Source organism: Schistocerca cancellata, chromosome 2 (assembly GCF_023864275.1).
Source record: "Schistocerca cancellata isolate TAMUIC-IGC-003103 chromosome 2, iqSchCanc2.1, whole genome shotgun sequence".
Lineage (NCBI taxonomy): Eukaryota > Metazoa > Arthropoda > Insecta > Orthoptera > Acrididae > Schistocerca > Schistocerca cancellata.
In genome coordinates, this window is record NC_064627.1 from 632,069,771 (window position 1) to 632,136,512 (window position 66,742).

At 42.6% G+C, this 66,742-nt stretch overlaps 1 protein-coding gene across 1 annotated transcript; it reads left to right on the plus strand.

The window, feature by feature from the left end:
- Window positions 1–14,533: 14,533 nt before the first annotated feature.
- LOC126162295 (alpha-amylase 2-like) lies at window positions 14,534–59,909 on the plus strand. The gene is made up of 11 exons (XM_049918714.1): window positions 14,534–14,747; window positions 23,315–23,466; window positions 28,733–28,898; window positions 36,170–36,285; window positions 42,983–43,110; window positions 43,190–43,312; window positions 43,575–43,696; window positions 48,630–48,846; window positions 53,335–53,453; window positions 53,534–53,689; window positions 59,812–59,909. Exons 1-11 carry the CDS (start codon window positions 14,577–14,579, stop codon window positions 59,824–59,826), a joined length of 1,485 nt encoding a protein of 494 aa, XP_049774671.1. The 5' UTR covers window positions 14,534–14,576; the 3' UTR covers window positions 59,827–59,909.
- The last annotated feature ends 6,833 nt before the right edge of the window (window positions 59,910–66,742 follow it).

The window sequence follows — 66,742 nt, forward strand, 5'->3', positions numbered from 1 at the left end:
GTTGTTATCAACGGAGAGACGTCTACAGACATTAAAGTAACCTCTGGCGTGCCACAGGGGAGTGTTATGGGACCATTGCTTTTCACAATATATATAAATGACCTAGTAGATAGTGTCGGAAGTTCCATGTGGCTTTTCGCGGATGATGCTGTAGTATACAGAGAAGTTGCAGCATTAGAAAATTGTAGCGAAATGCAGGAAGATCTGCAGCGGATAGGCACTTGGTGCAGGGAGTGGCAACTGACCCTTAACATAGACAAATGTAATGTATTGCGAATACATAGAAAGAAGGATCCTTTATTGTATGATTATATGATAGCGGAACAAACACTGGTAGCAGTTACTTCTGTAAAATATCTGGGAGTATGCGTGCGGAACGATTTGAGGTGGAATGATCATATAAAATTAATTGTTCGTAAGGCGGGTACCAGGTTGAGGTTCATTGGGAGAGTCCTTAGAAAATGAAGTCCATCAACAAAGGAGGTGGCTTACAAAACACTCGTTCGACCTATACTTGAGTATTGCTCATCAGTGTGGGATCCGTACCAGATCGGGTTGACGGAGGAGATAGAGAAGATCCAAAGAAGAGCGGCGCGTTTCGTGACAGGGTTATTTGGTAACCGTGATAGCGTTACGGAGATGTTTAACAAACTCAAGTGGCAGACTCTGCAAGAGAGGCGCTCTGCATCGCGGTGTAGCTTGCTCGCCAGGTTTCGAGAGTGTGCGTTTCTGGATGAGGTATCGAATATATTGCTTCCCCCTACTTATATCTCCCGAGGAGATCACGAATGTAAAATTAGAGAGATTAGAGCGCGCACAGAGGCTTTCAGACAGTCGTTCTTCCCGCGAACCATACGCGACTGGAACAGGAAAGGGAGATAATGACAGTGGCACGTAAAGTGCCCTCCGCCACACACCGTTGGGTGGCTTGCGGAGTATACATGTAGATGTAGATGTAGATGTACCTTGCTGGAGGTTGTATCATTGCAGCAAGAAATGCAGATGGGGTCCGTGCATGATGGCGAACCAGCACACTTTCACCACAATGTACGAGAAAACCTGACGCAGATATTTCAGGAACGATGGACATTACAACCGACGATGTGAGGACACTACAGGGTCACCTTTTTAATGCATGCCAGCAGGTACAACGTCAACCTGGTAAACTTCAAAGAGTGCGTCATTTTTTACTTCGTAGGGCAGAGGGGAGCACTGTCATGAATGGACACCACGTTGAGCACCTCCTGGAAACATGTGTTTATCGCAGACCACATGCATTTCCGGCCCCATGTTTATTAGACTTATTTTTCTTGTTTCGATAAGTACTACCACCTCTCAAAGTATTCGTCGCTGTCTTTTTGAACACTGTGTAGTCACTTGCTCTTCTTTTCTTGATTAAGAGATCAGGCTGTGCAGCATATTCTTCCTGAATACTTTTCCTGTGGCTAACCTAATGCAGTATCACATTAAGTCAGTAGAAGAGGCGATTACAACAAGCAGAGTGTGACAATGGGTGAAATAGAAAGAGGCAAAATAATACAGCTACAAAATATTGAGAGAGTTTGTGTGAAGAGAAGGTTCACAGGAAGCTTAACGGGGGTAGATTCCTTAGTAATTATATAAGTAGGGGGAAGAACATTCATGGCTAAACAAACCGCAAAAGTAAAGAAAGAAGAATTGCAAAGGAACTTCAAGAGCGAAACTGTATTGTTAGGGATCTACGGAATATTACGAAATAATCTTACTGCACATCATTGGGGACAAGTTACGTGAACTGTTTGAAAAAAAGTAAAAGGAAAGACACCCTCTTTTCTCGAACTGTGTACACCAGAACAGCGACGGTCACTAATACGATTTTTCATATCTCAAGATATAATATCACCGTTATACTCAATAACGTTTAGAAGGTATGTGCAAAATCTTGTACCTGTGGAAACTTCTGCATGTGGTTTGAAAATTTTAGCTCAGACACAGAAATTTCCACTGATATTCATTGTTACAAACGACTGGCTGTAGTCGCAACCGACTTCCTAAAACTGATTGTTGATGGGTTCCAAAACATGTGATCAGATCTCTTTTGTCAAATAATAATGTTTTTCTACGGAAAATAATAGCCTCATAACACTGCGATGAACAGCGGCCTCACCATTGTGAGCCTGTATGCAGCTTTCAAACGATTAAGTAATATTAAAGGTGCCGGGGGAAACTCAAACCTCAGTTCTTTGTGACTTTTTAAGACGACAACATGGAGTGAAACTTAAATACTACTTTAACAACAAGCTTCCACATACTTTGAAATTTACGGGAAGATGTAAATCCGTGGGTGGTTTCTAAAAACGAGTAATATAGGTGCCAAATTACAGCCATATTCACACGCTCTGAAAGCAACAGAGACGATCGAAAAATTTTGTTTGGAGCTTTTATGACACCTGCCTTACTTTCACTGTCTCGCAGTGTCTGTTCTTACCCCTACTGACTTTACAGAGAGTTATTATGAGGCACCAAGTTTGACGACAACAACATAGACAAGTTGTTCATAAGCAATAGAAATCAAGGTGAAGAGTTCATCAAGATTAAAATTGGATTCGTTATAGATATACGGCATAAATGTTTTTGACTGTCGTTGAGACTATACCGAAAAATCTTACTCTCACGAATAACGTTTCATGCAACAAAAAACGGGTATGATGTCCCAAATATGTTAAATGCCGGCGGGACAAGCTCCTATAGCACAAAAAATGCAAATATATTCCTGTTTATTTAAAAGATCCTAACTGTTTCCCCATTCTCATCACCTTCAGAAATTTTTTGCCAAACGTTTTGGATTGCGAACATATTAGTGCCTTTTTTAACATGCAACTCATTTCAAGCTCCCCCAGGCTCCCTTAACTGAACTCACTTATTCCCTCTATTCTATCGCTGCAAGTCACTCATACCCACCCACTCCAAGTGCTCCTTCCCACTCACTCATTCAATCCGACTCATTCTCATTATCTCTCTGCGTCTCTCTCTCTTTGTCTCCTTTGTCACAACCACAATCCGTTCCGTCTCAGTGACACTGTCTCTTTCTTGTTCTGTATTACCGCTTATATAACATTCCTTCCTTATTAATGTTGCTGTCTCAACTCACTATCTCTCACTTCCTCGTTGTCATTGTTTTTGTATTCCAAGTTCCAAAGAAGTATATTAGACTCGTAGAAGTGAGTTTGAAAAACACAAAAGGTAGAGTGCGCGTGTGGAAATTGGAGCCAGAAGAATTTGTAATGAAGAACGGACTTAAGCAGGGAGATCCCCTGTCTCTGCTACTTTTTAATGATGTCTCAATCATTGGGGAAAAGTACTTAGCAACACTGGAGAAACTGCGGCTTGCAATTAACGCTAAAAGTCAGGGAAAACTGCGGTAAGAATTGCAACTGCTTCATGATAGCACACGTCCCCCTATCGCGAATGTCGTAACGCAGAAGGTACGCCAACTCTTGTAGGTGACGCTCTAGCACCCGCCCTACAGTTGAGATCTGATCCCATGCCATTATAACCTATCCAGTCCTTTAAAAAATCGCCTGAAGGGTCGAGCTTCCTGTCTGACGAGGATTGCAGCAGGCGATTACGCATCTCTCCTTTCAGCAAGACACGGTGTTCTACGAAACGAGTATCTTAAAACTGGTGGGTAGGTGGGATGATTGCCTCAATGCTTATGGCGATTTCACGTAATTGGCAAATGAATTTTGGACTGCACTGCCTTCGAAGAGAAAATTTGTATTCCCCCCTGATATTCCTTCTCTTGCTTAAGGTGTCTTTGCATTTACTTCCTTCTTCCTTTCTTTGTTTGCCGATGCTCAGTGATTACTCTTCTTAGAGATGTCCACTTCTCTTCAACTAAATTGCTACTGTGGTATTCCCTTTCGCAGTAACCATATCTTTAGCGAACTTCAAACGTGTTTCATCATTTCACAGTACTTAAGTATCCCACTTTCTTCCACACTGGTTCTTCTAAACTTCACTCTATTCTTCAACAGCACCAAATTGTGATCTGAGTCTGTATCTACTTTTGGAGTCTTTGTCTGACCATGATGTAATCCAACTGAAATTCTCTCGCATCTCTAGGCTCTTTCCAAGAATATCTTCTCCTCTTTTGATTATTGCACAGTGTAAAAATGGCTCTGAGCACTATGGGACTTAACTTCTGAGGTCAGCAGTCCCCTAGAACTTAGAACTACTTAAGGCTAACTAACCTAAGGACATCACACACATCCATACCCGAGGCAGGATTCGAACCTGCGACCGTAGCTGTCGCGCGGTTCCAGACTGTAGCTACTAGAACCGCTCGGCTACTACGGCCGGCTATTGCACACTGTACTTCCTATTAGTAACTGAAATCTATAGCAGAACTGAATAAGTATTTATCGTCTGTCACTCCTACTACAAAGCCCATATTCTCACGAAAATCTTTCTTCTGTTCTTCCCCTATAACCTCATTCCTAACGTCCATTATTAACAGCTGTTCTTCGCCCTATACATACTAAATTACCTGTTTAATATCCTCTTACACTTTATCACATCTTCTTCTTGAGAACTTGTCATGTACCGGGTGATCAAAAACTCAGTAAAATTTGAAAACTGAATAAAGCACAGAATAATGTAGATAAAGAGGTACAAATTGACACACATGCTTGGAATGACATGGGGTTTGATTAGAACAAAAAAATTACAAAAGTTCAAAAAATGTCCGACAGATGGCGCTTCATCTGATCAGAATAGCAATAATTAGCATAACAAAGTAAGACAAAGCAAAGATGATGTTCTTTACAGGAAATGCTCAATATGTCCGCCATAATTCCTCAACAATAGCTGTAGTCGAGGAATAATGTTGTGAACAGAACTGTAAAGCATGTCCGGAGTTATGGTGAGGCATTGGCGTCTGAAGTTGACTTTAAGCATCCCTAGAGATATCGGTCGATCACGATACACTTACGACTTCAGGTAACACAGAAGCCAATTACCGCACGGACTGAGGTCTGGGGACCTGGGAGGCCAAGCATGACGAAAGTGGCCGCTGAGCACACGATCATCATCAAACGACGCGCGCAAGAGATCTTTCACGCGTCTAGCAATATGGGTTGGTTCTAATAAAACCCCATGTCATTCCAAGCATGTGTGTCAATTTTTACCTCTCTATCTACATTATTCCGTGGTTGGTTAAGTTTTCAAATTTATATTAAATTTTTGATCACTCGGTATATCATAACTGTTAACCGAACAGTTCGCAGTGACTCACCCTCTGCCCTAACTTCCCATTCATAACGAGTCCTACTCCTTTGATACCATTTTCTGCCGCTGTTGGTACGATCCTACATTCATCTAACCAGAAATGGTTACCTTCTTACCATTCACTTCACTGACCACCGCTATATCTAGCTTACCTATACCTTTCAATCTTCTGAAGTTAGCCAATAAAATAGGCAGAATTTTTGTGCACAGATTAAGATCTCGTGCGCACACTCCAGCCGCCGCATGAATGGTCACAAGATATTATCTTGAGGAGACAGAAAAAAACTTGGTAAACATGTTTAGATAACGGTTGCTTCTGAGCAAATCCGTGGGAACAGGCTTACATGGTCATGAAGAAACTAAATCTGATAGCGCATTTTCGCGAAAACAAGTTACGTAATACTTTATACATTGTCAAATGAGTTTCACCTGAAAAAAATACTTAATAGAAGGAAATTTAACATTTTAATTACACAATTTGTGGTCTTTTTTAAAATAATGTATTCATTGATCGCAAAATCTGTTTGAGGTATGTAAATTTGTAACTGAAACGAAAAGGTCTCAAAGATTAGAAGAAAAGCAGCTAATACTAAAAACTGAAGATATCATTGAAGATAAAACTTCCACCAGCCATACATTTTGATGCGTGGTTTCTTTTCGCCGTAAGCAGTTTCGGGTGTGAGCTCGTTGACAGACGGCAGCGAATATTCCTTCTTCTAATTTCACATTATGTTGATCCTATAAATATAAGAAAATATTAATGAATTTCTTGTTAAAAAAGCTTTTACGTTATATACAAGGGCTTTACAATTTTACTGACTTTAGAAAATGTTTTCTTCTATGCATTACAGCATAGGGTTATCTTTGCATGAGCAAAACTGCGCTCTCTGTCGTCAGTACACGCTTAGGGGGCGTTGCCTACACAAAGTCGCTACGACTCTTGTAGTTTCTTCACCAGTAATATGCATGATTAATAAAGATGTTTCCTGATTACGACAACGCATCAAGTCAATTCGATTCTACCACTCTAAAGACCATCTACGCTGGGCGTCGACAGTACAATATGGTAGGCTGGGGTGTAAGAGGGTAGGGAATCCTAGTCTTCAGTGGCCATAGCCCTCAGTATACATTCAGGGAACAGTACACAGAGCATGCAGCTATTTCTTGAAAGTGAGGGGCTGTATTCCCTGCAGCAGGACAATTCCCATACTTTACTTCTCGCGCAACTAGCCGAACTGTTCCTTGAGTGTTTCAGTGTTTCGCGATGATTCCATCGGATACTGTTGTGAAACCTGCACAATATTTCAGTGAGACAGCTGCTCGTCGTCTTCAGGTGCTTTCTGTGGTGTAGCAGCAGTGGCTCGCCAATATACGCACTGGCTCGCTATAATAGCGCAGTCACTAAGATCTGGGGCTACAGCGTTACCGTAAACGAACAGGAGAGGACATCGACGTCCAATGCCCCCTACCGGAGAAACTGGAAACAATCTTCGAATACGCGACGCGGGAAAGCGCGGCGGCAAATCACGGCCAGGCGCTTGCGCGGATTGTTTGCTGGCGCCTAGTTTAAAAGTCCTGACTTCGATTCCCTGTCTGTATTGTCTCGCTGGAATCGTACGTGTGCGGCCAACGATGCCTAAGTACCACTAATACTGCTTCCCATGCCGTCGTCGGGCGGGATTATCCGAGCGGTCTGGGGCGCTGCAGTCAAGGACTGTGCGGCTGATCCCGGCGGAGGTTCGAGTGCTCCCTCGGGCATAGGTGTGTGTGTTTGTCCTTAGGATAATTTAGGTTAAGTAGTGTGTGAGCTTAGGGACTGATGACCTTAGCAGCTAAGTCCCATAAGATTTCACACACAGTTGATCAGTCCCATGGTTCAAATGGCTCTGAGCACTAGGCGACTTAACTTCTGAGGTCATCAGTCGTCTAGAACTTAGAACTAATTAAACCTAACTAACCTAATGACATCACACATTAATGCCCGAAGCAGGATTCGAACCTGCGACCGTTGCAGTCGCTCGGTTCCAGATTGTAGCGCCTAGAACCGCACGGCTACTCCGGCCAGCACAGTCCCATGTCGTCCTAAGTTGATATACCGACACACTATTAATCAGAACGTTACTTACAAGTATTTCGACTGCTTCTTTAATGAAGGGATCTCTGTACGCGGAGGCGGACGAAACGATCTTTGCCTCTCAGTAGTTCATTATATGTTCCATGTCGAGAAAGTGTTCAGGAACGTCAGACTATTATGGCTGACCTCACCTGGTGTGACGTCTATGTTCAGCGGATTTATCAGAGCGACACGTCTGGCCATTGTATGATTACCGACACTGGCTCGGGGTTTTATATGTACTTGGTCTCCACAATTCTGTGTTGTTTTCAAGCATCGTTTGCCTTCGCGCAGTTGGGCACGTGACACATTTTATTTTATATTTCTTTCGCTGTCTACCTATCGTAAAGGACACGCCACCAACGTAGGTTACAAAAAACCATCATCCTGAAGTTGTCCGTTGCTTGTGACTGTTCTTCAGTTTTAGGGCGAGAAGGTCGAAATGCATTTCGAAGCTGCTTATCAGAGTACCCGTTTTGTACAAACACAAAGTGAAAATTGTTAAGATCTGCTGATAATCTTCCTGTATGTAAAACTAGATGTACGAGCGACAGTCTGTAGTTCACGACTGCCATGAGATTGGCGATGGCAGTTCATAGCCCGTAGATATAGGTTGGAAGCAAATAAGGTTGCTGCCCTATGTGGCCATACTACAAAGGTGTCGTCCACATACCTCCAGAGTCATTAGGTTTAAAAATCGCCGACTGAATTGCTTAATTGCTTTGGACTGAATTGTCGGATTCAAAATATGTAAGAAGCCGCTAAAGTCTCTACATTGGACCCAAAACTGTAAGAGATGTACTTTAGTATATTATTAATTCTTATTGCCATTTTCACGGGTCTGCACCGGATAGGCTTGTTACTGTGGATTTGACTACGTTAGCGGTAGAGGATGCCCGCATGCTGTTCGTGCCTTCCCATCTACGACGGAGTTTGTGCCGCTCTTTTGCGTGTAGTGTTTTCCCATGTTTAAGCGTGAGGACGTTTTCGAAATGTTTGACAATCGTATATCTGCGTTGTGTTGTGAGAATTAGCCCGGTATTCCTGTAGTTAGATGTCAGAGTACACATGAAGAATCGCATCCACTGTGGCCGGCACATCGGCCCTTGTCGTTGGTCTGCCGGGCGGTTTCGGTCCCGAACCGGCTCACGTCCCCAAAACCCTGAAGTGGTGTGCTAGCACTCGAAGCTACCGGAGTGGGTGTGTGGTGTGTGAAGGAAATCTAAAGATTCGTTATTTAGTGCACTAAAGTGAGTACTCACTGATATTTAAGAGTACAAAAGTTTCAGCAAGTTTTTGGATGGTTCCAGAAAAACGTGTGTGACCCCATGGATTCTCTTTCCTGTCACCAATTACTAGAATAACTTTATGTCTCCACGGATGAAACACATTCGAATATTATCTTTATTTACAGGAGAAAACTATTTACGTTCCATAGCTTTGATGTATCCATAGCTTTGGCGATGTCTTCATGAAGTCTGGAAGAATGATTACAGCACACAAGCCCCCAAAGCATATGACAAAACATTGGCTTGAGAATGTAGCAAAATCACTAGTGTGTTCACTTTTGGCTTCATACATGGCAAACATAAACAAGTCGTTTCGCATGGCGTTATATATCGGACTGAGAGAATAGACCGTGGTCGTAAGTTATTAGTCTCGTATTAGGGGAAGTTGGGTTAGTACCACTGTCTGACCCTCAGCAAGGCGCTATTTTGATGCAGGAGAAGGCGGTGATCCTTTTTTTAATTAGTTTATGAACAAAATATAGTTGATGGCGTTTTTTGTAACTGTCATGACAGGTTTCAGGCAAATTAGGCCTACCTCAGATATAACACTTGAATCAAGAGAAACAAAATCTATGCTTATTCCGATTTTTCTAATATACACTCCTGGAAATGGAAAAAAGAACACATTGACACCGGTGTGTCAGACCCACCATACTTGCTCCGGACACTGCGAGAGGGCTGTACAAGCAATGATCACACGCACGGCACAGCGGACACACCAGGAACCGCGGTGTTGGCCGTCGAATGGCGCTAGCTGCGCAGCATTTGTGCACCGCCGCCGTCAGTGTCAGCCAGTTTGCCGTGGCATACGGATCTCCATCGCAGTCTTTAACACTGGTAGCATGCCGCGACAGCGTGGACGTGAACCGTATGTGCAGTTGACGGACTTTGAGCGAGGGCGTATAGTGGGCATGCGGGAGGCCGGCTGGACGTACCGCCGAATTGCTCAACACGTGGGGCGTGAGGTCTCCACAGTGCATCGATGTTGTCGCCAGTGGTCGGCGGAAGGTGCACGTGCCCGTCGACCTGGGACCGGACCGCAGCGACGCACGGATGCACGCCAAGACCGTAGGATCCTACGCAGTGCCGTAGGGGACCACACCGCCACTTCCCAGCAAATTAGGGACACTGTTGCTCCTGGGGTATCGGCGAGGACCATTCGCAACCGTCTCCATCAAGCTGGGCTACGGTCCCGCACACCGTTAGGCCGTCTTCCGCTCACGCCCCAACATCGTGCAGCCCGCCTCCAGTGGTGTCGCGACAGGCGTGAATGGAGGGACGAATGGAGACGTGTCGTCTTCAGCGATGAGAGTCGCTTCTGCCTTGGTGCCAATGATGGTCGTATGCGTGTTTGGCGCCGTGCAGGTGAGCGCCACAATCAGGACTGCATACGACTGAGGCACACAGGGCCAACACCCGGCATCATGGTGTGGGGAGCGATCTCCTACACTGGCCGTACACCACTCGTGATCGTCGAGGGGACACTGAATAGTGCACGGTACATCCAAACCGTCATCGAACCCATCGTTCTACCATTCCTAGACCGGCAAGGGAACTTGCTGTTCCAACAGGACAATGCACGTCCGCATGTATCCCGTGCCACCCAACGTGCTCTAGAAGGTGTAAGTCAACTACCCTGGCCAGCAAGATCTCCGGATCTGTCCCCCATTGAGCATGTTTGGGACTGGATGAAGCGTCGTCTCACGCGGTCTGCACGTCCAGCACGAACGCTGGTCCAACTGAGGCGCCAGGTGGAAATGGCATGGTAAGCCTTTACACAGGACTACATCCAGCATCTCTACGATCGTCTCCATGGGAGAATAGCAGGCTGCATTGCTGCGAAAGGTGGATATACACTGTACTAGTGCCGACATTGTGCATGCTCTGTTGCCTGTGTCCATGTGCCTGTGGTTCTGTCAGTGTGATCATGTGATGTATCTGACCCCAGGAATGTGTCAATAAATTTTCCCCTTCCTGGGACAATGAATTCACGGTGTTCTTATTTCAATTTCCAGGAGTGTATTTATGAAAATACACTGGTGTGCGAAACTTAAGGAAGATAGTAAATTTCACATGATGTGTCACTGCGAAGTAACATAGTTCGAAGAAACTATTACCAGACTTAGAAAGAACTGTTACAGTACAGTATGGTACAGTGTACCATACTCGTTAAATGGAACAGAAATGACACTTTTGTTCAGACTGTAATTACAGTGAAGTTACCACGATTAATGATGATACCTTGGACGTTAAAAAAGGCGGTACATGTTTCCTAATAGAGTGTGTGTGTACCAAGGTAGGCAATGCATTTCCTGCAACGTTCATCCAGTCCAGCCACAACGTAGGTAACGGGTTCTTGTGATAGGGCGTTCCATTCCTCTACCAGCGCGAATGGCAACAGCTGGATGGTCGTTGGTGCATTTGTACGTGCTGCAGTGTCCCCCTAAGCATCCCATATGTGCTCGACTGGATTTAAGTCGGGAGGACGGGCCGATCAGCCCATTCGCCGAACTTTTTGTGTGTCCATCCTTCTGACTGGAGGTCTTAGGGACCGTGGTCGTTCACTACACCCGTCCTTCTTGTTCATTTTGTGGCTACCAGTTTCAAAGATTCAGTGCGACATCTACAGGCCACAGTTGACGCTGGTTTGCGCAGACCGTATGTAACTCAAATGATCAACTGCCGGTTGCAGATAGTTCGCGTAAACAAGTTATGTCGGCCACTGATGCAGCGTATATGTAGCTCATGATAACCCCTTCAGCATCAACTGCAACCTGAACATGGCGCACTCAAGCTCTGAAACTGCAGCTACACAATAAATAAGATCATAAGGACGGCTGTGGTCGTTTCATTTTCTTACATTCGCCGAATATCCTCTCTTCAAATACCTCCTCGACCTGCACAGTTCGATGCCGTTGCGCATTGAAGTCCGAGCCATACGCTCCAATGGAAATACGCACACAGGGAAGGAGCACAGAGTCATAATAACGACCGTTGGGTGTGCTGTGTTTCACAATATGGAGATCAGTACGCCTGTGCAACATTATACCTTCACATACCATAACATCTTGACCGTGAACATGATCACGTTCCATAATACTGGATAACTTTATTTATTTATTTATTTTTGCGCGACCGCATGGACGAGCGCAGGTGAAGCAGCTCTTGGAACGAGAGGATATTGGTCGAACGGACCACAATAACTCCTTAACTTCTTCGTGGCCAACATCGGAGCACGTTAGAGGCCACGCACTGCCGTCCGTTGCGACCACACCTCCTATTAAGAATCATGTTCCGCCTTTTGTAATATCCCAAAGGCCTTCATAAATAGCGGCAACTTCACTGTAGTAATTGTCCGTCAATAAAAGTCTCATTTCTCTTCATCTCATTACGTATTTCTTTCAGTTACCTTCTTTACTATATTGTAGTAGTTTTGTCTATGTATGGTCCAAGATACTTAGAGCTATGTTACTCGACAGTGACACGTCATACCAAAGTTACTTTCGACCTTAAGTTTTGCGTGCCAATGTATATGAAAAAGACAAAAATATAAATGTGCAAGGTTACCTATAAACAGGACAAGGTCAGAAAACTCAAAAAGCTACGAGCTTATATATACGAGTGTATAACACACTTGGTGTTATTATTACGTTAGAATAGTAGCACAAAATCATATGTACTGACCTGTGATATTGTCTTACAAGTACATTTATTACAAAGGCTAAAACACGAATAAAATGTTGTGAAGTACAGTCTTTCTTAAACTGATACTACTGTTTCATAGCATGGGAATTTGATTATCAAGAGAGTCTAAAATGTTAAAGGAGTTGCTTCGTTAGGTTATGATAAAGTGATTCTAACTTCATGCAATGAAAGGCAAATCGTTAAGCTACGTAAAATGTAAGTGCTTGTGTCATAGTTGTCACTATAACGTGTGTATAAATGTAGGCTGATGTCTTAATAAGTGTCTCGTTTCTAGTGTACCAGTTGTATTCTCCCGAAGGGGCTAGCTTGCGGCTGACTCTGGCTGCGATGTAGCGCAGAGTCGCCTCCATGGGACCCCTGTGTTCCACGTGCTTCCCCCCGCCGCAGACAGAACGACCCTCAAATTAGTGTGCTGCAGATGAAGTATAAGTCTCGCTGATTTAGCAGCGCCTTCATCGATTGATCTGATGTGGGATTCCTTGGTTTCCCTACAAATCATTCAGGAGAACATCAACATCTTTTTAGAGAAAACGACGCGTCCAATTACATGGCCCGTCGTCCCCCACTCCAAACCTTAAGTCGGGAAAAAATCTTGAAAATTTCTTTTAACTTTGGGGTTTACTCTTTTTCGAAAAGAGTAGCAAGAATTTTCTTTTGGAAAGCACTTCATCATATTCTAAACTAAAAACCGAGGTGTGTAAGACAGGTTGTTTCACATTGTTTGGACGATTTCCAATTTGAATAACACACAAATTAATCGTGAAACGAGATTGAACATTTTAGACAGGATACATCATTTATTCAGATTTACGTATTACACTGAATTAATGATGACCATTTGAGGCTACACAACACTCGAGCCGTTTCACCCAGTTATTGAACACATCTTTCGAAACTACTCGTGTAATTCTGGCTATTTAACCGTGAATTTGATCTTTTAACTGTTTCAAGCTTCTCGGTCTGGTCGTTTTGGCACATTTTCGTAAGGAACGACGAGAGTTTGCGTGTAAACTGCTAAGCACACGCCAGCCACGGTGGCCTAGCGGTTCTAGGTGCTTCAGTCCGGAACCGCGCGACTGCTACGGTCGCAGGTTCAAATCCTGCCTCGGGCATGGATGTGTGTGAGTCCTTAGGTTAGTAGGGTTTAAGTAGTTCTAAGTTCTAGGGGACTGATGACCTCAGAAGTTAAGTCCCATAGTGCTCAGAGCCATTTGAACCATTTTTTTGCTAAGCACACGTTCGATATTCACGGTTTTCCGAGGGCCGGTTGACTTTCGATTCGATGCACTGGCAGTTTCACGGAAGTTTCTTACCAATTTCAATGTTGTTTCACTAGCAGGAACTGGATAAAGCGGCTACGTCTTGGAATTCTTACGAAAGGCACGCTGAACGCGCACGACAGATTCGCCGTAGTGAAAATAGCACTCGACTGCGAACGTGCAATGTTGCTTCGACCAGTACGAGGTGATTACTGACTGTATTTGGGGTGAAACTTGATTCTCTGCACTAGTAATAGACGGTGCCACCGTCGTTCTATCGTGTTTGTAGCTTGTGTTTCTCAAATTTTAAATCATCAAAACATTCTGAAATACCCTGTATTTTTTCGGACGTTTCAACATTTGAAATTATCACTAACTGGCAATGCATTAAGTAGTACAGTGACCACTCTCGTGTCGAGCGTCTCCAGCGACTTAGACGTCGACGGAACGTTAAATCCTGAACTTCCTTCCTTGCTTCTGGTATCGAGACATGTTATTTCCTTAGACACTCTGACACAAGTAATTAACTGAAAAATTTGTTCCTTTGTTCGTGATGTCTCGGTGCTCTATACACATTAGGATTTCAGGTATTAAAAATCTACATTGCTTAAGAAATTTCTAATCATCGCTAAAATCTTGCATAATTACCTTTCGATTGATTTACTGTAAACAGAATATCACGAAACCACACTAATCTGTTCTCTGACCTTAAATATTAGCTCATATCTCAAAGAATTCGCAGTTATCAATGGGCAGTGATGTTGCAACACTAAAATTGACATTTTGTAACCACACTGATCTGTACTCTGACCTTATATAACAGATCATATCTCAATTCGCAGTTATCAATGGGAAGTGATGTTGCAACACTAAAATTGACTTTTTGTATAAATAGAGACCAAGGGAGTCCCCAAGTTACTCTGGCCGGCAAAGAAAGCGACGATGCGGGCCTTGTGGACCTTCCTGGCAATCTTGGGTGCGGCCAGTGCGCAATGGGACCCCAACGTGGCGAACGGCCGCAGTGCCATGGTCCACCTGTTCGAGTGGAAGTGGAATGACATCGCCGCCGAGTGCGAGCGCTTCCTCGCTCCCAAAGGCTACGCCGGTGTGCAGGTAACGAAAACCTTACTTTTCATTATGAAGACTACATAATTAATTACACTCCACACCTCCTCCTGAAATGGAATAACCAGGGCCAGATGTTCTAACAACTCCAGCTACTATTTCTTTCACCCTCCTCTTCCTTTGCTTTCGGTCTGACGTTTGCAACTGCCAGTATTATAGCTACTGCCGTATCATAAAAAAAAATTTATAGCATTTTAAGCTAAGCCGGCATCTGTATCGCAGTCTTCATAAAAATCCATTCCAAGGTCAGTATATTATTCTTCGCAAGTTCAAATATGGTTCAAATGGCTCTGAGTACTATGGGACTTAACATCTGAGGTCATCAGTCCCCTAGAAGTTAGAACTACTTAAAACTAACTAACCCAAGGACATCACACACATCCATGCCCGAGGGAGGATTCGAACCTGCGACCGTAGCAGTCGCACGGTTCCAGACTGAAGCGCCTAGAACCGCTTCTTCACAAGTGCTGGTGCCACTGTTACTGCCTGCTGGTTTGGCATCGCGACCATTTCTACGTATCTTTGAAAATAATCTATGGTTGAGAGTACATATTTATCCTTTGCTGGTGTTTTATTGGATGGACCTATAATATCAGTACCCAGAAATTCGAATGGTGCTAATGCTTTAGGTAATCTCTGCAGTGATACTCTAGTTCGACACAAATTCGCTCTCTGTGCGCACTGTAAGAAATTCCGCACACAAAAGTTTACGTCCATCTGTTTATTCCTCCACAAATATCTGCCTGCTACTCTTCTGTTGGTAGATCTGCAACCTCCATGGCTCGCTAATATGAGCTTTTTGTAACAGTCTTCCTTAGCATCTCTGGTAACACTAATGACAGTCGCAACCTGTCTTCTCTGCACAGTATCCCAATCTGGTTAAAACAGTTCTTACATTCGTCATCCGCTGTCAGTGCAATCTGCCATTTTTTGCACTCATTGCCCCCAATATGTAATACTGCTAGTTTTCTACTTAAGCATCCGCATTTTCTTGCCTCTTCCCAGCTTTACGTGTCACTTCGAAATCAAACTCACTTAGTCTTAATGCACATTGCGTCTACCTATCAGAAAGATCTTTTAACCCCATCAACCATTTTAATGCCCCATAATCTGTTGTTACTCTAAACTTTTTGCTTTACATAAAACTTTTGAAATATGTTTTTCCATAAAAAAGGCTTAAAATCTCTTTCTCAATTGTGAAATAATTTCTTTCTGCAGAGGTTAGTTCTCTCGATGTGTAAGCTAACGCATGTTCTACTCCTTCTACCTCTTATGACAACATAAAGCGAAGTGCACGATTTGATGCATGACACGATAAAACAAATTCTCTATTAAAATCCGGAAATACCAATATCATACTGTACGTTAAATCTTTTGTAGCTCTTCAAAAGCATGCTGGCACTCTTCTGACCACATGAATTTAGTACCCTCCTTTAACAACCGTGTCAATCGTCTGACAATATCCGCAAATACTTTTAGGAACCGGCGGAAATAGATCGCGGCGCCTATGAGCAATTGCAACTCCTTTACAGATTCTGGTACAGAAGATTCACGTACAGCTCTAATTAATCTTTGGTTTGTCTTTACCCCTTCTTTACTTATGACCTACGTATGCTACGTCTTGCGTCACAAAATTTCACTTTTCTGTACTCAATGTTAACTTCGCTGCTTTTATCCATAGGAGTACCCTTAATCGCTGCAGATACTGTTCCATGTCACTCCCGCAGACGACTATGTCATTGAGAGGCACTAAGCATTGCCGTGGTTTTAAACCTCTGCTTAATCCACGCAACAATCTCTGAAAAGTTGCAGAGCTTTTCGTAATCCAAATGGCGTTCTTCTGAATTGTTAATGTCCTCTAGGTGCCAAAAACATTGTTTTGTATCGATCACGCAGTGCAGCCTCTATCTCACGATAACCGTTCAAGTCCATTGTTGAAAAATATTTGCATTGCCCTAAATGGTCCAAGGTTTCTGTGATCTTTGGAAAAGGGTAGGCGTTTCTGTATTTAGATATATGTAATTACGAGGGCAGTTCAATAAGTAATGCAACACATTTTTTTTTCTGAAACAGGGGTTGTTTTATTCAGCATTGAAATACACCAGGTTATTCCCCAATCTTTTAGCTACACAACACTATTTTTCAACGTAATCTCCATTCAATGCTACGGCCTTACGCCACCTTGAAATGAGGGCCTGTATACCTGCACGGTACCATTCCACTGGTCGATGTCGGAGCCAACGTCGTACTGCATCAATAACTTCTTCATCATCCGCGTAGTGCCTCCCACGGATTGCGTCCTTCATTGGGCCAAACATATGGAAATCCGACGGTGCGAGATCGGGGCTGTAGGGTGCATGAGGAAGAACAGTCCACTGAAGTTTTGTGAGCTCCTCTCGGGTGCGAAGACTTGTGTGAGGTCTTGCGTTGTCATGAAGAAGGAGAAGTTCGTTCAGATTTTTGTGCCTACGAACACGCTGAAGTCGTTTCTTCAATTTCTGAAGAGTAGCACAATACACTTCAGAGTTGATCGTTTGACCATCGGGAAGGACATCGAACAGAATAACCCCTTCAGCGTCCCAGAAGACTGTAACCATGACTTTACCGGCTGAGGGTATGGCTTTAAACTTTTTCTTGGTAGAAGAGTGGGTGTGGCGCCACTCCATTGATTGCCGTTTTGTTTCAGGTACGAAGTGATGAACCCATGTTTCATCGCCTGTAACAATCTTTGACAGGAAATTGTCACCCTCAGCCACATGACGAGCAAGCAATGCCGCACAGATGGTTCTCCTTTGCTCATTATGGTGTTCGGTTAGACAACGAGGGACCCAGCGGGAACAAACCTTTGAATATCCCAACAGGTGAACAACTGTGACAGCACTACCAAAAGAGATGTCAAGTTGAGCACTGAGTTGTTTGATGGTGATCCGTCGATCATCTCGAACGAGTGTGTTCGCACGCTCCGCCATTGCAGGAGTCACAGCTGTGCACGGCCGGCCCGCACGCGGGAGATCAGACAGTCTTGCTTGACCTTGCGGCGATCATGACACACGCTTTGCCCAACGACTCACCGTGCTTTTGTCCACTGCCAGATCACCGTAGACATTCTGCAAGCGCCTATGAATATCTGAGATGCCCTGGTTTTCCGCCAAAAGAAACTCGATCACTGCCCGTTGTTTGCAACGCACATCCATTACAGACGCCATTTTAACAGCTCCGTACAGCGCTACCACCTGTCGGAAGTCAATGAAACTATACGAGACGAAGCGGGAATGTTTGAAAATATTCCACAAGAAATTTCCGGTTTTTTCAACCAAAATTGGCCGAGAAAAAAAATGTGTTGCATTACTTATTGAACTGCCCTCGTATAACAAAACCTGTATTTTCGTGTTCCATCCATTGATTTTTTTGGTACAACGACTATTCCAACCCAACAGTTATTCCACCTTTCAGCTGTTGATCGATAAATTCCTACAAAAGAAGAACTTAGGTATTCTGTATGATTTTCGGTAGACTGGTGATTCATTTCCTATTGGTATGCAATGCTATGTAATACGCATAGCTGGTAATGTCCGTTTTTGAAAAAATATATCTTTAAATTCCAAAAGTAATTTTTCCATCCGTTCCCTATTACTTCCCTCTGGGTGCTTCACTTTTCTCCATAACGCATTTTCAATGGCGTCTGGTGACTACATCGCTTACACGATTCATGTCCCATTGCTTTTCTTCCAAATTCAAATGGCTCTAAGCACTATGGGACTTAACATATTAGTTCATCAGTCCCCAAGACATAGAACTACTTAAACCTAACTAACCTAAGGACATCACACACATCCATGCCCTAGGCAGGATTCGAACCTGCGACGGCAGCAGCAGCGCGGTTTCGAACTGAAGAGCCTAGAACCGCTAGTCCACAACGGCCGGCGCTTTTCTTCTAGCATTTTTTTGCGATTAACAACCCCTTTGTTAATCTTACGTCCTCTGCACTAAAATTGTCTATAAAAACAGCTACCTTCTTTTCAGCCTGTATTTCTTATATACATACAGTACCTTTCTTAACTAAGCAACCCACCTAATATAACACTTCATTTTCTTCTAACACTTCCACCACACACAAAATTTCTACTGGCAAGCTAGACTCAACACTGACACAAAGTGATTTCTCAGTATACTGAAGGACACAACTGTGTGAATGAAGTCTTAGTGTGATTGTTCGTGGTTTAATCAGATCACCTTTTGTATTGCCTAATCATAGACCCCTGATGATTACCTGTATAGCATTTTACTGGAATTGATTCCGTACATCGTGCTGAGTGGCCCTCAAGGTTACACTGTGAACATCTAACAGGCACTCACCAATTGTGACTTCCATTACCTCTGAAACTATACAAATCAAGTGGTTCTCTACTCGCAATAAAATCTATTTTAGAAAAAGCTCAACTGTCAAATCTTTTCTCCATACGAAAAATTTTTTGTGCTCACTGTACCAAAGGCTGTAGCGCTGTAGGTTCAGACCCTGCTCCAAGAAGGCGACGTCAATGACTCACCGGAGTTAGATGGCCCATGGATTGTCACCCATGAGAGTGAAATGAGACATCAGGATCACAGTAAATTTGGTTAATTAACTTCTATATTCTGGCTCTCAGCTGTAGTACATCAGGAACAGCCTGGTGGAGGTGTCCAGTTGCCCCTCATGCGAAATAATAGACGTCCATCATTGCTGACACCAGAAACAGCAGAACCGAGCGTGGTGTCACTCGAATCTGCTGTTAGATATGTCTCCAGCTGCAACCGTGATGACACCGTGGCAATACAGATGGCGGTACCCTGGAGGCAGCCGTGACCTCCCTCCAGCAAGCCAGCAGCTCTCTGCTTCTGTGGTGACCGCTCTCGTGACTCACGGCAGGCTGCCCCACTCCGTGGTCGAACAGCAGATCCCTTAATGCATTCCAGGATGTCGCTCCAGATTCAGATGGTTCAAATGGCTCTGAGCACTATGGGACTTAACATCTGTGGTCATCAGTCCCCTAGAACTCAGAACTACTTAAACCTAACTAACCTAAGGACATCACACACACACATCCATGCCCGAGGCAGGATTCGAACCTGCGACCGTAGCTGTCGCTCCAGGTGTTACAGGCTTATGGTGTATGCTGTGATACTGAGACGAGAATATTTCAATACATGAATAGCTGAGTACTTATATGTTCCATCCTATGTTCATTTAGGGCTTTAGGCATGTACACCGAACACGTCCACGGTGGCAAGTAAGGATAGGCTTCGGTCCTTCTGCTAGCATATTGGAGCATTGGCTGTTTCTATGCAGCATCCAGCTGGCTCTGCTTGGCAACGCCTGTGAGATGTGTTTTGCTTCACAATGCATAACAATCTTGCCTGCCTGTGGCTGGCTGTGTTGCAGCTCACTTCCACTGTGGCGTACTTTTGGACCCAATACAGTCGATATGCTACATACGTCGTTAACCTCATTTTATAACGCACAATATTCATGTTTAAACTAAACTTTGCTTTTGAGGTGACGAAAGAACTACTTATGCGCTATGTATCAGTGGCAGAACTGGTCCAAGTGGCTGCAAGTGCCATTGATGCAGACACATTGCGTACTCAAATGTATCAGCGTTGCCGGCCGGAGTTGCCGAGCGGTTCTAGGCGCTACAGTCTGGAACCGCGCGACCGCTACGGTCGCAGGTTCGAATTCTGCCTCGGGCATGGGTGTGTGTGATGTCCTTAGTTAGGTTTAAGTAGTTCTAAGTTCTAGGGGACTGATGACCTCAGAGGTTAAGTCCCATAGTGCTCAGAGCCATTTTCGTATAATTTCAGTGTGAGTGTGTCGTGGGGTCCTACCTATAAATAGATACATGTAACTGAGTTTGCATCAATTTTTTACAGTAATAAGGATGATAAAATGGACAAATTTCCTTTACTAGGACATGGTATGAAGTTTGTCTTGGCGTCTAATAGCACTGAAATAGTTTGTAAACATTGGTAGACATTCGCATGTTTCTAAATATTTCGTCAGTTTCAGCTTCGGTCTCCAGCGTTTCGTTCTCACGGAGTGTCTTCTAAACTCCTAACCTATACCTTTGTTTTTTATTTTTATTGTTATGATACTAGTTTTCTTCTTCGTTAGTGGTGAAATTATTACTGGTATTTTTGTGTTACCAGGTGTAGAAGTATGAAACCTGTAGATGGCGCTAGCTATCAGTGTAGGGCCCGGAGACCGCGTCTGCAGCGCCATCTGCTTCCTGTAACGGCTGACGACGAATGTCAACCCACAGTAACCCAGGTTACATACATCGGTATCTGTTTCAAACCCGTAAACATGACGAATTTTATGCCTACGAACTACAATTGCATTGGTTTTCTTTTATCATTTAAAGAAAACTCTTGCAGAATCGCATCAAATACTTGTCGAAGCTTTCGGCGAATATGCTCTTGGGAATACGCAGTGTTCCTAATGTTTCAAAATATTCAAAAGCGGTGATTTTGACATGAGAAACGACAAGCGCGACCACCGAAAGAGTTTGAAGACAACGAATTGCAAGCCTTATTGGACGAAGATGATGTTCAAACTCAATAGGAACTCGCGGAACAATTGAATGTGACCTCAGAAAGCCGTTTATCCTCCGTTGAAAGAGATGCAGCAAGTGGGATACTGGGTTCCTCATGAACTGAATGAAAGACAGCAAGCAAATCGAAAGACCACTTTTGAAATGCTCCTCGCCAGATACGAAAGAAAGTCGTTTCTCCATTGAATAGTGACATTTGATGAAAAATGGATATATTTTGAGAATCCTAAGCGTCGTAAATCATGGGTGAATGCAGGCAAACCATCGACATCCATTGCGATATTAATTCGCTTTGGAAAGAAGACAATGCTATTGGTGTCATATATTATGAGCTGCTGAAACCTGGTGAAAACGTTAACACTGGTAGTTACCAACAGGAAGTGATCGATTTAAATCGAGCATTACGCGAAAAACGACTGGAATATGGAAAAAGGCGACAGAAAGTCCATGATATAGCCCCATCAGCCGCAGCAGAACGGGTCAGGGAAACGATCGAGGCTTTCATTTGGGAAATACCAGTGCATGCGGCTTATTCTCTAGACTTGTCTCTTTCCGGTTATCATCTACTCGCATCACTGGAACACGATCTCGCTGAACATCGGTTCCGTTCTTAAGAAAATGTACGAAAATGGCTCGTTGACTGGTTCGCTTCAAAAGAAGAAACTGTTATTCTGGCGTGGCATTCATAGCCTTCCGGAGAAATGGGAGAAATGTATAAATAACAATGGAGATTATTTTGAATAATGCTCATAGGTAGCACACCGCGCTTAGTACACGTCTACCGTGGTGCTCGGGGGCCCTAGCACAGTTGCGACACCTGAGGATGGGCTTATGAGAGCCCGAAACCGGTCGTGATAATAAAAGAAATTTAGAACTGAAGCGGATTTTCAATCTCTGGTTTGAATAAAATCTAGTTTATCAGTTTCAGACAACAGACGTGTAATTATTGGAACCAAATTCCGATTTCATACTTCTACATCTGGTAATTCCACGACTGCTAATTTTCAACTATCAGGAAAATTTGTAACTTTATATTATAAAGGGTAGTGCACTTTCATACATGACAACATATTTCCATTAGCTTTTAAATTCAAAATTCCCCCTCCGTTTTAATACCCTTGTAACTCTCCTGCCAGCCTTTTCTCCTTACCCATTAACAAAAAGTTGCAAGCAGCGGTTTGCATCCTGAGATTGGTATGTGCGGTACTGTTTAGCATCGGAGTCATCGTCGAAACCATACAAACCATCCCACCCTACTCCTGTCCTCTAAATATCCGCATTCGAAGGGACTAAAGGTATGTTACGTGGGATGGTAGTGAGAAAAGTGCGACATCTCACCCTAGATAGCAAAATCTACAACTGTAATATCATGCTAGAGCAGCTGATTCTCATTGCAGATGAAGACTACACGAAATAGAATCAAGGCGATTCCTGAAAGATATCAGACATTTTGGGTTGACTTCTTAAGAATGCTGGCAGGCACTATGGTTTTCAAGTAATGTTTCAGCGTGGTAGCTTTCTGTAGCCATCAGACACTTAAAGTGATGAATTTTTAACCATCAGCTATACAAATATACCTTTATTCTCTACCGGTTTCTGTCTCCCAGACCATCACGCATAGGAAGAAAAGGCAAAAACATCAGCTCTACCAATTCACCCTCCTCTTGCTTTTCCATCTTATGAGTGTCTTTTTTTCTGTGCTGATGGCGTGAGGGACCGAAACCGATAGAGAATAAAGGCTTGTTTGTAAAGCTGACAGTTAAAATACAGTTCTCTAACTATGTTTTTCACTTTAGTCTGTAATGTTTGTATGCTTGTACAGAACGTGACTGAATATTGTGAAAAATTACAAGATCATACTACAGTATCAGTCTTATGTGGTTGAAAGAGATACAGATAAAGAGCATCTGGTGATATTTTGGTAAAATTTGTTGGAGGTCAGAGATGTTTATTCGAGACATTTTTCAGGTGTCCCCACCAAACGAGAACCTGGCCATCCCCAGCGACAACCGTCCGTGGTGGGAGAGATACCAGCCGGTCTCCTACAGGCTCATTACCCGCTCTGGCGACGAGGCCGCCTTCACCGACATGGTCAACCGCTGTAACAATGTAGGAGTGCGGTGAGTTTAAAGCTTACTTTACAACATCGTAATACTGGCAGTATCTAAAGAAGATTCGTCTCAAACAGAAGAAAGTAAATAACTCGGCAATCACACCTTTATTTTCTGACGAGTACCTCAAAACGGCTTCACGAAGGCCTTCGATTAGTTTCTATCGAACGAAATAAAGGATTTCTTCTAAATGACCTGTGTTTGAACAGTGCGTTACAGTTCATTAGTTGCTTGAGAGGTTATAATAACAATTTTTACCACGCAAAAGTCCGGTCTCTTGAGTAATACCTCGGTACCCTCCAACAAATCGCACAGTAAAAGATATATGTCGCAATGTTAATCACCAGCTTCTCAGGAAAGTAGGACATTTGTGGGGGAAGGTGGAAGGCAGGAGTACGAGTGCGTTTGTTGTCCCGGTCGCACCTGTCTAAGAATAGAAATACTATCACTTTTCAGTACTGTAGGCTTGGGGATAACGCTTCTTACGTATATCAAAAAATAATTGTATTTACGCAGATGTGAAGCATTTCCCCAGAATTAACATAAAATACATAACGAACCTATAACAGCAAGCAGCAAGTTTCTACAGTGGTTGTCATAAATCTGGATGTAGAATCACAAAATCAGCACAACGCTATTCTTCGTGTTCCATCATGACTCGTCAGCAACAGACTGAACTTCCTTTCCCCAGAGCTGTGTTTCTGAACTGTCAAGTAAGGAAGTTCCATGTATACGTTTAGATTACTTTCAAAAATATGAGTCAATAATTTAACAAAGCCCCAACAGAATAACCAATATACAATGTTTTCAAGAATGGCGGTAGGCAAAACGCGATTTTATTTTCGAACTCCGCTTTCACGACATAGCTGAGTAACACCTTTCACATTCAACGTGACAAAAATGTTAATGAACGGTTAAAGTGAGAAATGGAAAGTGCAAGAACTCTATAAGATGAAAAGCGTGGTTTTCTGCGCGCGTCTCCAACGAATATATTGTAAGCTGTTCTTCGATTATATTCAAAGGTCAACGCTCCATTTATGTAGCTATTACTGAAACAATTTCGAACACGTACCACTAAATATGCAGAATATTTCACATCGCGATTTTTATCAGAGATAATTAACGCTGAATTCCTGCCGTCATTGCAATTCGGTATTAATTTTATTCCGAGATCTTTGAATTTGTATTGGATAGAACATGTTTATTCTCAATTACCCCAATACGAAGAAAAGGGTGTGATCTTTCCATTCAGAAATATGAACAGCTCCGTGGTCTCTGGAACTGCCCCATGTTACAAACTATATGATTAACTTTTGAGAGAAGCTAAATTTTTTGGATGGGCTTGAAATCGCAAACGGGTTACTGTGATTTACGGAGAGTGAGCAAACAGTTGTGTCATAGGAGGACAATCGTTGACCATCCGATGTCTACAATCTGCCACCGGGTACTCTCTCTATGGTCCGTAGAGGCTCCCTCAGTATGCCGTTAGGCTGGCATTTCTAAAGTCGGTACGTAAGGCTCCGGGTAGTTCTTCCGATCCATCCCAGCACCTTTGTCACGAACATTCTTCACCGTGTATAATGTGCCAAGGAGCAGGGGCATGCCATCTAGAAGTCTTCACCTATATGTCCTATTACTATCCTATTAATATTTTGTTTTAAATTATAGTTATTGTAAGCAACAGACTTCCGTAACAAGATATTTTTTTTGAAACAGTGCTACTTTTACTACCAATAACAATAAACTTACTCCGCATTATCAAACACCAAGCACTGGTGTGTCCTGTCGTTGAGCGCGTGACACTACTATTACCACCAATATCACTCCAGTTCTTCTCACACTAGTTGAATAAATGTGGGCACGAATTCTTTTGTGGAACTAATACTATACAATGAAGTTAATTGTCGTTACTAGACCCGACCTGAATTTCCTTCGGTAAACACTTTACTTATTTGGGATCTTTCAGAGGAACTCGATGGAGTCTTATATAACAATTTTTTATTACTGTCATGGAATGCACTGCCTGCACAGAATGTTGTCTTGGAGAAACGTAAAATAATTCATCCACTGTGAAGTTTTCCCCTGCGTTCTTGGAAACTATGGTAGTAGTACCCGTTCCTTGGCTGCTTTAGAGTCCTCATTTCCTGCTGACCATGGCGCACTGATTTTTAGTAAAGAGCGTACGTTCATACAGGGTGAAACGTGGAAACTACGACGCTATATTTGCAGGTACAGTACGTATGTATTTTACTTTACATTCATTGCATGTTAATCATGGTGGGTTAGTGCATGAGACTACCCAATAGAGTGAGGCATTTCAACTAAACACCGAAACAAAATGTGCATTTTTCTGTCAATTTTTTGAGAAATGCTGTGCGCTCGTGTTTCATTAATGTTCAAGAGGTAATATTTTTTATTTTATTTATTTGTATATTTAATTGATTCAGTTAAGGCCATCACCACTTCTCTTACATTGCACCAGGGACAAAAACTTACAGTGCCTTTTTACATCACAGTTATCCAAGAAATAACAATTTTAATATGACAACTAGAATTAAAGTGATCTGAGTGTCTTAAGAGACAAAGTGAGTAAATAATACTGACTATGAGTTAATAAGTTATTGCTGTCAGTGCTTGCACTACTACTGCTGCTGCCGCTAATAGTTATAATAGCAATAATAATATTAATGACAATAATAACAATAATGATAGTCGTAGATATAAAAAGGATTTATTGGTATGTAACATAGATGTTGCCCGATGTAACGAGTTCCTAGAAAAGCAAATCTGAGGACACTGCATCACTTAAATATATTGGAAAAAGACTAAGATCTAGTTGGAAAGAAGAATGTACAAGGGTAGCGAGTATGTCAAACGACAACGGTAATCCCTATTGTCACTGTAGTAGATGCACAAATGACCCAAAACACTATTCAGTGATCACCGTGACGTTGTATGCCACCTGATATCGTTGCGGGCACTTTCCGCTGTAACAAAAGTACGTAAACGGAGTAGGCAGGGCCGACGGATCGCCCTAGCGAAGATCTGGGCTGGAAATGGGGAAATCCATTGAGATAAGCCACTTTGACAAACGGCAGATTATTATTACGGAGAGTCTGTGAACGACTATTCGAAAACGGCGAAGCTGTTCTAGTGTTCACGTACTACTGTCATGAGAATCTACGGAAAGAGATGGAAGGACAGTGAAACTGCCACTAGGCTCTAAATGGTTGGGCGTCCGGGACTCTTCACAGAAAGTGGTGCTCGGAGGCTTGTCTGCTCTGTAAAGTAGGGTAGATGGTAGTCTTGCGACATCTCTGCGGAATGAACACAATGCTAGTGCACGCCAACTGTTTCGGAGCTCACCGTTCATCGTACATTGTTGAACATGGAGCTCTGCAGCAGCCCACCCCTGCGTGTCCACATGTTGATCCAACGAAATCGTCAGTAATGATTGCAGTGGACACGAGAACATCGGGATTCGACCGTTGATCGATGGAAACATGTTCGCTCTTGCTGCACTAAGTCGATTCTCGCCTCCATAAACGACGTCATCGAGTTGAACGACAGCTCAAAACGTGCAGCGTACCTCGGACGCAGCTTGGTAGGAGCAGTATTATGCTATGGAAGACATACTCCCGCGCCTGCATGGCTCCTGTGGTAGTAATCGAAGACACGCTGACAGCTGCGAACCACTTGCATCCCTTCATGCTTGATGTCTTTCCCGACGGCGATGTCATCTTTCAGCAGTGAAATTGTCTGTGTCTCGGACCCAGAACCGTGCTACAGTGGTTTGAGGAGAATTATAGTGAACCCACATTAATGTCTCGGTGACCAGCTTCGCCTGCTGTAAATCCTGTGGATCCCGTCTCGATCATCACTGCGTGCGAAGATCAACGGGCCCTTATTTGCGCCAATTACATGACCTGTGGGTCGATATCTAATACCACATATCTCCAAAACCGTACCAACAAACTGTAGGATCCCTGATACACAGCGACCGCTACGGTCACAGTTTCGAATCCTGCCTCGGGCATCTATGTGTGTGATTTCCTTCGGTTGGTTACGTTTAAGTAGTTCTAAGTTCTAGGGGACTGATGACCTTAGATGTTAAGTCCCACAATGCTCAGAGCCATTTGAACCATTTTGAACCCGATACACAAAATCAATTATGTATTTCATTCCAAAGACGGACAAACAAGCTATTTGGCTCATTAGTGTATGTCTCTTGAAGCTGAAGGTGTTATTCAGCTCTGAAATGTAGTGAAGGAGGTTATTTCAGAATCGAGTACCTGATGCTGGTGAGGACTTTGGTAAGGTAGCTGAATGAAGGAGAGGGACAGAAAAGATTTTGCTGTGATGGGAGTGGCTGTTTCTGCCATACTGTTCAGACAACAGCGTTGTCGTCGAGGAGGGATAAGAGGGACAGAGATTATTGACAAGACAATAGAGTAGACAGAGGATGTGGATATATCTGTCCTCGTCTGCACGCAGCCGGAATAGCTGAGCATATGATGGTGAAATACGATGAAAGAGCCAGACATCACAGATATAACGAACACAAGCTTTTGTAACTAGTTTCAAGCGCGTTCATTACTGATCTCCTTGTCCCACAGAAGATACCTCACAACATCAAGTCCTCGTTTCACATACGATCCAGAGTCTGCTTCCGTGTGGCTTGTAGGAGCTCTTAATTGCAGCAAGATTAGAGTTGTTGGTTATGTGACACATTGTTATAGAAACTGAAATAAACTACTAATCTTTTCCTTATCTCCCGTGAGATTTTTTTTAAGTGACCATTAGAAGATTCCTATTCGGTCATGGTAAATCACCATCCCAAGTCCTCCAGATATTGATTCACCGACAAACATTGTAGTATTTCATTTAAAAGGCTAGTGTATTACACGTGTATTACATCACTGAGCCGGCCGCGGTGGACGTGCGGTTCTAGGCGCTGCAATCCGGAACCGAGGGACTGCTACGGTTGCAGGTTCGAATCCTGCCTCGGGCATGGATGTGTGTGATGTCCTTAGGTTAGTTAGGTTTAAGTAGTTCTAAGTTCTAGGGGACTGATGACCTAAGATGTTAAGTCCCATAGTGCTCAGAGCCATTTGAAACATTTACATCACTGTGTTTCAGCCACTGCAAAACAACTGAACGAACGAAGAACTATGTATACGATACAATATTGTGAAATTTCTTGATGATGCTATTCTTTAGCGTAAGATAATTAGCAGTTTACAACTGTTGCTGACCCTGTCATCTCACATTGCAGGATCTACGTGGACGCTGTGATCAATCACATGAGCGCCACGCAGGGCGGACAGACCGGTGTGGGAGGCAGCAAACCCTCGGCCTACAACTACCCAGACGTGCCCTACGGCCAGAACGACTTCCACTGGCCCCCATGCAGCGTCAACAATTACCAAGACGCCAACAATGTAAGAACTTTCATATACTTGTATCAACTATGGCAACGTAATCATTGACTTGTTCAAAAGAATACGTTCTCAGTGATGGAATTAACTCAAGGTAAGATAGCGTATTTTTAAGATTAATGTTGATTAAACTTATTAACTTGAGCAAGGCATTTATAAATTAATAATAAATCAGATACCCTTCACAAAATACAATTACAAAACATTTAATATAATTTCACCCTTAATACTGAATGGTAAAATAGTGATAAATCAATTACAAAATGGAATTGTAAGAACACTGAATGTAAACGTAAATGACTTTAAGGTGTTAACTGAACCCGCCAGGTTAGCCAAGGGCGCTAATGCGCTGCTTCCTGGACTCTGGCAGCCGCGCCGGCCCCGGATCGAATCTGCCCGGCGGATTAACAGCGAGGGCCGGTGTGTCGGCCAGTCTGGATGTGGTATATATTCGGTTTTCCATATCCCGCTAGGTGAATACCGGGATGGTCCCATCTACCATCTTAGTTACACGACTCGCAGACATTTGAATATGTTCGCACTGTTTCATTGCTTACACTACACACAGGCACCTGGGATACACTAATTCCGTCCCTGGGGGTACGGGGTGGCGACAAGAAGGGCATTCGGCCACTCTCGCACACTAACATCGCCAATTCCATAGTAACAAGGCCGACCCCGCGCTGAAGTAGGGCAAAGGCCCCAGAAAATGATGATGACACTAAAGTGTTACTGAATGCACTATCCGGCTGGCGGTGGTGTGGCCGTTCGACTGCGGTGTAGTCGACATGTTGCGCTGGGCCTTGGTTCGTGTCCCATTCTAGTTCGGGGCCTCAGCGTCAGTGGCTGTGGATGTGGCTACCACTGACACTCATTGTGGTCAAGACCGAAGTCTCCAGTGACGTCTTAGCTGCAGCTAAGCGTGTCTGTACCAAGTCCTGCACCAGAGTCTCTACTCTAAAGTCCAGCAGGATCTGTCCCTGAGCGATCTGCAAAGTTTCTTGTGCGTGTGGTCAATTCAGTTTACTCTTCTCGCTAAAGGAATTATTTAGCAACTTTTATAGCTATTGCGTAACGTCTTCTCCCACGCTAAAACACACAAGGACACACACACACACACACACACACATAAATAAAAAATGTTTTTCCACATCTTCGTTATGAGAAATCGCGTTATCTACGATTGTATACCTGCAAATGTCCCTTGCCCACTTCACATGATATTTTATCAAATACGTCGTGAACAACTTTTTGATACGGTACGAATGTCTGATTGCCTACAATTGTCTAAATGTCGAATGGGTGCGCACCTGTATTTTCTAATCTAGAGATGACGGCTCTCCTGTGTTGTCATCCTTGGCCTCTCTAGACTCCTTACTGTGCAGCGAAAAATTTTTCTCACCCAATGTTTGCCTCATTCATTACAGGTTTCTCATTTCTAGACGAACAGCTACTGAAGTTTACAGGTTAAGCCTTCTATAGACGGGTTCAGCCCAATGTTTACATTATATAAGCAGAAATATCAGGACACCTCTTAGTGGACGTGAATGTAAGGGGGGGGGGGCTGTCCACCCTTCGCCTTTATGGTGACAGTAACTCTGCCAGGAACGAAGAATGAGGTGTCTGTATATCTGTGGAGGAATGTCAGCCCCTTCTTTCTCAAGAGCCGAAGGTTAGACGATTCTGGAGCGAATTCGACGTTCTAACTCATGCGAAATGTGTTCTATTTTGTGTAGCTCGAGGCGGATCTGTTCAGATCTGCATTCTGTGGAAGACAGTCCATTTCAGGAGTGTTATTGTTCACAAACTATAGCTTGACAGATGCTGCTTTATGACAGTTTCCGTTGTCATCCTGATACAAAAATTTCATTACTGTACACAGTAAAACTGTAATGAAATGTGTTCTTATCCTTCCGCATGTAATAATTTGTAATCCGAATGACGTAAAATGTTGCCATGACGCTTCTCCACCACCTCTGTACTTCACAGTTGGTACTACAAATGATGGCACATAACGTTCTCTTAGCATTCTGCCAAACTCAAACCCTTCCATCGAATTTTCAAAAGATATAGTGTGATTCATCACGCCAAATCACTGATTTCTGGTCATCCACTGCCCAATGGCTCGCTCTTTACAGCAACTCGAACATTGCGTAGCACTGACTACAGGTATGTGTGGTTTTAGCTCAGTCATTGTCCTAGCTGAACTGCTGGTAGCACTTTCACTCTCACGAGTGAGTCTTTCCGCTGATTTCAGGGGGTTTTCGACAACCACCCTTCGCAATTCTCGACGATCACCGTTGGTGTCCATTACATCTGCCTGGTTTTGGTTGGCGTCTGCTTGGTTTTGGTTCAGCTGTGGCTATTCCTTCGCGTTTCCTTCACGGGTACCAACGCTCGATTTGGGGCAGCCATAACATGGCTTAAATGTTCCTGATGGATTTGTTACTTAGGTGACATCAATTGTCGTCACGGAGCTCTGCTGACCGAGACACTGTCACTGAGCTCTCCTGAACCAGCCACACTGATGGTACTGCTTCTCATTGACAATACTGCCCGCGTCTTTTGATGCTGTACTTGCTGATACGTCTCTCGTGATATGTAGTAAGCAGTTTCGCGTTACATAGGAATGTCCAGATACTTTCTATCAGATAGTGTATTTCTAGTGATACTACGATACTCCACATATTCACTTCCATTGCAATTCCTGCTTGGAGAAAAGATATTCATATACTACACGAGAGAGTGATATTTAAACATTTATATCCTGATACAGTTCCATTGAATTTCTCGTTCTCACACTACCTCCTTTCCGCTAACATTTCGAATGTACTCTTCTTCTTCTTCTTCAGTAGCTCTACAGCCCTTGGTGAGCCTTGGCTTCTTCAACAATCTTCCTCCACACTTCTCGGTTAGTTGCTGCTCTTTTCCACCCCTGGACTCCCATATTGCTGATATCCATTATTACCTCATCGATCCATCTTCTTCTAGGTCTCCCTTTTCGCCTAACTGAATGGAACATATCTTTCATCATTTTCTTTGGAATTCTATCCTCTGCCATTCTCTCCAAGTGTCCTAGCCATCGTATTCGCTGTGATTTCACAAATTTTACTATGTCCCTGCCTTGTATTAACTCTTGTAATTCGGCATTGTAGCGTATTCTCCAGCCTTTTTCCTCCCTTATTGGCCCATAGATTTTGCGTAGTATTTTCCGCTCAATGCTTCTTAGAGCATTTTTATCGTGTTCTGTCAACGTCTATACCTCTGAGCCGTATGTGATAACTGGGCGGACTAGGGAATTATATATTAGCAGTTTAGTTTTTCTTGTAACAAGGCTATTTTTGAAGAGCTGCATATTTGCAAAGTAAGCTCTGTTTCCTGTTTGTATTCTTTCCCTTATAGCCTTTCCAATACTGTTATCATTTGTTATTAGGGCTCCCAAGTAGTTAAAAGAGGACACTCCATTGAAGCATTTCCCATTGATTTTTAGGTTTTTAGGGGTTCTTCTGGCCTCAGATTGTGACATTACCATATATTTTGTTTTGTTTTCATTTACTATGAGGCCAATTTTTAAGGCTTCTGTTTCCATTGCCCGGTATGTTTCTAGGAGTGTATTGGTATTTCTTCCTACTATAGCAATGTCATCAGCGTATGCACATATCTGGCTAGTTTTCATAAATATGGTGCCTCTTTTGTTGATTTTATTTACTGCACTATGCAGGGCTATGTTGAATAGGACAGTGGAGAGACTATCCCCTTGCTTCACACCTTTATTAAAGTCAAAGCTATCACTTGTTCTGCTAAGGACCTTTACTTTTGCTCTTGTCTCTGTCATTGTCATTCTGATTAGTCTTATTAATTTAGCACATATACCAACTTCTTTCAGTACTCTATATAGTTCTTGCCGATTTATGCTGTCAAAGGCTTGTTTGAAATCGATGAATAAGAAATGCAGATCTATATCGTATTCATAGAACTTTTCCATCATTTGCCTTATCACAAATATTTGATCAGTTGTTCCTCTGCCTGGTCGAAAGCCACACTGATATTCCCCTAGTATGCCTTCTGCACACTTCTGTATCCTTTCGTTTAATATACTTGTGAAGATCTTATAAGCTGTACTTAGGAGTGTTACACCTCTATAGTTTTCACATGCTGTTCTGTCCCCTTTCTTATAAATGGGGACTATTATTCCAATTTTCCAATTATCTGGCATAGTTTCTATTTCCCATATATCTGATATTAATGTGTGCAGTTCCTTTATTACAGCCTCACCACCAGTTTTTATTAATTCAGCAATTATGCTGTCTTCCCCAGGGGCTCGATTGTTTTTTGACTTGTGCAGAGCCTGGGAGACCTCTTGTAGTGTTGGCTTTCTTGCCTCATTGTTTTCATTGCCTACTTCCAGCTCCACTCTTCCCTCCTGTGCAGCTGTCTCTTCATCTTCTAGGCTGGTGCTTAGTGTATCTTTGAAATACTCTGCCCATCTTCCCACTATCTGTTCTTCCTCCCTTATCATTTTCCCATCTTTACTGGAACAGGCCGTTATTTTTGGTTGCAATCTATTCTTCATTTTGCCTATGGCATGATAGAACTTTCTTATTTCACTCTGTTCCTTTAGTTCTTTTAGTTCTTGAAATTTCTTCTTATTCCACTCTCTTTTCTTTCTCTTGCACAGTCTGTTAGCTCTTCTCCTTAATTCTCTATATTGTTCCACATTATTTCTGGTTTCTCTCTGTAGCACTTTTGTTCTTGCCCTGTTCTTTTCCTCTATTGCTGACCTGCAATCTTCATCAAACCACTCCTGGGTTCTTCTGTTCCTTCTTATGCCTATTATTTCCTCTGCAGCATCCTTAATGGCTTTTTCAAACCTGTTGCACCTTTCATCTACTCCTACTGTGGTCTCTTCATTGCTCAGCTTTCTGCTTAGTGTTACTTGGTATTTTTTTACTTCATCAGGGATGTTCAGTTTGTCTGTATTCCATTTCATCATCTTTCCCATTCTGTTGCCCTTTGTTAGTGACAGTTTCTCTCTCAAGACTGATTTTATCAATGTATTCGGCAAGTATGAAACTGTTCTCTCGATTTCTTCCCGATGCAGCTGCTTCTCCGTCTAAAAGTGCATAACTGGGTTTGATTATTAAATCAAAATCAATCCGAAATAAGAACAATAGATTCAAATACACTGACGAGCCAAAACATTACGACTTGCTTAATAGCTTACTTTTCTGCCTTTGGATCGAAATACATCACTGATGCTGCGTATCAGGGATCCCACAGCTTGTTGGTACGTTTGTGGAGGTTTGTGGCATTAGATGCTCACACGCACTTCTTGTAATTCGCATAAATAACGTGCCGCTGATATGTGTACGCTGTGATGACGCCCGATAGCGAGCCAGGTGGGTTCCGTAGGATTTACATCAGGCGAATTTGGTGGTCGAAATATCAACGTGAGTTCACTATAATGCTCCTCAAACCACTGTAGCACGGTTGAGCCTCCGAGACACAGACACACTGATGAAAGATGACATCGCCTTCGGGGAAGACATCAAGCATGACGGCATGCAGGCGGTTTCCAGCCATCAGCGTTCTTCGATTGCTATCACAGGTTCCATGCAAGCATAGAAGAATGTCTCCCACAGCATAATACTGCTCCCACCAGCCTGCGTCCGTGGTGCGCTGCACGGTTTGAGCCGCCGTTCACGTCGGTGTCGGCGTTTGTGGAGACGACCATCGGAACTAGTGTAGCAAAAATGTGATTCACCCGGAAAGGCGACACGTATCCATGGATCGACGGTCCCGTGCCCACTGCAGTTATAACTGACGATATCGCTGGGTCAAAATGAGAACACGTAGGGGCGGTCTGCTGTGGGGCTCCATTTTCAACAATATATCATGAACGATGTGCTCCGAAATAGTTCTGCGTACACCAGTATTGTGCTCTGTCAGCAGACATGCCACAGATCATAATTTGTTCTGCTTTATGAAGCAGACTAACCTCCGATCCCCACGTTCTGTAAAGAGTCGTGGACGTCCAACCTTCTAGCGCCTATTGGTAATTTCACAGTTCTTCTGCCACTTTCCGTAGATGCTCACGACAGCAGTACTTGAACATTCGACCAGCGTCTACGTTTTCGAGATACTGCGTAATAATAATGTAACCTTTGTCATAGTCGCTAATCTTAATGGATTTCCCCATTGTTGCCCATGTCTTCGCTAGGGTGTCTATTCCATTTACATACTTCTGTTACGACGTCAAGTGCCCGGAACACCACCAATCGGCATCCAAAATCACGGTAAGCAGTAATCAGAATGTTTTGCCTCATCAGTGTACATGACCTTAGTAAAAGTGAATATGTAAAAATTGACTTGGAATCGTCTATCTGGTGCCAACTCATTTGCCACGTGGAGTAGTCGCGTGGTCTAGGGCGCCTTGCCGCGGTTCGCGCGGCTCCCCTCGTCGGAGGTTCGAGTCCTGCCTCGGGCATGGGTGTGTCTTTTGTCCTTAGCGTAAGTTAGTAGAACTTAGATTACGTAGTGTGTAAGCTTAGGGACCGATGACCTCAGCAGTTTGGTCCCACAAGACCTTACCACAAATTTCAAATTGCTTCTATGATACTCTCTGAAGTTTCGCATCACGAAGAGCAGTGTTGCAACACTTACTTTCCGTGTCCAGGCAAGAACATGTAAGCCCTCTTCGGTACTGCAGTGAAAACATTGTAGATTAGAGTAATTTTACTGGTATAACTGTTTCGTAATACTACGATGACGAGAAACCACTGACAGGTTCTGACAGTACGAAGTGATTTAGTACACCTTTCTCTTTGTTCACACTTGTCTTTACTTTATAGTTGGAGGAATCTTCGAAAGTCTGTCATTTTTCCATATCTTTATTGAAAATATAATTTCATTTGATTCCAGAATGCAGTTACAAAAGAAATACTAAGCAGAAGTTACATGAACAAAAAAAATGGTTCAAATGGCTCTGAGCACTATGGGACTTAACATCTATGGTCATCAGTCCCCTAGAACTTAGAACTACTTAAACCTAACTAACCTAAGGACAGCACACAACACCCAGCCAGTTACATGAACAGATACGTTTCGTTGAACCTACACCTTTCTAACGACAGATAGAACCAGTAGTCTACCCGAGTTTTTAAGCTACACTTCTTTGATTTCCATTTTACACCACTTCGATGTCCAATTTCGGACGACAGAAACCAATAATTGAAATATAAATATGAACTGTTGTTGTTATGTCTTACTTTCAGGTTCGCAACTGTGAACTGACTGGACTTCAGGATCTGAACGATGGATCAGATTACGTGCGTGGCAAGATCACGGAATACATGAACAAGCTCATCGGTATCGGCGTTGCTGGGTTCAGGTACTGTTCCAATCAGTTATAATGAAAATTGTTTGTGTTAGTAGGACAAATTTCAACCTTGTGTCAAGAAATATATTTAAGTTACTCAGGTCATTCATAAATGTATACACTTGAAAATATCCTACAATGAACTGGAATATATTGGTGTAGGCAATCTGTAATTACTTTCTGTATGAGGTACTGCTTGAGAACAATGTTTGTACCAGCTGAATGTCTAACGAATACGTAACCATCATAGCTGAGTCCTAAATGAACAAACCACAATGATACTTTTCTAATTCAATGAGATTAAACTTCGGGGTGGTCCTCCACTACTTTAGCAGTCTCTAGCTCTGGAAGACGCGGAAAATGCTGGCTTAACCACTATATGTGACCTATGCGAAACCCAGACATAGTCAGTAGGATTCAACACACCAGATAAACGATGTAACGGAACGATGCTCTTAGCTTGTGGAATCTTTTTCTCAGTGTTAAGTTCATACGGACGACCTTTCCCATCCTTATAAGGAAAGGAATTGCCAATGTTTTTAGCACGCACCAGAGCGAAAGCCGGCCGGAGTGTCCGAGCGGTTCTAGGCGCTACAGTCTGGAACCGCGCGACCGCTACAGGCGCTGGTTCGAATCCTGCCTCGGGCATGGATGTGTGTGTTGTCCTTAGGTTAGTTAGGTTTAAGTAGTTCTAAGTTCTAGGGGACTGATGACCTTAGCAGTTAAGTCCCATAGTGCTCAGAACCATTTGAACCATTTTGAACCAGAGTGAAAGTTTCAAGAATCCCGCATGTATAGCTATGCCCTTTGAAGATAAATTTCAAATTACGTCTGTCAGTTCTGATAAACGTTCACTAAATGTCCACGACACTGCAAATAATTTTTTTCATTCATCGGTGTTTCGTGTAATTTTACACCAGAGAGTATCAAAAACGATATGTAACACATATTTAATGCTGCTTCCCAAGCACTCAAAATGCTAACTCATCAGAGGACAATATATGGCTCCAAGTCAGTATGGTCTCACTATATTAATGTGAAACAGAACATGTTCTTAAGTGAGTCTCGACGTAACTTTCACGAATAAAAATATTCCCCATCTACTTGCTATGGCAAAGCTTATGAGGCAGAGAGATAATATTCCACATCTACTTGCTACTGGCGCAGAGTTTGAGGAAGGTGAAGCAGTCATCTTATTTGTAACGTCCGTGACTGAATATCATCAACGCATGATGTGCGTCACACTATGGTAGATCACCTTCCTGAGCCACTGATTTACCTTTACTCGACTCGACGTGAATACTAGCACAGAGCGCACTCCTGGAGCCCAACATTTGAGAAATGCTCCAGCTGTGAGCTATGTGTATAGTCAGAGTGTCTTTGTGAGTCTGACTAAGAATTCTTCTTCTTGTAATACACTTGAACATCTGTGTTACAAGTTAGCAGAAACTTATAGAGAATTTACAGTTTGTACGTTCTTAATAAACGGTACATTGTATTTATAGATAAGGCTCTTTATTGATCGGTACACCAGCAAGAGAAATAGCAACTATTACGTAATATTCGATTAGCTTCCCTCTGATTATTTCATATAAGCTCCTCCTACAATCCCACACACTCCGATCCTCGGGCCGTAGCGGGTAGCCGGGTACTACATGCCGTTGAGCGCGGTCTTTACGGCGTTGGTCGTTCACGACGCCAATTGAGGGGTTTTTAGTGGCCTATGAACTAAGAGCACTACAAGTTTATCGTGAAAAATGTGTCAAACTTCGTCCGATAATACTAAACTGTCACGCACAACCTTTGATGACACGGCGGCCTGATTCACATACTTAAGCTCGAAGGCCGCCTAGCGACGTGACGCGACAGTAGCGCTCCTAGCGCATTAACTCAGAACTATAGCGTCCGTGATGTTTTTGATGATGGGATAACTTGTCGATATAAGTGGCTCCACGTTTCCCAACAAGCCACGCCTACAAATTATGCCTCAGATCAAGCGTTTTTTCGGCAGTGCATTCATTTTACGTTCACCCCATCTTCAGATGCTTATATTTAATTACGCGTCGTGGACATTTACTCATCACCTTTTACAATTGCTGTCTTAAGATCTTCAATTTCAAACTTCCGCAATGCTTTTAGGAAAGAAACAACATTCAGGGAATGTAAGTAAATGTAAACAACTGAAGATGGGATACCAGTTGCCCTGAAATGTCACTATGGAAAAATTGATGCCTGTAAAAGCTACTGGTGGCAGATAATTCCCTATAAATTACCTTCACTGCCACAGTTGCAGTGTTCTAATGCGTCCACAACGGAAAAGAATTATTTACTAATGTTAATATGAGAAAGAAAAGGGAAATAGAATACGGGAATGAGATTGGCAATGCAAGTCGACAAGCGAAACTGAGTAATTATCGAATTTTAGCCACAGGCAGGACATTCGCTTGTTGTTTATATCCAGTGGGGACGAAATGGCATTGTACGCGGCACTTTTCACATGCAAGTGTCATCAACTGCAAACCCGAGGCGAGCCGAGCATCGCCGGAAATAGCCGAAAATGCGCCTTTGGCCGAGTACAATGCGAGAGTCACAATGCTTCACCGGCGTATTTCTCCCCCGGGTCGGATGGTAACCAGTCGCAGGCCAAATGCGGCATACGGGCCGCTGGTTGGCCAGTCGGGTACTAAATTATCAGGGGAGATCTAAAACTTTCCGTCTGAGGGTGTTGCTCCAGCGTATACATTGATGAGCCAAAACTTAATGACCGCTGCCCACCGCCAGGTTGAATGCCTCCTGGTGGCCTTGGGAACATGTGACCCAGTAAGTAATGAATGTAGGTAGAACAGAGATGAATGGACAGTGATTATAGCGAAGATACGAGCCGCAAATTCGGAAATAGACTGATGTAAGCGGTTTCACAAAGGGCACTTCTTTGTTGCGCTGCGGCTCGAAACGAGAATCTCTGAAACCGCGAAGCTGATCACCTGTTGAGCACTACCGCTGTGAGCACCTATGAAAAGTGGTGAAGGATGTTGAAGTAAGCGTAACGAGTAGGCCGTATGATATTCGATGACCATGTCTCATCACAAAACGTCGAGATCGGAGGATTCCCCACTGTGTAATCCAGGATAGGCCCCGATCTGTGGCAGATCTGACAACAGAGTGCAGTTGTGATGCAGGCACACGGAGCTCCACATCAAACGAAGCCTACGGTTTCCTGTATTAACCCTACGACATCATCAGTTATGATTGCAGTGGGCTCAGCATCACTGAGTTTTCACCGTAGATCAATCTGAAACGTGTCGCATGTCGAATGAGTCGCATTTCTGGTTACATCTGGTCGACGGTTGGGTCCTTACACGCCATGTCCGAACGAATGGCTGCAAAGAACATGCACCGCTCGCAGATGCAGGTCGCTGAGAGGAGAGTTGTGCTGTGGGGCACTATGAGCTGGTCTTCCATGGTATCTGCGGTGGTATTCGAAGCTATCATGCCAGCAGTGAACGTGAACATTATTGCGGACCACCTGCATCGCTTTTTCCTTGAAGTCACCCACTATGTCGATGACATCTTATAGCAGGATAACTGTCCGTGCTACCAGGTCAGAATCGTGCTACTGTGGTTTGAGGGGCATTATAGTGAAGTGACATTGATGTCTCGCCCAGAAAATGTGCGTGGTCCGTATCCACAAACAGGGCGCCAGCTGCGTGCCCGTATAGCACCATCGCGTAATATATGGGAATTACGTGACCCCTCCGTAGACATCAGGTTCCACAAACTTCTGGAATCCTGTCAAAGACCTGTATAATCCATGCCAAGCAGACTTTCTATTGCACTGTGCTTCAGAAATGGAGCAACACGCTTTGACAAAGGTGGTCAAGAAGTTTTGGCTCATCGGTGTATTCAACGCAGCGCGACTCCGATGCAGGTAAGCACCGACGTGAAGGCAAGGGATTAAAGTAGAATTTCGGTATTTCCCACGCGAGTGCATGGGGAAACGTTTTTACCAAATGTGTCCAAATAGAAAAAACGTGCTGATATTATTTTCTTGCCTACTAAAGGATGTAACAGCGGTTGACGTGCATCAGAGAATGAAGAACGCGTCTGGGGCACTATGTCCGTCGAAAACCACCGTTGCATAGAGTTGCGCTATAAGGGCTGCCCTTGCTTCATGATAATGCTCGTCCCCATATCGGAAATGTAGTAAGGCAGAGGTTGCACCGACTTAAGTGGAAGGAATCGAGCACCTGCCCTAAGATCCGGAACTCTTACCACTCGATTATCAGGCCTTCGGTTTCTTAAAAAAGGTCTGGAAAACTCGACGATTCATGTTGGGTGAGGACGTGCAGTGGCAGTTATGTACTTCTTCATGTAGTGGGACACGGTGTTTTACCGAACGGATGATTCTTCGTTGGGATGATTTCCTCAGTCCTCAGGGCTGTTTTGCATGATTAACATACTGAGTCTGGATTGTACAGCCTTCGAACGGATACATAACGATCGCTCGCAAGTCAGTACATTATGAAAATTATTGGGAAGTATCAAGAAAAGTAAATTAAAACTGATTTTACAATAGTCACTTTTACACCACTAATTTTGCCAAGAGTCCTCCGAAAACTATGAAACTAACTAAGAGATTGCGCGGGAGTGCATTATCTAACAGAGTGAAGAGGCGAACAGTAGAACATAAAGAGGTATACATACATGTATGTACTGATCATTCGTATAAAGCGAATGCAGTCTCATTTAAAAAATATATAGCTGCTGTGGGACCATATTACATGAAATCTCATATAACCTTAATAACCCATTTAATGAGTTCTGTCTCGTATCTTGAATAATGCATTGGTCCTCTACGTATGTAATTGTATTACTTCCTCAGGTCGATAAACAGCCCTAAGCACACCTTAGGAACCATGTTTAGAAGCAGTTTAGAAGCAAACGGACGTGAGACACGGCGGTCTGTATCATGTAGGACAGGAGTGGACGGCATACGTGACTGGCCAGCTACGTAAACAACCGGCCTGGCCCCTGTTAAACTGCGTCGGAGAGAGCCGCTTCTGCGACGGGGAGGTATGCCGGTACAGGATCGTGTCTGTTTGGCGGATTAACTTTGAGCGATCGGTTTGCTGGCCAACATAGGTGTGGTTTTCGGGCGGTTTTCCATATCCACTAGATAAACATGTGGCACGTGCCCTTGTTCCGCCTCAGATACAGGCTACGCCTGCACATAAGCTTTACCCTGTGCTCAGTCAGACAGGGTACACCGCTTTCGTCCAGGAGGATGAATAAGAGACTGATAGCCTTCAGCGTTTGGTCTCCTTAAACACTTACTCAGTATCAGCGGCCGTCGATATCTGTATAAGTGGGAGACGCCGGCATGTCATCAGAAGCTGGGAAGAGGCACTAGCATTTCGTAAACGTCGCGCTCACACTGCGGGTTTCGCGGCAAGAAAGCCACAAATATTTTTTTTTGCATTGACACAGTGAAAACCTTCATAGACACAATAGGTGTTCGCGAGATGCATGTAGAACAAAATAACGAAAACATTGAACATACGCGAAGTAATGTACCTTTTGATCTTTTGCTACGAAGGCGTGGTGAAAAGTAATAGTTCCGAATTTCGTATGTAAAAACTTCTGAAGCTTTCTAAATAAAACAAACCTTATTACATTCTACATCGTTTTCATCATAACTTCATATTCTAAACCTTCTGCCTTAAAAGGCTCCAAACCGCAGTGTGTCGGCGTGTAACGTAACTGACTCGGTGCGTGAGACTGTGCTATAATCGACTTTCTGCTTCGAAAAGTTCGTTCACATAAGGGGCATCCTTTCCATCAGTGTAACAATACCAGACCACACACGAGCTCTGCGACAGCTGCAACAAGCCTACGCTTTGTTCCACTGGCATTGGTCATTATGTGCACAGTACCGACTTGGCACTATCTGATTTTCATCTTTTCCCAAAACTTAAAGAGCACCTTCGAGGACTTCACTTTGATATTGATGAAGCGGTGCAAGCAGAGATGCCGTTATGGCTCCGTCAATAAAGTCAGACATGTTACAGTGACGGTATCAACAAATTAGTCTGTCGTTGGGAGTAATATGTTCGGGTGACTCTGTTGAGAAACAAATATGTTGACATGAAAAATTAAGATGTAATATATTAATAATACTTGTTTTATGTTAAAATATTTAAACGTTTCTACATAAAAAATTCGGAGGCACTAATTTAGAGCATGCCCTCGTGCTCTTGTTAGATCATTAATTGCACATTGTAGTCGTTGAGAAATAAAGTTCCATGATATTTAAAAATAGGATGGTGATCTGAATACTGGAAACAGGTAACAAAATACGTCCCATTAACTACAGCAAATGCTTCAGACCTTACAGGGAACACCTGCAGTTGATAAGTCATTCGACCTAATGAACGCCACACTTGACCGCTACTGCGTGTAGTGGTTTCATCTGCCGTGGATAGTGAGTGGTTGATGGATTGAGTGCCACAACAGGGCAGATAATTCTGCGAAACTGCCTGCCGTAATCAGTGATGGCCTCAGCGTAGTTCCTTGACTCAATCAGAAATTCATTGGTCCACTGCTTGTAGATTAATTTGCGATTCCTGCTAATGGTACCTTTCCGTGCAAGTAGCCAGAAATTAAATATACACCTTTACAGTTTGATGTACGATGACTTCTTATCTTTCAGGATCGATGCTGCAAAGCACATGTGGCCCAACAATCTTGCCAAGATCTATGGGGCACTGAACAATCTCAATAGCAACGTCTTCGGCAGCGGGAAGAGGCCCTTTATTTATCAGGAAGTGATCGACCCTGGTAAGCAAAACCGAATCACTTACTGATGTGATCATTATGTAGTGGATTTACATTGGTTAAATTCTATATTTTGGAGCAGGTACTGAAGCTGTAAAGAAAACGGAATACATCGGGATGGGAAGAGTCTGCGAATTTACGTATGGTTCCCAGCTGGCACCATGCTTCCGGAGGAAGAACCTCATGAAGTGGCTGGTCAACTTCGGTAACAAATAATGATATAAAGTTTAATTTTGCAGCTTTGATTTCAGTTCTGTCGTTGATAGCTTCACATGGAAGCCTTATTACAGAGTCATTATGAGTTCTCCGAAAACGGCTGTTTCACTCAGCGGTCTATAGTATAGAGGAAAGTGTGTACTCCCATTTCTACTTTTTTTTATTATTTCACTTTCTTTCAACCAAAGTAGACTCTCAAGTAATTAATAGTTATTGCATGGTTTGAAATCGGACTATCTATCGTTTCTCAGGTGAGGAGTGGGGCATGGTTAACGGAAACAACGCTCTGGTCTTTATTGACAACCATGACAACCAGCGGGGTCACGGTGGTGGTGGTGACGTCCTCACCTTCCAGGAACCAAGGCTTTACAAGGTAAGTACCGGTGTTAACCACACCATTCAGTCTAGTCTGCCTTCTGTCGTTCTGTCAGTTACTTAAAACAGTCTTTAAAAAACTAAAAGAATCATAGAGCTTTTCGCCCCTACTTTAAAAAATAACGGTATAAGACTTTAAATTTTCTGCATGGATATCATAGAAAACTGGAACTTCCTTAGAAGTTGGACATTCTGGACGACTAAATCGCTTATTTAAGCCATCCAGCAATTGTTTCGTCTGCCTTGTTTACGCAGCACTGAACGAGCACTGAATTTTCTAGATTTCTATGTGGAAGGCAAAAGTTTTGAAATAAGCAGTCGTAGGAACGTTCTTTCATTCTAGTAAGTGTACTGCTGAATCGTAAAACGTGGAGGAAGAATAACTGAATAAGGAATTATTCTGATGATTGTGTTACTCGCAGCTACCACAAATCGATAAGATGTTGGAAGGGGAAGAACATGTTATATATAGTAATTAAAAATTGAGAATGGAAAAGTAAATTAAGCGATAGCCGTTAACAGTGTTGAGCAGTTACCGTAAAACTCCACCACCGAAGGTGCACGACCACGTTTACGTCCGAACATTTGCCTTATAAAGTTAATGCACGTTGTGGTTGGTCCACAGAGAAATCCGAACAAAACACATTCAACTTTGATTGTAATGGCACAAGAGAATGATAACTGACACATGGAACACGATAACCAATTACTTTCTCCTGTTACATCAAGTCAATAAAGGTGTGAGCCAATGTCATCTTCTAGGTGGTGTACAAAACATGTAGCACAGGCCATACACGAAACTGGATTAGCAGTTTTTTTAGTGGAAGACATTCAATTAATCTCCCAAAAAGGTCTGCTGCCATAAAAAAACAGTCTACTGCCAAAACACCACGGAAGTTGTGAACTACGTCATTATTATTTAGAACTCTTTGTAACCCCTCATGACTGATGATTTATCCAGTTTACCCGACATCATTCAAGAGGCCCCTTGTTTATGCTACGCTGTCAACACATCTGAATGATCGGTCTACGTGAAGTCCTTTTACATTGTATTCTTTCCTGGAAAACTTGGAATTCGCCCCCATAACAAATTATGTCCCTCCTGTGACGAGCAAACTGGTGGTTAGTATTCATACCTCTCGTCTTCGATCGAATAACAACACTAGTTCCTAAATGTCACTCATCTGAAATACTATGTCTCCTCTACTTACAATAGGCTGCAGATAGTAGATGCAATCTCCTTCTAGGATTCCAAAAGGTTGTCTCCTCCGTTCTCACATAGTAAATGACCACAACAGGAAGGTACGTTGTATCCTCTCAAACGTCTACATCTACATATACGTGATTACTCTGCTATTCACAATTAAGTGCCTGGCAGACGGTTCAATGGACCTCCTTCAAGTTGTCTCTCTACCGTTCCACTCTCAAATGGCACGCGGGAAAAACGAACACTTTAATTTTTTCTGTGCAAGCCCTGATTTCTCTTATTTTATGATGATGATCATTTCTCCCAGTTTAGGTGAGTACCAAAAGAATGTTTTCGCAATAGGAGGAGAAAACCAGTGATTAAAATTTCATGAAAAGATCCCGTGGCAACGAAAACACCTTTGTTTTAATGATTGCCACTCCAATTCACGTATCATGTCTGTGGCACTATCTCGTCTATTTCGCAATAATACAGAACGAGCTGCCCTTCTTTGAACTTTTTCGATGTCATCCATCAGTCCAATCTCATGCGGATAATAGTGCGGACAAACGTGATGTAAGCAGTCTCTTTAGTAGACCTGTTGCACCTTCTAAGGATTCTGCCAATGAATCGCAGTCTTTGGTTTGCTCTACCCACTACATTATCTCTGTGATCGTTCCAATTTAGGTTATTTGTAACTGTAATCCCTAAATATTTACTTCAACTTACAGCTTTCAGATTTTGTGACCTATCATCTAATCGAAATTTAGCGGTTTTAGTACTCACGTGAGTAACTTCACAATTTTCTTTATTCAGGGTCAATTGCCACTTTCCGCACCATACAGAAATCTTATCTAATTAATTTTTCAATTCGTTTTGGTCATCTGATGACTTTACAAGACGATAAATAGCATCATCTGCAAGCAATCTAAGAAGGCTTCTCAGATTTTCTCCTATGTCGTTAATATAGATCAGGAACAATAGAGGACCTGTAACACTTCCTTGGGGAACGCGGACAATTACTTCTGTTTCACTCGATTACCTTCCGTCTGTTACCCCAAACTGTGGCCTTTCTGACAGGAAACCACGAATCCAGTCTCACAAATGAGGCGATAGTCCATAGGCACGGAGTTTGTTTAGAAGGCGCTTGTGAGGAACGGCATCTAAAGCCTTCTGGAAATCTAAAAATGTTAAATCAAATTGACATCCCCTGTCGATAGCACTCAATACTTCGTGAGTATGAAGAGCTAGTTGTGTTTCGCAAGAACGATATTTTCTGAATCCGTGTTGACTGTGTGTCAATAAATCGTTTTCTTCGAGATGATTCATGATGTTTGAACACAGTATATGTTCCAAAATCCTATTGCAAGTCGACGTTAGTGATGTGGGCCTGTAATTCAGTGGATTACTCCTATTTCCCTTTTCGGGTATTGGTGTGACTTGGATGAGAAACAGAATTTATTCCATCAATAATAATCAGATCTAGATTATTATTAAAGATCGGGGCTGCACCAGAAATTTTCCAGTCTTTAGGCGCAGATCTTTCTGCGAGGGAGCGGTTGTGTATAATTGTTAAATATGGAGCTATTTTATCAGCATACTTTAAAAGGAACCTGACTGGTATACAATCTGGACCGGAGGCCTTGCCTTTATAAATGATTTAAGCTGCTTTGCTACGCCGAGGGTATGTACTTCTATGTTTCTCATCTTGGCTGTGGTTCTTGACTGGAATTCAAGAATATTTACTTCGTCTTCTTTGGTGAAGCAGTTTCGGAAAACCGTGTTTAATAACTCTGCTTTAGTAGTAGTATCATCAGTGACTTCACCGTTGATATCGCGCATTGAACATATTGATTGCGCCTTGCCACTGGTGTGTTTTACGTATGACGAGAATCTCTTTAGGTTTTTAGCAAGATTCCGAGACAGTTGCTTTTTGGAAATTAGTAAAAAAAAAAGCATCTAGCATTGAAGTACGCACTGTATTTCGAACTTCTGGAACAGTTTGCCAATCTTCGGGATTTTCGTTCTTTTAAATTTGGCATGCTTTTTTCGTTACTTCTGCAACAGAACTCTGACCCGTTTTGTGTACCATGGGGTACCAGTACCACCACCTATTAATTTTGTCATGTATATCTGTCAATTGCCGTCGATAACATCTCTTTGAAATCGTTCGACATCTTTTCTACGTGTACATGATCAGACAGGAAGATGTGAAGACTGTCTCTTAAAATGGCGCTAAGAGCATTTTTATCAGCTTCTTAAAATAGATGTACTTTGGGTGTCTTTTTTATGTTGTGGGTGTCATGGTATTCAGCCTAGCACGAACTGCCTTGTGATTCCTAATCCCTGTATTCCTCATGATACTCACTATTTCTCCAGGATTGTTTGTTGCTAAGAGGTCAAGTATGCTTTTGCAACCATTTACAATTCAAGTGGGCTCATGGACTAGTTGTTCAAAATAATTTTCTGAAAAAGCATTCAGTACAATTTCGGATGACGTTGTATGCATGCCGCCGGCTTTAAACGTATAATTTTTCCAGCATACCAAGTTGCGATTGAAGTCACACCAGCTATAATTGTGTGAGTGGGTTACCTATTTGAAATGAGACTCAAGTTTTCTTTGAACTGTTCAGCAACTATATCTTCTGTCGGGGGATCGGTAAAACGATCCAATTAATAGTTTCGTCCGATTATCAAGTGGTAACTTCTACCTTTACTATTTCGCAGGACCTATCTACTTCAATTTCACTACAAGGTAAACTACTTCTGACAGCAATAAATACTCCACTACCAACTGTATTTAATCTGTCCTTTCTGAACACTGTTAGGTCGTTTGAAAAAAAATTCAGCTGAACTTATTTCCGGCTTTAACCAGCTTTCCGTACCTGTAACTGTTTGAGCTATTGGGGCTTGGAGCTCAGGTTCTTCCCCCACAGCTACGACAAGTTACAACTACACTACCGATCGTTTCTACAACTACCTTACTGTGTTTTATCTGCCCCCTTTGAGACGGACGCCCTTTCTGTGGTTTCCTGAGACCCTCTAACCTAAAAAACCGCTCAGTCCCTTCCACACAGCCCCCGCTATCAAGCATGTAGATGATTTGAGAGACGCATGCAGCATCTGTGTAGAAGAAATTGCCATGAGTGAAAGATGAGAATCTTTTTATACTGCTGACACTGTTCTTAGGAAACCTTATTTGGAAAATTTTGATTACCTCTACTTGAAACAGGCTAGGCAACCGTTCTGCTTCCTCCATCATAATCTCGCTTTGGGATTGTGAGAATAACGTAACAGACACTGGGGAACTTACAGTGGCATACTCCATACGTCAGAGAGCAGAGAGTGGCTAATTTTCATTCACTTTACGTCACATGCTGCAGAGTGACTTGCGAAGTATGTGTGTACCTGTCGATGTAAATGCTGATATTTACGTACATTGTAGGCGTTAACCAAAGCAACACATTTGTTCCTCTTCGAAAAGAGAAGCATATGTGCTGGCAGCGTCATGACGAGCGTAAACACCTACAACAATCTATACGAATTGTTTAAAACAATGTTCACTCTAGTAACTGTACTGATGCATTGGCGTTTAAGTTACCGCATAATTGTTATTATCATTTTATGAAACTTGTGTACTGACAATGTAGGAGACGTTAGAGAGACAATTTTCGTTTACTTTCTGCACTTGCCAAAACAGAACCTGCTACAATGTATCGTTTTATTGCCTTGTCCGCCGTTACAGATGGCGACCGCCTTCATGCTGGCGTGGCCTTACGGCTTCCCCCGAGTGATGTCCAGCTACGAATTCAATATCGACAAGGACGGACCTCCACAGGACTCCAACAACAACATCATTTCTCCCACTATCAACTCAGACGAGTCTTGTGCCAGGCCGTGGGTGTGCGAGCACCGCTGGAGACAAATCTACAACATGGTTGGCTTCAGGAACAATGCAGGACGTAAGTAAGATTTTCGTTAGTGTAGAAGCAACGTACTAGTAATAACAATTACGTATGTTTTGCCAACAACACGTTTTTGCTTCTGCCTGCATTTACTTCCATAGATGGTTGTATGTGAACCCGGTCAGAGACGAACATGTCCAAGTCAGTACGTCCCTATATCTCTGGATACCACAGATCCCTCAGCAAGATGTAATTTTTGAGGAAATGTGTAGATATTTATACGAGAATTGCAACCTTTATGAATTTGTGGAACTGATGCCTCTATCATGATTAGCGTTGTAACGAACATAGAACCACAGTTTGTCTTCCTGAATAATTTAGAAGCCGGAGTTCTAGCACCGACTTTCTTTGAACAAAAAATTCGTTTACTACATTGGTTCTTTACACTAACTTCTGCGAGGTTCTAAAATCGCAGCAACGTGCATTCTGTGTACGAGTTCCAAAAAAGTAGCTACTGATAAGTGTGAAATGTCGGCGAATCATCAGTTTTATAAGTAATAGTTGCAAAATACTAGCACGCATTGTAGGGGAATGGAGCGACCGGTAAAAGCGGGCTTGGAGAGACAATGCTGACACTATGACTTATCTTAGAAGATAGACTGATGGAAAGTTAATTTACTTAAATAACATTGTTACATATAGAGTAAGCTTTCGACAATGTTGGTTGCATTAACTCTTTGAAATTCTGAAGGTAAGAGGGATGAAATAAATGGAGTGATAAACTATCGGAAACTTGCACAGAGATGAGACAAAAGTTATAATTATTGACTGAAAAAAGAGAAGAGGTAGTTGAAAGGCAGTAAGATAGGTTTGTAGACTCGCCTTGAAGTTGCTGGATCTGTTCATTGAGCAAACAGTGAAGGAAACCAAGGAGCAATTTGGAACGTGAGTTAAAGTTCAGAGAGACGAAGTAGAATCTTTGCAAGTCAAAATCAAATCAAGAGGCACATGTGGATTGTGAAAGTCAGTATGCTAAAATTTTATAAAGCATCTCTGGACATTCTGATGTTTGTTGTTAAGATCAAGCACTTTCAGTGCAGCCTCAGTAGGCCAGGCTTGAAAATGAAATAGCTAATTCGAAACTAGTCGCAAAACATACGTACTGCAGTTGTTGACAGATTCGTTAATTAACGCTTCATGAAATATTGTTAATGATGCTGGTTCCCTGGCAACAAAACGTCCAAACGGAGAAAAGTATGAGTAACTGTCGATGGTGGAAGGAAAGATGATATAATGCAGACTGGGAAAAGCAACAAAAGAAATTCTGAAAATTTGTTGACGTAGAATATAGATTTAAATATAACGAGTTCTTTCTGGAGGTATTTGCCTCGCAAGTAACCTCATACGGTTGTGTAATATGGAAGATAAATAATACATGCAAGAGTAGAAATGAAGCGACTGGAACATGGCGTTACAGCTGAATGAAGAATGCTAAAAATTAGGTGGATGTATCAAGTATTTGATGGCGAAGTACTGAATCGAAAAGTGAAAAAAATAACTTTATGGCTAAACTAAATTAAAAGAGATGATCGTTGATAGGTCACACTCTGAAGTATCAAGCATTCGTGAGTTTGGAAATGAAGTTACGTGTAGGAGGTAAACATTGTAATCACAGACCAAGGCTTGAATAAAATAATCAGATTCATATGACAGTGGTAGACTGCAATAGCTATGTCGAACTGGAAAGGAATGAGCACAGGAAGGACTAGGGCGGTGAGAGGCAAAACCAGACTTCGGGCTAAAGACTACAATAAAAACCCCTGTGTACGGCTTTTTCATTTGTATCTGGAACTGGTAAAAGTGCTTAACGGGTATTCAAACAATGTCACGTGGACCAAAGCGACGTCAGAAATGGGAAACTGAGTTCTTTCTTTCAGGCGTGGTCAGACAATCCTTCATATCAAATTGTCATTTGTATGCGACTACTCAGTACGCCATTTCACTTAAAGAGCAGAGATAATTTGGCAAGTCCAGAGATTATTTGTTTTGGTGATGTTATAGAAGAAGTAATTGATGTCACAATGGAAAACATGGAACAACTACTATTAAAGTTACAGTTTGACAGAACATAGGAAACCTGAAATCAAACATGACAGATAATATCCCAAAGGAATTCCTCGCGTTAGTAATAGATGAGTTAACAAAACAATTATTCATATTAGTGTAGAAAATCTGAGACGGCTGACACGCTGTCGGACCCGCTTATGAACATCACCCTCACAATCCCGAAGAAAACAAGCTTAGATAAAGCTGAATGTGAGAACAATCGTCCAAACAGCTTAACTTTTCATGCATCCAAGCTAGTAACGAATATATTGCACAGATGATTGGAAAATAAAATTGAGGATTTGTTAGCAGACTATTAATTGGATTTTAGGGAAGCTAAAGACTTCAAAGATGAGGTTCTGACGTTTCGTCTCATAACGGAAAAATTACTTAAGAAAAATTAATACATTTTCATAATATTGCCGGGTTGCGGAAGCATTCGACAAATTAATAAGGGAGCTGGAAGTTTGAAATACTAAGAAAAATAGGTGATGATAATTATGGGTTTAATGGGGCTTAACATCTGTGACCGTCGGTACATTATTAATCCCCCTCCCTCCCCCCTCCCCCACCAACCCAGGACGGAATCTGTGTATCTCAACTGCCAGCGTCTAGAGTAAATCTGATGTGCAACTATGGAAACATTTGCCACATATTTCCATATAGTGTATCTGAGGCGGGACGTCAGTAGCACACCGGTATTTACCGAAGGGTACGTGGGGAACATTTAAAAATCACAATCAGGCTAGCTGGCTCACCACCCATCGTCGTTAATCCGCGAGACGGATTCGGTGCAGGTCATGTTCACCTCCCCTCGTTCCGGAAGAGGCACGTTACTGCGTCCGGCTATCTGGGTCCGGCTATCTGGGAGGGTCAGGAAAATAGGGATAAGCTGGACAGGAAGGCGAATAGGAGATATGTACAAGAACCAAGACGGAAGAATCGAAGGTTAAGAGAGAAGTTCTCGGATTAAAAAGGGCGTAAGACGTGGTTGTAGCCTTTTTCCTAAATTGTTCAGCTTACACGTAGAAGCAGTAATGACGATAATAAAATAAAAATTCGGAAGTGCGATTATGTTCCGAAATGAAAGGTTATCAGTGATAAGATTCGCTGATGGCATTTGCTATCCACAGTGAAAGCACACAAGCTCCGCGCGTGTGTGCTTGTGTGTGTGTGTGTGTGTGTGTGTGTGTGTGTGTGTGTGTCTTTGTGTGTGTGTGTGCAGGAGAACCTATAGTACTGTTTTTACAGTGAGAAAGAGCAGTAGAAAGGTAGAGGGTGAAGTAGAAGTAGAAGTTATACATACAAGGACAACTTCCTTAAAGTGCCTCTGCGGAATACCGGCAGCAAAATCTACGGTAAATTATTCAATATGAGACACTGTCGCAGTCGCTGAATATGAACACAATGACTTTGCATGGTGAACCAAATTCTACGGTTCATTTCACGGCGCCCATATAATTTTAACTACTGCAATAAAAATATATGTATTTGGTTGTAGAGTGAATTATTATGCATGTGAATTTTCTTTTAATCTATGGGCTAATTTTATATTTGTATTACGATGCGTAAGTCACAAAGTGGACCTGCCGCTGTGGCCGAGCGGTTCTAGGCGCTTCGGTTTGGAACCGCACGACCCCTACGGTCGCTGGTTCGAATCCTGCCTCGGGCATGGATGTGTGTGACGTCCTTAGATTAGTTAGGTTTAAGTAGTTCTAAGTTCTAGGGGACTGATGATCTCAGATGTTAAGTCCCATAGTGCTCAGAGCCGTTTGAACCATTTCACAAAGTGGATAATAAGAGATTACTTTCTCTCTACGGTTCATTAACGTCTTTCTGTCTGAGATTAAGAGGTAATACTTCACAGTATGCGAAAATCGTGTATCTGAGTGCCGAATATCATGAGTTCATTATTATGTTCAAATGGCTCTGAGCACTATGCGACTTAACTTCTGAGGTCATCAGTCGCCTAGAACTTAGATCTACTTAAACCTAACTAACCTAAGGAAATCACAAACATCCATGCCCCAGGCAGGATTCGAACCTGCGATCGTAGCGGTCCCTCCGGCCGGCCATTATTACGTAACAAGCAGCCTACATTCTTGCCCATCTTCGAAATCTTTGTAGATAACATTACCTTTCATATTGAATACGACCGCAGTAACTAACTGCTATAGTGTGCTGCACGTTTTCAGATGTTATCATGTAGTAATTTGATCTGGTTTGTCCTTCCAAGAGGTAACTTCACCTCTTCGTTTTTGAAGCCGTTAGGTTTTTGTTAACAATTGTTAAATATTTCATTGCACGTGCTGTGTAGCTTGTCTATACGCATCCTTGTCGCATGGTAAAGAGTATGATTGTTTACATTTTTTATATGCAAAGTAAGAAGAAGTACCAAGTTTATCCCATGAATATAAGATTTCCCAAAAATGTTCGCAGTGACTGCAATGGCGAACTGGTGGGACAACGGCGGATACCAGATAGCTTTCTCTCGAGGAAACACCGGGTTCATTGCCATTAACAACGAAGCTAACTCCGACCTGAAGCAGACTCTCAAGGTTGGTCTCCGGCATTACTCGCTTTTTTTCACATGCCAAAACCATGCCATAGACTGTAATACATACCTTTTTTCTGACAGACTGGTCTGCCAGGTGGTAAATACTGTGACGTCATATCTGGTAATGTGAACGGAAACAGCTGCACCGGCTCCACCATCACCGTCAATGGTGACGGTACGGCCTACATCGAGATCCTCACGTCGGCTGATGACGGAGTGGTTGCCATCCACACAGGAGTAAGTTCAACAATTCTTGCAAGCACATATGTTGTAAGCAAACAGAGACCTCAGTACTGCTTCTGGAAGATGTTATTTCTTTGACAAGAAGCATTTTGAAAACTAAACGTCAAACACATTTCTAGACCCAAATTCGTACGTCAACCAAGTATTTCGGAAACAGTAAGTAATTAAGGTAGTTTGCAAGAAGTGGGACTTAGTTTATAGTATACATATTCTCTGAGCTACGTTTCGATGAAACTATGAAGGACCTTATACGTGACGGAGTTTAGAAGTATTGGATGAGTTCTTTCTAAGACTTGCAGCAAGAACGAAATTGATTTGTTTCACAAATAATTTCATTGCAAGAAATTTTATAGCCCCTTTACTAGAGCTCTGTTTACTGTGTTTTACAGAAACAAAGCACATATGACCTTTTTATCCATTATCGTTCTGACTAGTTTAATGAGCCCGCAACGAATTCCTCTCCTACGCCAACCTTTTCATTTGAGAGTAGCATTCCAGTCTCTGTCTTCCCTTGCAGAGCTCCCTCTAGTATCTTGGACGTTATTCCCTAATGTCTTGCAACATTTTCTGTCATCCTGTCCCTCCTTCTTGTCAATGTTTTCCACAAGTCCACAAAGTTCCTCTCCTCACTAATTCCACGGAGAATTTCCTCGTTTCTTATCTGATCAGTCCGACCAATTTTAAATTTCTGCTTCGAATTAAGGCCGATATTTGATAGTAAAAGAATTTTTTAGCCAGGAATTCCGTATTTCCCTGTGATATTCTGGTTTTAATGTCCTCTTTGCTTTGTTCATGAAGTGTTATTTTGCTTCCGAGATAACTGAATCTCTTCACTTCGTCTCCTTCGAGGCCCCCAGTTCTGATGTTAGGTTTTCGCTGTTGTCATTGTTGACATTTCCCATGACTTTCGTCTTTCTTCGATTTACTCTCAGTCCATAGCGTGTTCTCATTAGATTGTCCATTCCTTTTAGCAGGTCCTGTACTTCTACTTTATTTTCAAAGAGGACAGCAGTGACATAATTGGATACCAGTGGATATCTTTTCACCATGAATTTTATGTGTACCCCTGAACCTTTCTTACTTTTCCGTCATCGCTTCTTTGAGATATACACTTAACATTCGAGGTAAATGACTGCATCCATTTCTTATACGCTCTCTGATGCGAGAATTTCGGTTTTGGTGTACCATTCTTACATTTTCCTCTTGGTTCTTGTTCGTATTGTGTATTACCCATTTGTCCGTTTAGCTTACATCTATTTTCCTCAGAATTCTGAACATCTAGCACCATTTTACAATGTCTAATTCTTTTTATTCGTCAACAAATCCTGTGTATGGGGGAATGTAATCCTTGCCTTCCGCATTATTTGATCGCAGTTGTTCCAAAGTTTTTGTCAAATACTCTCTGATACTGTAACACCCTTTTCATACTATAACACATTTTTCCACCATATATTCTCTCAATTATTCTTCTACCTCGTCATAGAGAGTTTCTCCCTGTCGAAGAGGTCTTCAGGGTACTCTTTCCACCTGTTCGCTCACTCTCTGCCTTTAACAGCGGAATTCGTATTGCACCCTTAATGTTGACGTCATTGCTTTTAATTTCATTGAATACTATTTTGACTTTTATGTATGCTGAATCTGGACTCCCGACAACGATTAATTTTTCGATTTCTTCTTATTTTTTCTTGCTGACACTTTGCCTGGGCTTCCCCGCACTTCTAATTTATTTCATTTCTAAGTGATTTGTAGTGCATTATTCTTGTATTTTCCCGAACTATATTTGCACTTTCTTCTTTCGTCGATCAACAGGTTTCTTCTGATAACCCAAGATTACAGCACAGTTACCTTCCCTGCAAATACACTGACGGAAAAATTTGTAACACCCAAAAATAATTAATGTAGTGTATCGAAATTTCGGAAATACCTGTTCCATGTAACGTATGTAAATAATAACATCGCAAGAACGTAGGTTAATATGCAAGATAAGCCACTGCAAGTGTTAAACGTTGGTACGTTAATAACCTGCCAGAATGTGAGTATGCAACTGTGCATGCATTGTGTTGTACTGGTGGTGGAGTTCCATGACTGTTGCACTTTTTAGATTAATACAGGGACAGTTACAGCTGGCTGTGGACGACGCTGTAGTTATCGTCCGATGATGTTCCCTATGAGCTCGATTGGAGACAGATCTGGTGATGGATGAGACCAAGGCAACATACACTACTGGCCATTAAAATTTCTACACCAAGACGAAATGCAGATGATAATCGGGCATTCATTGGACAAATATATTACACTAGAACTGACATTGGATTACATTTTCACGCAATTTGGATGCATAGATCCTGAGAAATCAGTACACAGAACAACCACGTCTGGCCGTAATAACGGCCTTGATTCGCCTGGGCATTGAGTCAAACAGAGCTTGGATGGCGGGTACAGGTACAGCTGCCCATGTAGGTTCAACACGATACCACAGTTCATCAAGAGTAGTTACTGCCGTATTGTGACGAGCCAGTTGCTCGGCCACCATTAACCAGACGTTTTCAATTGGTGAGAGATCTGGAGAATGTGCTGGCCAGGGCAGCATTCGAACATTTTCTGTATCCAGAAAGACCCGTGCAGGACCTGCAACATGCGGTCGTGCATTATCCTGCTGAAATGTAGATTTTCGCAGAAATCGAATGAAGGGTAGAGCCACGGATCGTAACACATCTTAAACGTAGCGTCCACTGTTCAAAGAGCCGTCAATGCGAACGAGAGGTGATCGAGACGTGTAACCAATGGCACCCCATACCATCACGCCGGGTGATACGCCAGTATGGCGATGACGAATACACGCTTCCAATGTGCGTTCACCGCGATGTCGCCAAACACGGATGCGACCATCATGATCCTGTAAACAGAACCTGGATTCGTCCGAAAAAATGACATTTTGCCATCCGTGCACCCAGGTTCGCCGCTGAGTACACCATTGCAGGCGCTCCGTCTGCGATGCGGCGTCAAGGGTAACCGCAGCCATGATCTCCGAGGTGATAGTCCATGCTGCTGAAAACGTCGTCGAATTGTTCGTGCAGATGGTTGTTGTCATGCAAACGTCCCCATCTGTTGACTCAGGGATCGAGACGTGGATGCACTATCCGTTACAGCCATGCGGATAAGATGCCTGTCATCGCGACTGCTAGTGATACGAGGCCGTTGGGATCCAGCACGGCGTACCGTATTACCTTCCTGAACCCACCGATTCTATATTGTGCTAACAGTCATTGGATCTCGACCAACGAGAGCAGCTATGTCACGATACGTTAAACCGCATCGCGATAGGCTACAATCCGATCTTTATCAAAGTCGGAAACGTGATGGTACGCATTTCTCCTCCTTACACGAGGCATCACAACAACGTTTCACCAGACAACGCCGGTCAACTGCTGTTTCAGTGTGAGAAATCGGTTGGAAACTTTCCTCACGTTAGCACGTTGTATGTGCAGTCACCGGTGCGAACCTTGTGTGAATGCTCTGAAAAGCTAATCGTTTGCATATGACAGCATCTTCTTCCTGTCGGTTAAATTTCGCGTCTGTAGCACGTCATCTTCGTGGTGTAGCAATTTTAATGGCCAATAGTGTACGACACTCTGTAGAGCGTGTTCGGTTACAGTAGTGATACATGGGCGGGACATATGCCGTTGGAAAACACCCCCTGGAATGCTCTCGTAAACGGCAGCACAATAAGTTGAGTCACAACATTGATGTACAGAGTCTGCGTGCTTGGGATGACACAAGAGTGTTTCTTCTGTCATACGGAATCGCACCCAAGAAAGGGCGTAGGTCCAGTGTGTCTAGCAAGCAGACAGTCTGGTTTCAGGCCCTCAACTGGCCTCCTTCTAACTAACACACGACCATCACTTGCACAGTGGTAGAACAAACTTTCAATATGAAACACAACAGGCCTCCACTCTGCCCTCGACCGTGTTTTGCGACCGTAGTTTCTTGTGACTGCCACTGCCAGCAATCAGGTACCGTGGCTACTTTCTGTCAAGCCTCTCTGCAATAACGCAGAAGGAACATGCAGCTTTTTGTAGCTCTATTACACGCCATCGTTCGATCTCTGTGAGATGTTGTCGCCTTAAAGCGTTGTCTACTAACACCGACTCACCACATCCAGTCTCAAGATAACTAACGCCCACGACCGCTACAGCGTGTATTTAAAGAGGAGCTGATTTCCATCCTCACAGTAGCCCTACTAGTGTCACTCTTATGAGACTGGTACGATATCTGAATAGAGATAATCTTTCAGATGTATAAATACGCCCACCCACTTTTATTTATGTCGCACAACTGATGTTGCTATTTCTTTCCGTCAATGTATATCTATCCGTATTCTATAACTTCTCTTTTTAGAGATGTCCATTCTTCGTCAACTGAATTGTCTGTCTGGCATTTATTATCGCAGTACCTTTAGCCTTGGAGAACCAAACGAACCTCATCAGCCGGCCGGAGTGGCCGAGGGTTCTAGGCGCTACAGTCTGGAACCGCGCGACCGCTAAGCTCGCAGGTTAGAATCCTGCGTCGGGCATGGATGTGTGTGTTGTCCATAGGTTAGTTAGGTTCAAGTATATCTAAGTTTTAGGGGACTGAAGACCTCAGAAGTTAAGTCGCATAGTGCTCAGAGCCAATTTTTTGAACCTCATCAGTCCTAAGTAGTTCAATATCCCAATTCATTCCAATTTGGTTCTTCCCGACAATTTTCATAAGCTTCACTCTTCATTGTTTCTAGATTGTGATCGAGTGTCTTTCTTTTCCCTAGAGTCCCTCTGTCTGATCTTGGAAGTTTGTTGTATCTCTGGACTTTTCCAAGCATACTTCCTTGTGGATTTCCAACAGCGTATTTGCTATTACTGGCTGATGCAGAAGTCTATTAGCGTTTCTCTTGTCTCATTCCTACTATGAAGCCGATTGCCTCCTGTCCTCTGTATCTTCCACCAATACAGAGCTGGAATTAGATTCTCATCTCCATTTAATTACTGCATTGTACGTTCTGTACCCTCATATACTTGGTTTAGACTTTATTTTTTAATAGAAGGGAAAACCATCCCAAGTCGCAAATTTTTACTTTGGTTTCATTCAATGACTAGTTTCGGGCCGAGATCCCACTGCAAATCATGATAACTAAGTCGAAAATGGCATTTCCGAAGATGTAAAAAATGTGCAGTGAACGTTTACAGTGCTTACAGACGACAATATCTTTTACTTGAGATTTGGGCATGGAATTGAACTGTTATAGTTGTCATTGGTTCGTTGTGGATTCTGATCAGAATTATTCCATGACTCAACTTTTCACAATATTGCTTTATCTTCCTGTTAACGATCACATTACGTCACTTTCGGCTGTTGATATTACTCTATATTCGTCTTACCAGATATTCTTGTTTTCCTTCCGTGTCACTTCATAGACCCTCATTTTATCTAGACCCATCCTTTGGATTTCCGTTTACATATTTTCTAATTTCCGTACCATATTCAGAATTTGGAAATTCCATGCGCATTCCATAACATAAGAGTGCTGTTGTAGCATTGTTTGCTGTTAGAATATATTTCTGATTAAACCTATGTTTGTTTCACCAACCTTCTTGATGAAAACCCCTTTCCGTATAGCCGTTGAAAAGTTTACAATAAATGCATCCCACATGTAGCTCATTCCTTATGACAATATAATACTGTATGGCCGACAAAGTAAAATCTTGAAACGGTAGTCGCTTTATGGAATTGCTTTACAACAAATAAGTAGGAGCAAATAGGAAATTAATTACAAGAGAGAGACACAGATTACTTAAATCTGTTTCGATTAAATGTAGTTTCTCCCATTAAAATAGTGCTCAACGGAGACAGAACAAAATATGTGCGATTTTTGGTTTTGAAGCTATATAGGTTGTTGTTCCCGTCGGATTTTTGTGTGCTGATACATGCTTCATCTTGTCCTTCCAGTATAGTATATACGTTTATTATATACTTAATGTTGCTAATACGTTACTTGTAATGCCACTTCCAAGGTTTCAAGTAAATGTAGAACTGTTTAATTATATCTATGACTTTTTAAAATACTATTTTTTTATTTTCAGGCCAAAATTGCTTAAGACATTCCTACATGATAATAACATCTACAGCGACATCGCTCAACATCATGGACTATTCGACCTTGTTCTTTAGATTACATCTTATTTCGTGAAGCATTGTAAGGAATTTAATATTGGCAATAAAATACTTTGGCATCCTCAATGTTCTATATGATTTAATACATGATGACATTTGTACAAAAGCTTACCAAACTGAAATTTCCAGTAAAATATATGCGATTCACACATTACATACTTCGTAAGTTAGAAATGAAACTCAATACGAAACCCTTAATTCACTTATAGAACTACCTGCACTAACCTTCTTCTTTATGTGATGTGTTTGCAATGAAAGACTTCACTGACTCAATTTCTCGCAAGAAGCAAACACAGTAGTTAGGACTTAGCGTATATATAGTTTAGAGCAAATTTCTAAAACACCAGAGAAGTTATACGCGATGTTTTGATTCTGGGACGTTTTATGTACAATGCTTTGAAACCGGAGCTCTTACATATCTGGTGCAGATAATATGAAACTTTCGTCGAATTTTTTAACTTGTAATTAACTGGGTGAGTACTACTAACTTACCCTTGAAATATATGGGAAACGTTAAGCACTTCCCATTTATTTATGCTGGGAATTTTTCAAAGTAAAGGGTAACTAGAAAGACTGGACGTTATTCAGTGCCAGCAGTTGTATATGACGAGTTGACTGTCCACAGCTACATTTTACGATCCAAGAAATAAGTATGAATCCTTGTTATCTATAGTTAATAGCAGAAACAGTTACTTTCACAAGAAAACTACATAAACCGACGCAGAATTTTTGTCGGCTAGTTTCAGTAACACTTTTCTCTTTCTGCAGATCTAGATTATACTTCGTATTAATGTAGACACTGGAACAATGACGTAGTTATTATTTGGCTTTCTTAGTGAAATGGTTCATTGCCATGTTTCCAGCTCGTTATTATCGTTCTCGTTTCCTTCGTTAACTTAGAACAGCGAAAGTACGTCTATATCTACGTCATTTTTATTTATTTCCAGTTACGTGTTTGGTATTCTATAACACTTTATCTTAGATTTTATCTTACAACACAGATGCAGTTAAGCCATTCAAAACATAAACTGTAAGAATAATTCGTCTGTATGTATCGTATACGCGGTAACACAGGGCGCTCATTCGTTCTTTTTTAACAACTAACAGTGCACGCGGCTCACTATTAAGGAATTTATGCGTGGAAGTGTACCACTCACTCAATATTCATGAAATGTCGGTAGTGAGAAGCACTTAAGAAAGTCTTACGCACTATATCTATGGAGCTACAAACTTACGTAAAATGCAGTTATTCGTTGTACGAGGATTATTCAGGAAGTAAGTTCCGATCGGTCGCGAAATGGAAACCACAGTGAAAACCAGAAACGTTTTATTTGCAACAGTTAGGTACACTTTCCACCTACTATGTTCTATCAACTTTCCAATATCCTCGTCATAGAAAGCAGCCATCTGTGCTTTCGGCCAGTTATCTGCACTGGTCAGCAGCTCGTTGTCTGTGGAAAATTTTTGTCTTCATAGCAAGCGGTTCTTGTGACCGGAGATGAGACTCGGGGGGAGGGGGAGGGAGACAATTACGGACTGTATTGTGGGTGATCAAACACTTCTCATTGGAAACGCCGCAGGAGCTTCTTCATTGCTCTGCAGTGAGCGGCCCAGAATTGGCATGAAGAAGGAAATGCTCGACAGTTGTGTATTGTGGGCTGCATGATACAGGCGAAATCTCTAATCAGGCCCACATACTTGGCGGGAGACGCTATATCCATACGCATCTTTACGTGCTCACTGTTCGCTCAAAACTGAAAAGAGCGACGCGCCACGATTGACGGGCATACTAGAGGCACTGCCCAACACATCTGTGCAAAGCTTTACCGGATTTTCCCAGTGGTTTCCATTTCGCGACCGATCGGAAGTTACTTTCTGGACAACCCTCGTATATTAAATGCTCTGTCGATGATCGACGTGACTCGATGGTTTCTGTCATAAAAGAATACTCGTACAGCTCCAAGTTCAAAATTACTTTCCTCAGATACTCAGTAGTCTTTCTCATCGCAGACACCAAGTAATAGTGTCTTTCGAAATACATATTTGCAATACTGATACTAAACCATCATTATTTTGTCACTCCTAGTATGTAATTTCAATTACCTATAGACTTTCAAGAATTTAATGACATCGAAACGGAAAATGGCGCAGAGAATGACAAAGTAATAAACACTTTTGCCCAAACATTTTTCTCTGGGGAATATCGCACTATATTTCCTGCCCTGAATCGATGCACGGGTGCTAAAATGACACACACCGACTTAAGTCACCATGGGATAAGAAAAGGCCACTGGATCTGACGGGAAACTAGTACAATTCTACATATAGTAGGCGAGAGAAACTTTTCTCTTCAGCAGCAGTCTACCATGGTCGCCGGAGGAGCGAAACGTTCCTGATGATTGGAAAAATGCACAAGTCATTCCCGTTTTGCAAGAAGGCTCATCGAACAGCCACATGAGCCGTCGGTCTGATGTTGAGTTTTGGAACATGTTTTATGCTGGCGTATTATGACGATTCTGGAGCCTGAAAATTCCCTCTGTAAGAATCATCGTTGGTTTCGAAAACAAAGATCGTGTGAAATGTAGCTCACTCTGTTCGTTTACGAGACCCAGAAACCAGTAGATATCGGTGCACATATCAAGGCAATGTTACCTGACTTTTGGAAGGCGTTCTATACAGTTCCGCACTACCACTTCATAGACTAAATACGTGAGTACAGAATATCAAACCATCTATGTGATTGTATAGTGCTTTTATTGGCTTTAAGAATTCACGGGTGAATAAAATTTACAAACATCTGTTGGTCGAGATCAGCGGTGATTTGGGAACTAGCACTTTTCAACGGCTCCTGCCTTACTGGGACATAAGAAATACATTTCTCCCACTGGACATCTCCTCTTTTACTGAACTTCGTGGGTCGTCCACCATAAGGCTATAGCGGGTTCTCAGAAATGTAAGAATAACCTAAGCCCTAAAATCGAAAGGAAATTTTCTCAATCAAACCATGCGCTAGGATTCACGCATTCGATGGAGAACGTTCTATTTTCCTATAAGCTACCTTACTTACGTCTTCTCTTGCCATCTCGGTCTACCAATTCAGCTGCTCCGCACGACCACAGCCTCTTAAATCTTCCACCACTCGCAGTAACTGTTCGCTCTGACTTCAAACTTCTTTCTCTCAACTCGACCCTCTGAAAAACATGGCCTCTCGAAAGCATTTTTTAGAATTGTCCCTGACCAATCCAGTGTCCCGCTAGTCGGCGCGTCGCATTGGTCCAGTCAGAGCGCTAGAAAAAGAGCGAGAGGAAGACACTTTCGGCTCCCTTGCGGACAGAGAAAATTGCTAGGACCTTTTCGAAACTTCCCCCGAGAGTCACGGGGAGCCAATGAAACGTGTCGCCTGATAATTCTGCGTAAATGTTCGATTCTCCACTCTAATACGCGTCACAAGTCAATCAGGGCACTAAAGGAATGTGCAGCTACCGTTCCAACGGTTTTTTTGTTAGTGTGCCCTCCCTGGCCTCCTGCAGCTAGGCAAAGAATTATTTTGACTCAACACAATGCCAAACACGTATAATGCGCTTTCATGCAAGGTAGTAAACAAGCGCAGAGTAGAAGCAGCTGATCATGGAGTCCCGTAGACCATTTCCCTTAGGCATCAGTATGAATCACATGTAATACGACACTTAAAATGAAATAAAACACCTGTCCCGTAGACCACTTCCTTCAGGCATCAGTATGAATCAGTTGTAATAGAAACAGAAGGGAAGAACAATATGTTACTTAGGAAAGCTAACGTGTTCTAGATTAATGAAAGAGGTATCAAAGTCAACGTATGTCTTTCAATTGAGTGTAAGAGTTTCTGGCAAACGGAGCACAGCATGTCGTCGTGAATGGAGAGAAATCATCAAGTCTAAATGTAACTTTGGACGTACTCCAAAGGAGTGTTACAGGAGCATTCACAATATACACTACGGTGACAAGGCATGGTATAGCAATATGCGTATATACAGGTGGCAGTAGTATCACGTATGCAGACGGTGAGCCGAGCGGTTCTAGGCGCTTCAGTCTGGAACTGCGCGACCGCTAGGTTCGCAGGTTCGAATCCTGCCTCGGGCATGGATGTGTATGATGTCCTTAGGTTGGTTAGGTTTAAGTAGTTCTAAGTTCTAGGGGACCGATGACCTCAGATGTTAAGTCCCATAGTGCTCAGAGCCATTTGAACCATTTTTAGTATTACGACTACAAGATATAAAAGAGCACTGCATTTGTGAAGCTGTCATCTGTACTCAGGTGATTCGTGTAAAAAGGTTTCCGATGTGATTATGACCGCACGACGGGAATTAACAGACTTTGAACACGGGATGGTAGGTAGACACATGGGACATTCCATTTAGGAAATAGTTAGAAAAATCAATATTCCGACATCCACAGTGTCAATAGTGTGCTAATAATACCAAATGTCAGGCATTACTTCTCACCACGAACCACGCAGTCGCCGACGTCCTTCACTTAATGATCGTGAGCAGCTGTGTTTGCATAGAGTTGTCAGTGCAAACAGACAAGGACCATAGCATGAAATAACCACATAAATGTATACGGTACATACGACGAACGTATTCGTTAGAACAATGCGGTAAATTTGGCGTTAGTGGACTATGGTAGCAGAAGACCGATGCGAGTACCTTTACGAGAAGCACGGCATCGCCTGCTGTGCCTCCCCTGGACTCGTGACCATATCTGTTGGACCCTAGACGAATGGTAAACGTGGCCTGGTTAGATGGGACCAGATTTCAGTCGGTGAGAGCTGATGGTAGGGTTCGAGTATGGCGCCGAGCTCGCGAAGCCATGGGCACAAGTTGTCAACTAGTCAATGGTGGCTCCGCAATTGTGTGGATTTACGTGGAATGTACTGGAGTCCTTTGGACCAAATGAACCTATCATTGGCTGGAAATGGTTATGTTAAACTACCTGAAGACCATTTTCAGCCATTCGCGGACTTCAGGTTCCCAAACGACGATGGAACTGTCACCGAGCCACGCGAGTGGTTTGAGCAACATTTTGCACAATCCGAACGAATGACTTGGACAGCCAGATCCCATCAAATATTTGTGCGACATAGTCAAGAGGTCAGTTAATGCACAAATTCCTTCACCGTCAACATTTCGCAGTTCTGCACGGCTATAGAAGTGGCATGACGCAATATTTATGAGGGTCAAGTCCGACAACTTCTTGAGTCCATACTACGTCCAGCTGTTGCACTACGCTGAGAAAAAGGGGATCCGACACGGTAGGAGGAGATATCCCATGACTTGGGTCACCTCGGTGTGTATAAATATGTAGTAACGTCGGCAAAACCGTAAGATTTTCCGAGGATGACGCTGGTGTATACAGGGTGGTCCATTGATAGTGACCGGGCCAAATATCTCACGAAATAAGCGTCAAACGAAAAAACTACGAGGACCGAAACTCGTCTAGCTTGAAGGGAGAAACCAGATGGCAGATGGCGCTATGGTTGGCCCGCTAGATGGCGCTGCCATAGGTCAAACGGATATCAACTGCGTTTTTTTAAATAGTAACCCCCATTCTTTATTACATATTCGTGTAGTACGTAAATAAATATGAATGTTTTAGTTGGACAACTTTTTTCGCTTTGTGATATATGGCGCTGTAATAGTCACAAACGTATAAGTACGTGGTATCACGTAACATTCCGCCAGTGCGGACGCTATTTTCTTCGTGATACATTACCCGTGTTAAGATGGACCGTTTATCAATTGCGTTTATATGCCAACTATCTCTGCAGATGATGACGAAATTGATGAAACGTATGATGAGATAAAAGAAATTATTCATGTAGTGAAGGGAGACGAAAATTTAATAGTCATGGGTGACTGGAATTCGAAAGTACGAAAAGGGAGAGAAGGAAACATAGTAAGTGAATACGGATTGGGGCTAAGAAATGAAAGAGGAAGCCGTCTGGTAGAGTTTTGCACAGAGCATAACTTAATCATAGCTAACACTTGGTTCAAGAATCGTGAAAGAAGGTTGTGTACATGGAAGAATCCTGGAGATACTAGATTGTATCAGATTGATTATATAATGGTCAGACAGAGATTTAGGAACGAGGTTTTAAATTATAAGATATTTCCAAGGGCAGATGTGGACTCTGACCACAATCTATTGGTTATGAACTGTAGATTAAAACTGAAGAAACTGCATAAAGGTGGGAATTTAAGGAGATGGGACCTGGATAAACTGAAAGAACCAGAGGAATGAACCAGAGGTTGTACAGAGTTTCAGGGAGAGCGTAAGGGAACAATTGACAGGAATGGGCGAAAGAAATACAGTAGAAGAAGTGTGCGTAGCTCTGAGGGATGAAGTTGTGAAGGCAGCAGAGGATCAAGTAGGTAAAAATACGTGGGCTAGTAGAAATCCTGGGTAACAGAAGAAATATTAAATTCAATTGATGAAAGGAGAAAATATAAAAATGCAGTAAATGAAGCGGGCAAAAAGGAATACAAACGTCTGAAAAATGAGATCGAAAGGAAATGCAAAATGGCTAGAGGACAAATGTAAGAATGTAGCGGCTTATCACACTAGGGTTAAGATAGATACTACCTACAGGATAATTAAAGAGACCTCTGGAGAAAAGAGAACCACTTGAAAGAATATCAAGAGCTCAGATGGAAACCCAGTCCTAAGCAGAGAAGGGAAAGCAGAAAGGTCGAAGGAGTAAATAGTGGGTCTATACACGGGCGATGTACTTGAGGACAATATTAGGGAAATGGAAGAGGATGTAGATGAAGATGAAATGGGAGATACGATACTGCGTGAAGA

Coding starts and splice junctions, on each gene's coding strand:
- LOC126162295 (XM_049918714.1), top strand. CDS start 14,577: ATGCGGGCCTTGTGGACCTTCCTGGCAATCTTGGGTGCGGCCAGTGCG. Junction 43,111..43,189: donor TCAGGAAGTGATCGACCCTG/GTAAGCAAAACC, acceptor ATTTTGGAGCAG/GTACTGAAGCTGTAAAGAAA. Junction 43,697..48,629: donor AGGAACCAAGGCTTTACAAG/GTAAGTACCGGT, acceptor CCGCCGTTACAG/ATGGCGACCGCCTTCATGCT.